The 72,089-nt window shown below is 42.0% G+C and overlaps 1 protein-coding gene across 1 annotated transcript; it reads left to right on the top strand.

Moving 5' to 3' along the window:
• Window positions 1-37,619: 37,619 nt before the first annotated feature.
• LOC147901369 (uncharacterized) lies at window positions 37,620-39,888 on the top strand. Its single transcript, XM_087376242.1, has one exon. The coding sequence runs from the start codon at window positions 38,317-38,319 to the stop codon at window positions 39,490-39,492; it is 1,176 nt and encodes a 391-aa protein (XP_087232368.1). The 5' UTR covers window positions 37,620-38,316; the 3' UTR covers window positions 39,493-39,888.
• The last annotated feature ends 32,201 nt before the right edge of the window (window positions 39,889-72,089 follow it).

The following is a 72,089-nucleotide window of genomic DNA, read 5'->3' on the forward strand; positions in this document are numbered from 1 at the left end:
TTCAAAATGCGCTTGGAAGCCATGAAAGAGAGAAAACTGTGGATGATCCGCAGCAGAGGACCAAGGCAAAGAGATGAAATGGTGTGATTGCTGGAGAATAGTGGAATAGAGGAGCCCATTTAATAGTCGGTCAATCATTCCGTATGTACGTATTTTGCGCACATACAAATCCGTACACTGGAATTTATACGTGATTCCACGCGTAGATCAATCATTCACAATGGATGACTTTCATTTCTACCTTGCTCAATGCTTTTCCTCTCTCTTTGGGCTTGTTTCCGCAAGGCTTTCCGCAAGGGCGAAATGCGCGCATGCACCCAGGTGCCCATTTCATGTGAGCGCTTAGTCTGCCACTTGACTGGCCACAATTTCTCATTCACACCCACAATGCGACAGACTTGCAAGCCAACCAACTTCACCTAAGCACTGCAGCCCCTCAGCCAAGCACTGTCCAACCCTGCAGTCCAACCCTGCAGCAATCAACTCAAGCCCTCTAGAGTCAATTTAATGGACTGGAACATGCCTTGAATGGCTGATAGACCTTCTCCATCAGTGCCCAAATGAGCAACGCGTTTGCATATCACAGAAACGGGCCCTTATGCTTTTGTCTAAACGCCATGCAACTTGTAGCTAGTCAAATGGAAAATTCCAATTGGAAGCCTTGCAAACTAGCTTGCAAATGGAAATTGACAAATGGCCACTATGAGGTTTGAGATGTTGATCCAATTAGGTGTCACGAGGTGCATGGTCTCCTTCCATAAAGATTTTAGAGAGATCTCATTACACCTCTATGGGAGCTTGTAAAAACCCTTCATTTTTTCGTGGGAACAAGATAAGCAAGCCATATTGTGACAAAGACTAAGTAATGGCAACTTAGAGTTCATGTCAATAATGGAGGGATAATGGTGGTGGGCTACCTCCCTCGAGCTGTACCAACCTAATGGAGTATGTGGTGTATGCTCGTGTCATGTGAGGTAAGGAATGATAGCAAGCTTGCCACTCCTAGCCCTTGATTCATGTAAACATTCCTTGCCTTCCATGAGGCCTAGGCATAATGGGATCCCCTCGCCTATAACCAACCATATCCATAAGGTTGAGCCTATTGTCACACTATCTCATGTGAACATGGCTACCTTCCACAAGGCAAGTGCCTACATTATAAGCATGATGAGGTCCCTTTCCCCTAATTCAAGTCTATAAAGAAAAGAATGGATACTTTAAATCCTCTTTGAAGGAGCATCCACTTGTTACATTTGATGCTATTTAGAAATACTCTATGCTCATTAAATCATTCCAATAGTTGGGTATCGATGGAATGTCCTACTCAATAGTCCAAAAGGTGTATTGTTTTCATGCATTCACAAATTACCATGCTCCAAAGTTTTCACAAAACAAAACAAGTTAGACCACCACACCCATCAAGCTTCCCATTTCTCAATGCTTCCTCATAGTATTAAAAAATACTTCATCTAATATACTTCATGCCTTGCTACACTATTTCAAACCACGATAGATTCAAATTAACACTTCTAAATAAATGTATCCTCAAATACAAGCATTTCAGTAGTGATAAAAATGCCTTCGCTTAAAAAGGGACTTAAGAAATATCAATCCTTTTTTTTAAGATTCAAAGCAATCTAATGGTTAAATTCACATCATTAGAAAAGGTGCCCATATTAATCTTGGTTTGTCCAAACTTAAATCTAAAGAAGATTCTTGTGTTTTGTATACCCATTTTGACACAACATTACAAATCAAAGTGTGACATATTCTCACCTTGCAAGTGTGCGATTCCTCTTCACAAAAAAGGTATATGTGGTAGGTCACTTATTCCTTTCAGAATCTATAGGTGCCCAATCCTTTACTCATTAAAAAGGGAATATGTCGAAGATTGGTCTTTTCTTTTGATAAAGGAAGAATATTTATTAATCATTTTGATATTCAAGCATGCTACACTACTTGCTAGCTATCTATCTCTTTTTTTAAACCTTTCACATCATTGTGAAATTCTCCTCTATTCCTTCATCTATATTATGCCTATGGTTTCTTTGTGATGTTGACCTTTTTGCTTAAAGGCACCAAAAGGAGCATTATTACAACAAAGAACAATGTTGATGAAGGTAAATGTACATTAGGAAAGTATGCTCATCCAATTACACCCTTGTTGTGCTACCATTATTTACTCCAAGCATTAGAGTAAGTGCATGTTAGCATGTTATTGACCTTGTTGTATTACCTTTGTTTACTCTAATGATTAAAGCAAGTACATGTTAGCAAGTTCAACGTTGAAAATTTCACAACTTTATAGCAAAGTCAATGCTTTTGTTTAGTTTATGATAAGATCCATATCCATGTGCATTTTGTGCAATATTAAAAAAGAAATGCATATCAATAAATGTGAGACTAAAATGAAAATAATGTTGGCAAAAGGGAAAGAGGAAGGCTAAATAAAAGCCCCTAAAATCCCCACATGAGTCCAATAAGAGGGAAAGATAATATAAAACTCAACCTAGGAGTATATATAGCCAAATGAGCACTTGGCAAACCCTAAAGTAGGTTGAAATAAATTGGCAAGCTTCAATAGGGACTAGCCATAAAAAGTGGAATGATAGCCACACCCAAACCTTTTAAAAAAACATAGTAGATTGTGGTATTGTCCAACAAAACGGATTCTACTATCATGATTGCTAGATACCCTACATCTATGGAGTAATAATATGCATGGAAGACACATCTTGAAAAATAGTTGCTTGCCGCATTTCATTAATTTTGGACTTTTCAATGTCCAAATTCATTTTTATAGTACTTTTGGATTAAAAAAATAAAAAACGCTATTGAAAAAATAGATTAAAACATAAAAGCAAGTAAATTTTAAGAGTTTTTTAAAGCAAATAAATTTAAAATTATGAAATTTAATGTGACATCTGACATAGACTTTCATATCCTCTATGAATACCATGACATTAATAGTTACATAAAAAACATTTGTAAACTTCTCATTAATAGTTACATCAAAAGACTTATTTTTTCCTTAATTATTAACTTAATTTAATAATAATTTAAATTAATAAAAATAATTTAAACGCATGAGTAAATTAATGTATATATGTATGTATGTATGTATGGCCCATGCATGACATTAATTTACCATAAGAGTCCTCTAAAATCTTCAAGATATCATAACGATATTAATAAATACCCTTTGAGAATTTAAAAACTATAAAATTTAGTAGATATGGCGTCACATAGGATGATGCACATGCATACATGGCACGTACATGCCCTTGGTTCATCGATGGAAGGCCATTGGAACTTGTCCACGTGGCATGGGCATGCCCGCAGGGCTTTTAGTTGATTTGTGTCGGTGTGGGATTCACACTACAACTTTTGATGGAGGTGAGGCAGGGGGAAAGAGAGAGAAAGGGAGGGAGATAAGAGAGAGAGGAAAATGAAGGGAAAAGGGAAGGGAAGGAGGAAGGGAAGGGAAGGGGAAGTGGAAGGTAAGAGGAGGGAGAGAGAAACAGAGAGAGGGCGGGGGGAAGGGAGGGGAAGGAAAGAGAACGGAAGGAAGGGGGAAGGGAAGGGAAGGAAGGGTGAGGAAGGGGGAAGGCGAGAGGAGGGGGAGGGGAGGAAGGGGAGGGGAGGGGAAGGGGGAAGGGGAGGGGAGGTTGGGTAGGGGGAGGGAGGGAGGGGAGGGGAGGGTGGGCAGGGGGCCTCCCTAATGCATGCTCTTGGGAAGAGAGGGAGAAGAGAGAGGGAGAGGTGACGGGAGGGGAGAAGAGAGAGAGAGAGAGGGGAGGAGAGAGGAAGAGGGTTGTGAGAGTCAATATATAATCCCTGAAACCCTAAAAATTTTAAATTTCCCTCTCTCTTTCTTCTCCCTATCTTTCTCCCTCTCCCTCTCCCTCCCTATATTCAAACGTTCGATTCTCTCTCCTTGTTGTTCTCTCCCTTCCCTCCCCTAGAATTCAAACTTCCCGCTCCCCTACCCTCTCCTCGTTCTCTCCCCTCCCTCTCCTAGAATTCAAACTTCCCGCTCCCCTAGGGAGAAGGGAGGGGAGCGGGAAGTTTGAATTCTAGGGGAGGGAAGGGAGAGAAGGGCGAGGAGAGAGAGTCAGACGTTTGAATCTAGGGAGGGAGAGAGAGACAAGGAGAGGGAGAGAGGCAAGGAGAGGAAAAAGGAGGGGAATTTAAAAATTTTAGGGTTCTGGGGCCTATATATTCCCCTCCCCTCTCCCTCTCCCTCCCTTCGCTTCCCCCTTCCTATCTCCTCCCCTCTTCCTGTCTCTTCTCCCCTCCCACCCCCTCTCCCTCTCTCTTCTCCCTCTCTTTCCTCTTCTTCCTCTCCCCTCTCCCTCTCTCTTCTCTCCCCTTCCCCTCTCTCCCTCTTCTTCTCTTCCCTTCATCCCTCCCCCTTCCCCTCCGAAATAGAAATCGGGCGGCTGAGGCTAGGGCCATCAAACAAATTTTCTTTTGCGGGCTTGGTGGCTGTGGCCACCAGAGCATGTATTAGGGAGCCCCCTCCCCTCTCCTTCCCCTCAAATTTTCATTTCCTTTTCTTCTTCTTTTTGACACTCGTTGGCTACGGCTGCTAGAGCATGCATTAGGGAGACCCCTTGCCCACCCTCCCCTCCCCTCCCCTTCCTCACCCCTCCCCTCCCCTCCCCCCTTCCCCTTCCCCTCTCCTCCCCATCCCCCTTCTGCTCCCCTCCCCTTCATCCCCTCCTCCTCCTCCTCTCCCCTTCCCCCTTCCTCACCCTCACCCTCCCCTTCCCTTCCCTTCCAACGTCCTCCCTTCTCCTCCCCTCCCCTTCCCTTCCCCCTTCCTTCCCCCATCTCTCTCTCTCCCTTCCCTTCCTCCCCTTCCCCTTCCCCTTCCTATTCCCGTTCCCGTTCTCGTTCCCGTTCCCATTCCCCTCCCCTCCCCCTTCCCCTTCCCCTTCCCCTTCTGTTTCCTTCCCCCTCCCCTTCCCTTTCCCCTTCCTTTCCCTCTCTCTCTTACCTCCCTCCCTTGCCCCCCCCTCCCCTCTGTCAACAACCAAGCATGAATCCCACACCGACATGGATCAACTAAAAGCCTTGTGGGCCCGCCCATGCCACATGACGGTCCCACCATATGTACCAATGACCTTCCATCAATGAACCAAGGGCATGTACGTGCCATGCAAGCATGTGTAGCATCTTGTGTGATGCCCATATCTACCATATTTTAGAGTTTTTATACTCTCAAAAGGTGTTTATTAATGCCATTATGATATCTTGAAGATCTTAGAAGGTTTTTATGGTGAATTAGTGTCATGCATGGGCCATACATACATACATACATACATACGTATAATTTTTTCATGCATTTAATTATTTAAAAAAATGAAATTGTTAATAAGTACACCATTATAGAGAGATATTGTGAAATTTATTATGTGGACATGAAATTTTGGTTCTCGAATGATATTTTCATAAAGTAAACTTTCCATTTGGGAAGGAGTTTTAGGATAAGTCCAAATATAGACAATGGAGTCCAAAATTGATGAAATATGTGTTTTGTGCTAGCCAGAATTTATAAAGCAAGGACTCAACAAAAATAAAAAATAAAATTTGAATTATGATGCCCTCTCAATTGATATCAATTGAATTTTTAAATTTACCATTTTGTTAACAAAATCTTTATACCACCATAATCAAACACCTTGACATTGGTATACAATTTTTGGATAAAGGTAATCATGTCCATACTTTTGCACCTTACAATACATGGTTTTGGACTACAAGGTGTCTTACTTAAGGCTCTTAGGAATGCACATAAGATTATGGAACACTCATGTAAGGACTCAACGAAAAAAAAATAAAAAATTTTGAATTACAATGCCCTCTCAATTGATTTTAATTGAATTTATAATTTACCATTTTGTTAATAAAATCTTGATACCACCATAAACACACACCTTGGTATTGGTATACTATTTTTGGATAAATGTAATCATGTCCATACTTTAGCACCTTACAACACATGGTTTTGGACTACAAGGTGTTTGACTTAAGGCTCTTAGGAATGTACAAAAGATTATGGCACACACTCATGTAAACAAAGTGTTTTAAGACCAATATAGAAGTTAGACACAGTCATTTTTACATAATGTTTTATTAGATCATCAAAAAAGACTTGAATCATCAATACTTTTGCTCTATCTCTAAAACAAAAACACAATGCAAGGAAGTTCATATGATGGTCCTTTTAGTTTTTTGGAAAAGGAGAACCAGATTAAAATAACATTTTGATCACCCTCAAGGAATGAAGCCAAAGCATGGGCTCTTCAAGGCTCTTTGCTTGTCCTCTAGATATCTCAAGCTTGATCTTTGGAGTAAAGGCGCATTACACCCCTATAACATATAAGCAATGTGACATCTACTAGTTAGATTCACCTACACACCTCATAATATATTCTAATTCATCCTAATCTTCCCTCTTTTTCTTCTTATCTATTAACATTAGCATGAATGCTACCATTTTAACCATGTTTACTTCTTTGACATATTTTCTACATTCTAGGGTGACTTTTCTAAGTGGCTAGGCTTCCATTTGTAGTCTTGTGCCTTAAACAATAGGGGGAGAGGTTTCAATGAGGGGTGAGAGTGTAACTTAGCATAGGTAGGAATGTGGTAGAAATTTTTATATTTAAGCTAGGCATTACCACTTCAAAACATTCATAAAATTAAGCTTCGATTTTATTGTAGATAATCCAAAAATAAAATTGAAACTGGACAAAATATATAAAATTAAAATTGAGGCTAGCTTTTTTTTTGGATTACTTTATAGACTCAAGGGCATCATGTAAGGGGACGTTCAAACACATATTCTTGTAGCTCAAGGGTAAAAGAGTGTCTTTTGAATGTTCAAATATAGGTTCAATTCACATTGCACATCATGTGTAATTGCACGTATTAGAGAGACCACCTCAAGTGTAGGAATTTGAACACATATCATCTAGTATCTTTTCTAGGTCTATGTGTTTGATGTACTTTGAGAAAATAGCCTAAAAATAATGAGTTCATATATCATTAAGACACAACAGTAAGCACAAAGGGAGAGCTACGTTGACTTACACATTTTCTTCATGTTTCGAAAGCATTTCGACACCCTAATCCATAGATGATTTTTTCAAGTTAGTTTCATTCATATGCCCTAGTAACAATAAACTTTGAAAAGTTTCGCCAGGATTTACACCTTTTACTTCAAAATTCAAAAGAAAATATATAAAACTGTATTATGTCCCCTCAATACTGTGAAACTACAAAAACTAGCTTGATAAACTTTTGCCAATATTTTATATTAATATATAAGTATAGATTTGATAAAAACATCCATGCCCTGATCCTAAAAAAATATAAACTACAATTTGATATTCCATGTGCATGTGCTCGGGTGGTCAGTCACAAATAAGTAAGCATAACACATAGATTCAAATGAAGGTATTGTTAAAATCCACTTTTTAGACATTTTTCACATATAGAAGGGTATGATATATAAAGGAGGCATTCATAGATTGAATAGAAAAAGGGTGTGTTTTATCCATGATAAATTTGCAAATAAGGGGTTTTACACATAGGCCTTCAACGCACGTGATATATAGGGTTTATACACAGTGACAACCCCCCCCAAGTGCATGTGGATGTATCTGAGAGGGCGATTGGGTCCACCTTGTCTCATCTCTAAGGGAACTTGGATCTCCCAATCTATTACATGAGCCAAATGTTCTCACCATTTCTTATTAGGAGAGATGAACTACTTTTAATTGAACAAGAAGCCCTAGGGATGCTGTATAGTATCCAAAAATTTAGGTTCTCATCATTTCTTATTGGCAGAGATGAACTATTTTTAAGGGAACTTGGATTATCTCCCATGTTCAAGACTGGCACTCATCTCTCTTATAAGAGTTTGTTGTAGTCTCGGTTTCAATATTCATGTTTGCATGCTTTCATTTAGGGCTAGCACTCATCTCTTTTATGAGAGTTGTGCGTTGTAGCATGTGCCACATTTCCATCGGTTCTTTCGATTCCCATACAATTTATGCTTGCAAGTTGTTGAAGCACTCTAGGATAGCAGAGGATTTGCAGATGAAAGCATTAGCAGAAGCCACATGATGGGGGGATGTCACACACCCATGCATCATTCGAGCTATCGGTCTAGTATCTGATACTAATCCATTGATAATATTCCCATTTTGGATTGGAAATAATTTGGATAGATGGATGACCTATCTCGAACATGATGGAAAAAGGCCCTCTCCAACGAGACATAGAGATGATGTAGAAATGCATGTTAGAGCTCCGCATGTCCGTCAGCATGTTTTTTATCTTCTAAGTGCACTTGTATGCACTATTCATTACATGCACCAATATAATGTCCTATGTAATGATTTTCATGTTCAAAACATTATGCTTCATTTCTCGGAGTCATCCGAAGAAGTGTATATGGGCACTTGTGATTGGAGAATGATGACATTGACAAGAACCAATAAGCACTATCTGGGATTAAAGAATAATAGTCCAATGATTGTTATGGTATCTTTGTAGGCCCTTGCATTTCCTTGGGTGTGTGTCCTTCTTGTCTGATCCAAATTTGCATGATCTCAATAGAATCCTCGAAAATCTCCTGATCAGAGACATATCTTCATCTGAGGGATAGATGCCAACACCATCTCGAAAATGAAAGACAATGCCAAAAAATTTGAGAACTTTTTATTTCAATGTTAAGTAGAATAGAAAGAATTGAGAAATGGGGATTATAGAAACACATTATAGCAATGGACATAGAGTGCATAAATTAAATCCAACACACAACTTTTTTCCAAGGAGACATGTTAAGAGAAAAAGAAGGTGATATGGACACCCGAGCATTATAAGAATACAATGAGGCATACATGCACCAGAATTAAACGACCATAACTTCCCACAAAAGTGTACAATTCAGGACAATGAGACAAGATGGATATGAGCATGTGTGATCTTTCATCACCATTAGGGGAGAATTGGGGTCTCAAAAGCGCCTCCAATTAGTGTTTCCTAATTTCAAGGGATTAGAGAGTGATTTGAGGTGTACCAATGAGAGTGCTAGAAGGTGTGGGGCAATGGTATGTTGAGGTGGAGGGTGGGCAAGCCTGCAGGAGGCCTGCAGAGAGCCCCTATGTTGCTCCTCTTACACACCCAAACCATCCCTCCCCCCTCTTAACCCATGTTTGACCCTCCTACTAGGTGCACCTCCCCCACATGAGCCTAAAACTGCCTTCAATGGGACGGTAGGGCCCTTTTGGCGAATTTTCCTTCTCCCCTCCCTCTTTCTAGGGCCTCTGCCCCCCATTGTTCTAGTCCAGCCTGCCAAATCACTCCATTTGAACCAAATCCCACACATTTTCCCTCTTCCCCCTCTTTCTCTGCTCCCTCCTGCTTTGGCCTGCTTGCTGCAACTCCTCTCTCTCTCTCCCCTCTCCCTCTCCTGTGCCTCTGTTGGAGCTGATCTTTGTCCCTCTCCTTCTGCCTCTCCTGTGCCTCTGTTGCTGCTGCTCTGTCCCTCTCCTTCTCCCTCTCATATGCCTCTGTTGCTGATGCTCTGTCCCTCTCCTTCTCCCTCTCCTTTGCCTCTATTGCTACTAGTCTGTCCCTCTCCTTCTCCCTCTTTTATGCCTTTGTAGGACCTACATTGCCCTGTGTAGGAGTCCCATTCTTGCTGTTGCAACCTCTGCAAGCAGGGTGAGGAGCAAGGCTACAAGACCACGCAATGCTGTGACCTCTTGTGTCTTCCACAACACTAGAAATGCATTGCATGAGTGGATCCCTTGCACCTACAGCTTAAATGACTGGATAGTGATGAAAGGATCAGCCAAAGGTCCACATAAGCTTCCCAAGAGCAAGAGAGGTGACATCTTGCATGAGTGGAAGGCGCGCATCTTGAAGTTCAAGGAAGAAAGGATGGCTTGCAAAAGTGCAACATGTTTACATGAAATAAGATATGCAGCTTCCTCCATCATTCAACCAATCTAGGATACCATCACACTATGAGCCTTTCTATCTATGTACCTTTTTCACCTGTAAGTGTAATGAGTCCATTTGGAAATTTTGTGTTGGTTTCTAAGAGCTCTTATTCATGGTGGCAGATGTTTTCCCTTCAGACTTCGAGCAATGGGAACCAGTTGAATCAATGGGAGCCAGTTGAATCATTCATAGGCAAGTTCACTGCGATTCATGAGGATTTAGGTAAGCAAATGCATGTCGGGGAGAAGTTGGCCTCCTTGCAAATGAAGAATGTGTATTGGTATAATGCAACATACATCACTCCATCGACATCATCAAGCTATGGCCATCTACAAACCATTGCACCACCACAACTTCAAGACAAGGATTGCAACAATGTGGACTCGAGGACATTGCAATCGTACAAGGACAAGATTGCAAAGGATGTGGGCATGGCCATGAAGTTTACATTTGGATCCAAATGGGCAAGGTTATCTTGGTTTATGCCTCTGCACATTTTTGCTTCTTTATTTCAGAATATACATATGCATAGAACAAAAACTATGTGGTCCTGCAAGCATGTAGATGAAAATGCTCTTGAAGATTTACTTGGGATGAATTGGGAACCAGGTCAAGCGACCAAAAGGGTGATGTGTTTCAATGTCACACATGTAAAGACAATGTGGTTATTAGATACAATTTGTCATGCCAAATGTTGTATTTAGCTTTTCAGTATAGGCGCTGGAAGAAAACAAATGGATGGTGGCTTCCCCTAGACTCTAATGATGAAGACAATATGGGGGTAAGTTTGTCTATTGATGTTGAAGAGGGAGATGTCAAGAATGTGAATGTCACATCACAAGCTACTCAGGAATCCGAATCCATGACCATATCCAAGAGCACCATATCCAACTCCTCAGGCAGTTCCAATACATCAATTACAAGCCGAGGAAGTAGACTCTTCATTTGAGTATGAAGCAGAGTACCCAATGTACTATGTAGAAGGTGTAGAGGGTCTAATACCAATTTATGCAAATCAAGTACGTCCCAACACATATCGAGCACCAATCAAGTGCTACGGTTGTGGAGAAAATCACTAGATCGCAGAGTGCCCTCATCGTGGTAGCCCCGCTACTTTCCAACCACTCTATAGAGATTAAGGCATAGGACATGCTTGTATGGATTGTCCCATGAAAAATAAGGTCCCACAACAAATAGAGGTTAAGCTTGACATCCCAACCGGCATCATTGGGGTGGACCATTAAAGGCTGGGGCCGGCAAGCATAATATCACAACCTCTAAATGTAATTACACGCTAGCAGAAATAGGCCACCAAGGACCCTAACATTCCAATCCAACCAAAGCGACTTCTTAAAAAGAAAGCACAAGTGCCTCCACCTCCGCAAGCAATGAGCAGCTGAGCTCATCCACATCAATTCCCGAGCCTTAAATAAAAAAAGCTCCATATCCAAATGCAGAGGTGGAGAAGGCTCATTTTCAGGCACTTTAACAATGGGTACAAAAGGAACAAGCTCAATTTGAGACTGAGAAACAAGCTCAAGACCCAATCCATGACTTGGCCCCACAAAGTATTGATACTATACTTGAGCCTCTATTCCAACAACAAACTCCACAACATAATGTACTACCACGTCAACTTGAAGGAGCCGCACTCTCTAGCATCCTGAGTTGCCCTCTGTCAATTCCCATCAGAATCCTCATACGAAATTATCCCAATCTCTGGGAGAGTTTCAAAGGATGGATTGAACTCACAAATCCCCCTCCACCTATGAACGACATCGAAGATATCCCTTTGTGGATGGGTGAGAGAGATGACATACACAACATTACTGTGCCTTTGATCCACAAGGCATATAATGAAGTCCAAGCCATAGTGGATGGTGGAGCAGGTGTAAATGTCCTATCAAAGGAGCTCTACAAAGAATGGGGTCTCCCACCAATGCAAAAGGCTAATTTCAACATACACCTTGCCGAGGATTCATGGGCTAAACCCTTGGGAATAGTAAATGGTGTGTCCACAAACGTCGCAGGAGTCTGTTTTTCCCTTCAATTCACAATCTTGGATCTCCCCAAAAAATCCTATCAAATCTTACCTCAATCTTACTGGGATTCGAACGAGTCCAAACAAGGATCGTCAAATTGTACCTTGCAAAGCGAGCTCCCTCAAAATTAGAACCACTGCCTCTTGAATGGTCCCCTGAGGGACTGGAAGGAGTATGCGTAGCAAATGAACCCTTACTTGGAAACACCTTACTAGTGGAAAAGTTACCCCACAGTTCCCAACGTAAGAAGTGTCGGAAATACAAGCCACATGTGCGGATGAAGCTCGATCAAAAGACCTCAGAAAAAGAAAGTCAAGAAGAGCCTAACAAATTGGTAAATGTAACTATGCCACCCAGTACACATGGCACATGTGAGGCTAGTTCAACGCCATCAGAGGCCGATCTTCGAGAAGTGCCGAAATACTTCAAGAATTACACAAGTGGCAGTGTGCCAATAGCAATGCCAAGACCACTAAGAGAATTTGAAGTTCAAGAAACTGATAGCATTGGAGAAACTCCAATCTATGAGGGACCGGCAAAAACATGCACAATAAACCTCGCCCTTGAAGGGGAGGAAGAAAAACTGGTTTTCATTGGGAAATAGCTTCGACAAGAAGATTAAACCAAACTCAAAGCACTCCTAATGGAATACTGTGACTGCCTAGCATGGTCATACAAAGAGATGAAAGGAATTTCACTAGAAGTGGCAGTACACATGATACCTATAAGGGAGGTGCTCACCTTAAGATCTGTGGACCTTATCGCACAAATCCTAAGTATGGCACCATGGTTTATGACGAGCTAAAAAAACTCCTAGATTTTGGATTCATCTATGAGATAGAGCACACTGATTGGGTTTCACCCATCGTCATTGTGCCTACATGCAACAAGAAGCTCAGAATATGCATAAACTTAAAAAATGTGAACGCCGCCACAATTAGGGATCACTATCCTCTACCCTTAATAGAAACAGTGTTGGAAAATGTGGCAAGTTCCGAAATATTTAGCTTCTTGGATGGCTTCAGTGGCTATAACCAAGTGCAAATTGTTCCTAAAGACCAATCAAAAATAGCATTTGCTATAGAATGGGGTATTTTTGCATATAGAGTCATGCCATTCGGCCTTTGTAATGCCCCAACCACATTCCAACGAGTCATGTTTACAGCTTTCAAGTCATTTTTGAATAATTTTTTACAGGTGTTCTTGGATGATTTGTGCATCCATTTGAACAAAAAAGACCACTTCAAATGTCTTGAAGCAATACTAATCAAATGCAAGGAGTACGGCATCTCCCTAAATCCAACAAAATGCCAGTTCATGGTCACCCACAGAGTTGTTTTGGGACACATCATCTCTCAACATGGGATTGCAACTAACATGGACAAAATCAAAATCATCATGGAATTTCCTCCTCCTACAAATTCCAAAGGTGTACAGGCTATTATAGAAGATTTATATTGCGGTATGCCATGATAGCTAGACCACTTTACAAATTATTAGTGGAATTCTTATGGACCGAAGAGTGCGACCAAGCCTTTGAGCTTTTAAAGTGGTGCCTAATCATAGCACCCATCCTTATATCTCCCAATTGGGATATCAATTTTCATGTTCATACTGATGGATCCAAGTATGCAATTGGGAGTGTGCTTTGTCAACCTGGTGAACATAAGAAAGACTACCCATTCTACTTCACCCCAGTTGATAACTCAATGATGTAGAGATCAACTATACCACCATAGAAAGAGAAGCCCTAGCAATGGTGTATAGTGTAAAGAAATTTTGGCACTATCTACTGGCAAATGATTTTGTCTTCTACACCGACCATCAAGTATTGCTTTATCTTGTGAACCGTTCGTGTACAACAGGAAGAATAACCAGATGGCTCCTCTTGCTTCAAGAATTCAACTTCAAAATAGTGGTCCGCAAAGGTGCCCAACACTACATTGCCAATCACATGTCTCGAGTCAAGTCGGGAGAAGAAGCCACTGGAGTAGAAGATGACTTACTAGATGCCACACCATTTCAAATAGATGTTTTTCCAGAGTGGTGTGGAGATATCATTGGGTACTTAATGATAGGAAGACCACCCCTTGAAATGAAAGCAGTAGATGCCAGAAAACTAGTTCTAAAGGCTGCACCCTATCAACTCATTGCAGGACAACTGTGCAAGGTGGGCAAGGACCAGGTATTAAGAAGATATGTAATGCCTCATGAGATCATGCCAATTCTGAGTGAAGTCCATGAGTACAATACAATCACTGTACATCAGAGCCCACTAAACATTATCCTCGACAATACAGTCATTCAAAGGGCTTTCTCACTACCAACACACGATGCCAAATACCCTACACGGCCTGCCCCAGTCACCAAAACCAATTGAGGAGTTGGACATACCCTTCTCACGAGTATGGGAGCCGACACCATTTTCTCCGACTATCACATTAACAAGTGCAGATGTCTCAGAAGAAATACCTATTCTGGATGTTGGGAATGAGGAATTGCCCCACGAGATGCTACAGCTCGGTATACAACTACAACCAATATATCTCCGACAATAGCAGCAACCAGAGCTTGAGGAAAGGTCAGCACCAAAGCCTGAGGAAAGATCGGCACTAGAGCCTGAGGCTACATCATCACTAGAACCACCCATCGACACCATGCCAGTTGATGAGCCACAAGGGGAGGTAGTGCCAAATCAACAGTATGACTATTGTACACAAGGGACTGAAATACCATTGGAACAACCTCCCCCAAGTACTATAGAATCATTAGGATGGCTACATGGGCACCACTTATATCAACGGTATCGCCAATGCTCATCACCGTCTGTCATTCTCCAACATCAAGCTAGCCAAATGATCCAAATGTCAGAACTATTCACTAGCTTGAATATGCAAGAGAATTGGATAGATAGACTGCAATAGAAATCGACCAATTCTAGGCAATCGCCATAGAGGTCAAGGCACTTCAGACATAGATAGATGAGAAGGAGGTAGAAGAAGTGCCGATGGACCAAGCTCTCCAAGCTCAAGAGTTTGCAATGAGGGATGTGACCTCCAACCTCCACCAAAGTCAAACACAACTGACAATAGCACTCGGGGGGGTCACTATGTATAAACCCTCTATATCACGTGCGTGCAAGGCCTATATTTAAATTCCCTTATCTGTAAATTTTTTCATTAATAAAATGTACCCCTTTTCTATACAAATCTGTAAAAATTTTCCAAAACTATTTTAAATAGTCCCTTATGTATATTTATTTCTGTAAATTTTAAAAATAGAAAATATCCTTCTGTTGAACTCACGTGATAGGGTTACATATGATGAGTAACCCCCCCGAGCAATAGCAGTACAAACAACGGCAATCCTACAGACCTACTATAACTCCTTGACATCTGCACATGCACAGCAAATGGAGGTAGTGGCACAAGCTCGACTCATTCTAATTCACAAAGAATAAGAGCTCCAAGATTGCAAAGACAAGCTTGAAGACATGAAACAATTTTTGGCAGTACATGCTTTCAGCATTGACGAGCTTACAAGGAAATACAGAATCTTAAAGGACTAACTTGCTACCGCTCAAGAGGCCAGCACTTCACAAGCACAAGTCTTGGACCAATGGTCCAATACCATTGAAGACATTCCTCAATAGGAAAAGGTCACCTTGCAAATGGGAAAGCTTAAGGAGGCATATACAACCATCTACCAGTAGCAATACAAAGAAAAAATGAAAGAGATGCACTCCCAAAAGATAATCATCTCCAAGCTTGAACTCCAATTGCTAGTGCACAAGAATGAGGCATTGGAAGAAAACACCAATGAAGCCCCACTACAATGCACGACGGTGGTGTACCAAGAGCTTGTGGCTGCTCTACAAGTGGAAGATTACCTCAACGCACGCGTGCTTATCCAATGGAACCAACTCCAAATCAAGATTATATCTGCTCATCCAACACTCAAATGGGAACGTTCCATAGGGACCAAAACTCTGTGCATAATTTGCCAAGACTTGTCTGAAGATGAGAAAAGTATCTTCTGCCTGTCTACACATGCTGGGTTTATAGCACTTAGGATGGATGCTTTCATTGCATATGTATGCCTCATGGGTAGTCCTCCCTCAGGGTTATTGTTGGTTTGTTGCCATTGCTATAAAGGCCATCACTATTATTTGCAAGGCACGACATAACTGACATCCCACCCATGTAGCTAATGATCCCATCGCACCAACAAAAAGAAGTGTCAGAAGATGATAGGGCCTATCTCACATCCAACTTCCCATATCTAACCACTCTCTCTGCCAACCTCATAATGTCACTTACCCTTGCTGCTACCACCCTCTTAGCCTTCCCCGAGCTCCATCCTAACATCTATTCCCTCCATCATCTCTTTACTCATGCCTCTCGGTGATTTTCAACTAACCCAACAGTCACAAACTTATGAGCCCCTCACACCTAGCTTCTTCCCCTCCCTTGCTAATCCTACCCTTGAGGATTACCAAGCTGCTCAAACCATTTGCCCAGTTCTTCCCCCCCTCCCCTCTACTCCCCCTTCTACAACTAACACTCTTCCATATTTCTCCCCCATGTCCCCAGATTCTCTCCCTGCCCCATCATCACCTCCGACACTACTTATGCTTCCATTAACAAAAAATGACACAATATTTGATTTTGAATATCAAGATTCGAATAATCCAATTCGTACTCCCATGCCAAGTTCCAATGATGGGTATGATTTTGATGAGATACCACTTCCTGATAACCCCATCGAGGAATTTTGAAGCAAATATCCTGATATGAAAACTCAAGGTGGATGGACCCTGGACAACTTTCCTACCGACCCTCGTCAACATCAAATTAGTGAAGGTTGGATAAGCAAGTTGGATCCACAACTTGATTGGCACCATCCCAAGCTCTTTGATGTAATCTTCTTGAAGGAGTACCTACGTGCACCTCCATGTCTCAGAACCCATCCCAAGTTCTATGCAGTTCCACGACGTAAAAAATGGGAAGCCAACATACACATTTTGGATGAAGATCGAACCATACTCTGGTGTAGAATGGAATATCCAAGGCACAATGGTCCAACCACTTCAGCAGCATGAGCAAATAATGCATGGCAACATTGATTGCTTCCTTCGCCTAAGTCCTATATTCTGTAAAACATTGGAATTCATTCTAGAGGTCCATGTTACCTTGATACCCATTTGCCTCCACTCAGTTTCAATCCCAATGAACGAGTCGACGATGCTCAGATTACAAGCCGACTCTATCAAAGAGTGATCTTCTTAGAAGCATGCCACATATCTCTATTCAAACAAATGGTGGATACAGGCTACCTGGAAACTGAGCAAAAATTGTATGGTGCCAAGGCTTTAGAGCAAGATCAACTGGCATGACACAAGTTCCACAGCCACTGGACTAAAGGCATGGCAATCCATGTACGTTCTCGCAATAAGCCATAACCTGAGGATGGGTAATAAAATGGATCTGAGAGTATGTTGTCTCTGTGCCAACATGGACTTAGGTAGAACAGAATGTGTGTGTAGAGTAGCAGCAAAGCTCCACTTGTACTTGCATAAAGCTAGAAATAATCCCTCTTAGAAATCCAACTTGCAAGTTTTACATGCAACTCCTACATGCGAGTTCTACATGCGAGTTCTACATGCAACTCCTACATGCGAGTTCTACATGCAACTCCTACATGCGAGTTCTGCATGCAACTCCTACATGAGAGTTCTACATGCGACTCCTACATGCAACTCCTACATGGGTCCTACATGCGAGTTCTACATGCGAGTTCCACATGCGACTCCTACATACGAGTTCTACATATAACTCCTACATGCAAGTTCTACATGCGAGTTCTACATGCAACTTCTATATGCAAGTTCTACATGTAGAGAGAGAATGTCTTACAATTCCTACATGCAAAGAGAGAAGCTCTCCAACTTATATAAATACCCCATAATGGAATGAAGCCCACACTCTTTGGGGCATTGTGTTGAGTTCTACTTTGGTATTCCAAGCAATTGTATCAAGTGTCCATGCTTCCTTGCACTCCATGTCCTCCCCTCTCCTTCCTCCTCCCCTCTCCTCCAACCTTGCAACCCATCCTCTCCCTCTCCTCCTCCCTCCTCCTCCTCCCTCCTCCCTCCTCCCTCCTCCTCCTCCCTTCTCCTCCTCCCTCTTCCTCCTCCTCCTCCTCCCTCCTCCTCCCTCCTCCTCCTCCTCCTCCTCCCTCTAAATACTGAGAATACCTTGCTCTTCCTGCGAAAGCCTTGGGAAAGAGCTAACAAAGGGTGCTACCAACAAAAATATATGATTTAAATCCATTTTCAAAAGCTTTCCAGTTCTGTAATCACGAATTCCCATTCTTTGCCTTTGTTAATACCTAGGATGGTGCTACTACACTTTTACGAAAGCACATAGAGGAGGAAGCTCGTGAATTTGGGGGGGAGACATTTACTTGTTTCACTTGGCTAGACAATATACCGGTGCCTAACAAAGCTACACCCACTCTATCATAGTGCATCCAAAATTTGGTAAAACTTGCCGGCTCTGCTAAATATAGTAAAGTTCTACGATCAAATATGCTTGATTTGTTTACAGAGTATATGTGCACATTGCAAGATACTAGCCCAAATATTGTAATGTATTTGGGCTAATTTTTAAAAAAAATGCAAAGTATGTGAAACATCTCACCTTCATATTGCATAGATTTTGATTGAGGATTATGATAGCACCCATTTCATGAAAGAGATTAATGTAATAAGCTATAGGAAGAGGTCAATAAATATGAATTCATCATTCCCAATCAAGGGTAGTCTAAGGAGCTGAATGATCTAATTTGGAGCTACTGATCTGTAAACAATTGAAACCACATTTCTATAATCTCTTTCCCCTATAATTTCTTTGGATGTGACCCTTGCTTTGGTGGCTAATATCATTTGGTGTAGTCATCATATAGGAACTAGATTCAAAAGATGAACTACGTTGCTTTTTGTCACATGGCGAGGGGGGTGGGGGATCGGTTGAAGTCCATTCCCTCTAAAATAGAGGGGAGTGACTAATTTTGGAATTTTTTAATGTACGAGACATCGGAATTTGTATTTATGTGTAAACATCTCAGGGTTTTCTTATGATTCATTTCTCTCAATATTCATTAAGAGAATTCAATATTCTAATCGATCATTATTAGCCCATCCATTCATTAATTCGAAAGGTGAGGCAATGAAGGTTTCCTTTCAAAGATGAATTAAATGTTAAGAAGATGCCAAAAGAAATTTGAAAGAGACTACAACAAACTAGTTGGCTCTAGAGGATGCATGAGATTGAGCAAAGGATGAATAATTGCACAAACTCATTCTTGTGTTAATGGCATGCTTTCAAAACAAATCAAGAAAGAGATGAGTTCTCAAATGAATTTGATCTGCTAGCATAGAAATACCTCAGGGGATTCACCTCAAAAAAAATTAGTGTACCATGTGCATTCAAAAGGAGGGGTATTTTAATTCAACTTTGGAAAAATTTTAACAAGATTACAACAACAGGAGGGGATTTTTAATTCAACTTTATAAAAAAACCAGTTAGTTAATAAGTAAAGAGGGGTGGTTTATTGGTGGAAATTTTTTATTTGAGGGGTTTCTTTAATACCCCTTGAATGCACATGATATGCAGGGTTTGTTAGTAGTGCTACACAAGGATTTAAAAAGTGCACTTTTTAAAATTAAAATACGTACTTTTCATTTAAAAAATGTGGCCTAATGCCCTAAATGCCAAAGAACATGTTTCTTTACACTGGCTATCGACCGAGAGCATACCGCATGGTTTGTCCTCATACCGTGCAGTATGTTCATAAGACATTGCATGGTATAGAACCATACCAAATGGTATGAGTGACCCCGCATGGTCTCGTACCAATACTATGTAGGTTTTTTTAGGGTGCCAGGAGACACCGCTTGGTGATGCATCCATACCACCCGATGTTTGTCATATCGATGTGTGTCATCATGGATCACCCGATTTGAAATGATATGCAATCATAGCTGTTGACACACCATGTGGCCGGGGCAGGTACTACGTGGTGGAGCTATAAAATCTTCTAAAAACACCCCCTCTCACCACTGCCACACTGTACATACCTGTCGCTTTCTCCCATGTTTCCTCTTTGGGTGAGTTCTTCTTTACTCTTTGGTGTTAGTCAATCGAACCAGGTGATGACCTGCCTCGGCCAATTGGATTCACCTCACCCTAGTTGACTATAGGCTATTAGAGAGAGAGAGAGAGAGAGAGAGAGAGAGAGAGAGAGAGAGAGAATATGTAAATCCTAGCGAAACATGTAAAATTTTTGCATAAAAGCTTCAAATCTTGGCGAATGTTTCAAATTTTTATTTTTATTAGGACATATAAACTTTTAATGCCAATATAAAAGTTTCACTTCTTAATGAAATTAGCATGAAAAATCATCCATGCAATAAAGTATCTTTGATAATGTTCTCAATGAATCAAGAAATAATTATGTCTAGCATGATAAACATGAAAATTATGATCAACTTTTATGTGAATCAATTATATTAAAAGAATATACTAAAGCATGAACGATGAAACAATCAATGTAAAGCAATATAAGATAAAATTAGTTACAAGATAAAAGAAAAATATGACCTAAAGATGGACTCTGATAGAAACAATGCAAATGAGGCTTGATGATAGGAGATGGGGATTATGTTAGGGGAATATATCATAGACTCAACATTATTCATTTGTATTAGAGTTAAGAGGAAAAAATGCCTAGCTAGGCACTTTCATATCTACAAAATAAAGCACCACTACTTACATAATTTAATGACAATTTTTAAAAAATGAAATATGCATCATTTATGACCACTTTTTTAAAGAAAAGAATTGTTTGACATGTCTCTTTATGACATACCTAGTACGACTAGTTTGACAAATCTTTTAGAACTTTTAAATGTCCATATTTTCATCAAAAGAAGAGTCATTACAACAAAGATATGTAGTGTCCCTTGCCTAGAAATAAATATTTCTGGGATACAATCTGGTATCTCAAGTTTGATGTAATAGAGAAGATACTATTTTTATATACTTTGTTTATCGCGATTAAGACTTGCCTTATGATTGATTACCAAGTTTTATGAAGAGATCTTGAATTAGTGCTATTAAGATTGTAGGGAACACACACACACAATAAGTTTGATTAGTAAATCTCTCTCTCTCTCTCTCTCTCTCTCTCTCTCTCTCTCTCTCTCTCTCTCCTCGGGGGGGTTACTCATCATATGTAACCCTATCACGTGAGTTCAACAGAAGGATATTTTTTATTTCCAAAATTTACAGAAATAAATATACATAAGGGACTATTTAAAATAGTTATGGAAAAAATCTACAGACTTGTATAGAAAAGGGGTACATTTTATTAAGGAAAAATTACACATAAGGGATTCTAAAAATAGGCCTTGAACGAATGCATGTGATATAGTGGGTTTATACATAGTGGACCCCCCCCCCCCCCCCCCTCTCTCTCTCTCTCTCTCTCTCTCTCTCTCTCTCTCTCTCTCTCTCTCTCTCTCTCTCGTGTGTGCGTGCATGCGTGCATGCATGCATGTATGTGTGTGTGTGTGTGTGCGTGCGTGCGTGCGTGCGTGCGTGTGTGTGTGTGTGTGTGTGCGTGCGTGTGTGACTCAAGCAAGTTCCCCATTCTTGGAACTGGACAATAGATGAGATCTTTGTATGGATATGTTTTGAAAGTCCAAGTGCTGATCCAAATCTACATATTCCAACAAGATGGTCTTATATTCCTCATAATCCTATATATTGATGACCTATTCATTACAGGCAATCACATAGTCCATATTTCCAAGACAAAGGCTTCTCTTTCACAGGCCTTTGAGATAATGGATCTAGGGCTATTGCACTTCTTTCTGGGATTGTCGATCTAGCAGGCAAGGAAGGCTACTTTGCATCACATAATCTAGACGATTTTCCCATGATGGATTGTAGATATATCTCATCACCCATGGCCATAGCACCAAGTGTGATCCTACTGAGCCAATGGATGGAAGAATAACTCTTGAACCAATTGGGCCACATTCACTAAACCCTTCATAAGAGAATTGAAGAGATAGATTTAGGTGTTTATGAGGAGAGAAAACCCCTAGATATTCATGGATGCCATTGCTATCATGGTAGCTAAACAATGACACTAGAAGCTAGCATTGAGAACTAAGTAGAAAATTTTTAATTCGTGATTCGAAAAATATGGGAAAATCGAATGAATGATTCGATAGGGAGAAAAAATCGAGTAAAAAGACACTGACATTTTTGGTGAGGTCCATAAACTTTTATGTATATAGGTACCTTGCATGACCCATAACTTATGCATTGCTCAAAGGAATTCAAAAAACTTTGTCTTCAAGTTGTAGTACATTTCAAACTTGAACATGAGAGCAAAAAATTATGGACTAAGGATTTGGAACAAGACCGTTAAAGCATTACAAATGCTATATTGTATGTGAAGCATGCATCTTGAAGACTATAGGATATAGAAATTTATTCAAAAACATTAAAATTTTGTTCTATACATACATGCAACCAAGTAATCATTCAAAAGTACACTACATGAGCTTCTCCTCAACCCAAGGACACACCTAAATGAGATCATTATGCATGGGTTAATGGGCCTCCAATGTTGTGCTAAAGTGATGCATACCCATTTGAGGGCATGCTCCATAACCTTTTTCAATTAAATATTTCTGTATTGTGTTCCTTTTTCATACACAAGTAATGATTTATGTGTCCTTTATGTTTTTAAGTTATATTTTATTTATTGTTTATGTTTTTGCATGCAAATTCAAAAGCATGGTGTGCGGCAAGATTTGGTCATATGTGATGGAGATACAATAAGTGCATGCCTCAATCTCTTTCTTGCATTGTAAACATTGTGGACACAAGTTCATAGGTGGTGCTACTCACATCAAGCAAAATTTTTTAGGGATTGGTAATGAGGTTGAAGCTTGTACATGCACTCCGTCTGATGCTATTCCTTTGTGTATTGAGGTCGATGAGACAATTGAAGGAGAAGAGATGAAGAGCTGTCAAATGTAAGAGATACCTCAACACATAATGGGAATGTAGATCTCTAAGCAAACAGATCACAGTTGAGTTCCTTAGCACATAATGGGAGTGTAGAATTACAAAAAAATGGATCGCATGATGTCAGTTTTGATGCAATAAATGCTAGTCAAGTAAGAAAAAGAAAAAGAGGCGATCAGTCATCTATAGAGGATGGTTTTCTTTGACAACAAGTGCACAAAGAGCACTTGAGATGGATGAAATCATTTGTTAAAAATGCCATCCCATTCAATGTTATGAGAGACAAGACATTCCATCATGCCTTGAACTCATGTGCTAGACCAAGATTTGTAATGCCAGATTATAACAAAATGAGAACATATCATCTTGATAGAGTTAAAAATAATGTGGTAGATTGTCTAAAGAAAAAATACTTGATTTTTTTCCTACATACAGGTGCACTCTTGCTTTTGATGGATAGACTAGTAAGCAAGACAAACCATTGATAAACATAATGTGCATTACTCCCAAGGGAACAATGTTCTTAGAGAGTGTTGACACCTCCCTAAAAGGAAAAAATGTAGCATATATTTTTAAAATATATGAAAGAGCAATTCATAGAATTAGCTCCAATGAGAATGTTATTGCACTAGTAACAGATAATGCATAAGATTGCAGGTGAGATAATAATGGCAAAGTATCCCATGATTACATGGGTGCCTTGTGGTGCTCATACTCTAAACTTGTTGTTGAAAGATATCATTCAATTGCCACTTGTGCAACTAGTGCTACAAGATGCTAACGAGATTGTTAGTTTTATAAAGAGCCATCAATACTTGCATGTTGTATTCAGAGAGCACTCAGCAAAGGCGCTATGACAATTTTGCCAAACTAGATTTGCATGCTTGATTGTTGGAAGGGGGCCAAGCTTTAATCAAGACTATTGTTGATAGACGATGGATGAACTGGCTTGAGAAGATGCACGAGTACACAATGTCAGGTAATAGATGTACACATCTTGTATAGTCATCTGCATTTTGGAGAAATGTAGAAAAAATCAAAGAAGGTATTGAGCCATTTGTGCTTGTATTGAGGATGGTTGATGCAGATGCCTTTGTTATGGGTAAAGTATAGTGGAAGATGTCTAAAGCAATATGACAAGTTAGAGAATCTGTGCACTTTGTAGCTAAGGAAAAGAAATAGGTCTTGCTTTTGGCTGATAAGAGATGGAAGCAAATGCACACCCCTTTGCATGGAGCTGCATTTGCAATACATCCACAATACCAAATGCATGCTCAATCATAGAATCTGGAAGTCATAAGTAGCTTTCGGGAGGTTTGTCGAAACTTGCTTCCAAGTGATCAAGGCCTATCAACAACAAGTGAAGTATACAAATCATGAAGGTTTTCTTGGCGATCCTTGGAATCTTGATGCTATTAAGATGACAGTTGCACCTACTTGGTTGAAGGAGTAGAGTGGAGAGACATTGGAATTGCAACACGTTGAAACACGTGTGCTCTCTTTTGATTCATCATCAGGTGCATGTGAGCAAAATTGGAGTGTGTATGATTTTATTCATTCAAAGAGGCAATTGGTTAAAGCCATCAAGAGTTGTATATTTAGTTTATTGCTTTGAAAATCTGTGGCTATTAAAAAGGTTTAATTTTGCGGCAAGGGAAGCAACAAGTGAATCCAATGCAACAAGAATTGCTGAGCAATGCTTGACTACAGAAGTTGTTGTTGAGGGTGCATTTAGTGAAGAAGAGGATGAGCTTGAGCTACTCAGCGATAATAGTGAAGTCAAAGAGGTCGATGATATCATGTCGGTGTTGACTGCAATATAGCGTGTTGTGCACAAATGTCAAAGGACGGATTTGAGAATATGTTAAAAGTTAGGGGAGCATTGGGGTCTCAAAAGGGCCTCATAAGGAATGGATTAAGAAATGGATTAGTCCTGATGAAAGGGCCAAGGTAGGTCCCAAAAAGTCCTAACCCCCTCTCACCTAGGTGGGTTAAGCCCAAAAGTGACCCCACCTCTTACACCTCTTACACAACTCTTACTCCTAGGTGGGAACCAAAAAATTCAAAATTCGAATTTTGAATTCCCTCCCTGCTTCTCTCTCCTCTCTCCCTCCCTCCCCCTCCTCCCTCCCCCTCCTCCCTCCCCCTCCCTCACTCCCCCTCCTCACTCCCTCCTCCCCCTCCCTCCTCCTCCCCCTCCCTCCCTCCCTCCTCCCCCTCCCCCCTCCTCCCCCTCCCCCTCCTCACTCCCTCCTCCCCCTTCCTCCTCCTCCCCCTCCCTCCCTCCCTCCTCCACGCCTGCTCCTCCTGCCCTCCCCCTCCCTCCCTCCTCCATACCTGCCCCTCCTACCCTCCCCCTCCTTCCCTCCTCCATGCCTACTCCTCCTCCCCTCCCCCTCCCTCCTCCTCCATTGTTGCTCCTCCTCCCCCCTCCCTCATGCTCCTCCCTCCTCCCTCCCTCCTCCTCCATGCCTACTCCTCCTCACCCTCCATACCTGCTGGTCTGCCCCCCTTTCCTCCTCTTCAACTACTGGTCGTCCCTCCTCCATCTCTCCTCCTCCTCACCCTCCCTCTTCCTGCATGCTACTCCTTCAAGCCTACGTCTCCACACGTTCTCCTTCTCTACACTCCTTTAGTCATGGCACCATTCAAGGATGTCTCCAACAGTTACCCGGTTCACTTAGAGTTGGAGGCTAAATACGCAAGTACACATAGCTTGGGATTGAGGGGAGCTTCCAAAATCCACAGTCTTTGTTTGCAAGGAAAGAAGCATCTCGACCTTTATGTAGAAGGATCCTTGTATCCTTTAGATCTTGCCAACCAAAAGAGCCCTCCTTTCCATACAATGAATGAGCTAACTAGTTCGTTTGTTGGAAATGGATATGCGGGGTTGCTTGGTTATTGTAATTAGTTAAACAATGCTCAGTCAATAGCTATGCAAGCAAAAGGAAGAACCAAGATCTTCATGATAAAGCCAAAGCATTGGACTTGGAATGTGGACTTGGAGCGACATAAATTAGAAGAGTCACTCTGTAAGCTAGCTGAGTCCAAAAAAGGCTTGGAAAGATCTATATACAATCAAGTTCGACGAGCCGTAGAGAAGGAATGAGAGAAGGTAGAAGAACGAGTGCAAAAGATGAAAGAAACACCTTTGGGATTGAATGAGAGGAAAAGAAGGTACTTACATAACATGGATGCATTGGCACCCACTGGTGGTGCCAAAAAGAGGAGAGTTCAAGCTACAAGGTTGGTTATCAAATGTTCCAACGAAATTACACTCTTTTGTGCTACACTATTTGTGACTAAGTTTTTCTTGTGTTCTTCTTTAGGAACTTCATGGAAGATGTAATGGGAAGAACGGACGGGGATGATATTGACTGTTCATATGCTCTAGCTAGTTTATTGAAGTCAAGCAATGTCATTGGGATACTAAGGGACCCAAGACACAAGAACCTACATGTGCAAGCTGATGAAAAGGTGATGAAGGACCTCAAGGATATTGTGGATGCAAAGGAGATGCTTATAGCTTGTGATACTGCCGGTGTAAGTCATGAAACTTACACATCTGTTTTTAAAATTTTCAAGTCTACTATTTTGGGAAAGTATAAGAAGTTTATAGTGCCCCTACCCACACCTTGGTCTGTGAGACGTGCATGGTGAGAAACAAACCAATGTGCAAGAGAAATGCTTAGAGGGTACCATTGTGTAAGGGGCACAATGACTTGGAAGAGTAAAAAGAGATTTTGGCTTGCAAACTTTTGAGATGAATGATTTCAACAATGTCTACTTAGATGTTGAGAAACTGCAACAAGCATATAGCATTGCACTATACTTAGTTCATTTCCTATATCATGTTTATCCTAACGATTTCTCTCTTTTGTTGTACAGATTGCAATGGAAAGCTCATATTTTTCATCAAAATGGATGAAGCTCAATTGGTGAAAGAACACAAGTTAGAGAGAGTGAGCATCTGCATTATGAATAAAGCCTTAGCCTTTGTTCAAGGGAATGAAGAAGTAGAGCAAGATTTCTCAGTGCAATCAGAGAAAGATATATGGTGGCTTGCAGCATTTGAGACTCCGAAAGAGTGCCATGAGACATTGAAGTGGGTTCTAGATAGAATAGGAATCCCATCAATGATCCAAAGACAAGAGGAAGGGCAAACATTGGTAGTCAATGGCCATGGAACATTTCGAGTTGAATGGCATCTTGCTGGTGATTTGAAAACCCTCAAGTGCTTGCATGGTTGTGATACAGGGGCAAATGCAATGAACACATGCCTTTATTGCATGTGTTCACAACATAAGCAAAAGGCTGGCTTAGAATGGGAGAATGGCATTCTATCTTGCAGCCAAACGCAAGCTCCTAATCGCGACAAGAAGGATCCAAATTGGGATCCCATCTTGCCCATCCCACTTGAGAGAGTACACATATGTACTTTACATGCAAAACTGCACGTACTTGATAAGTTGTTGTATTTGCATCTTATTTATGCTTGGAATTTAATTCCGCAAGAAGTATCCGCATGGTGCATTATAGAAGCTGAGAAGTTGCTGTTAGAGATGGGATTCCATGGAGGACATGTCAAACTTGAGGATAAGAAAATGTCTGGGGCAACACAAAATCTTCCTGCAAAAGTGTCCATGGGTGGAGGGAAGGCAAGGAGATTCCTATTGAACCACAATCTTGACAAAGGCAAACATACATTGTCTCAAAGCAGTTTGGGTTGGGAATACTGGAAAGCATTGTGTGAATGCATGACCAATAAGTCTTCTCATCCTCAAGTAGCAACTTTGAGAGCTAAAGTACGGACAAAGGTAGATGCATTGATAAAATTGCTTCGCCAGATTCAAATCGATGAGATGTATTATGAAAGGTTCGGGATGGTTGTGAAAGAGTTTATGCAATTAATGGTGAAAGCATGGGGGGAGTCGCACATTACGCATTACATGGTAATCTTGGCACCATCGTAATATTTAGCACTTGCTTTATAAACATTTTTTGTTGTTGAAATGATTCTCATCATGTTTGCAGCATATTCTCTATGCACACGGACCATGGTTTGTACAAAATTGGGGCCCTTTGTCCATTTGGAATACACAAGGCATGGAGAAGTCACACTATAGAGCCAAGGCAGCCTACTTCAAGAACTCAAGGCATGGTGGTGGTGTCACTTTTAGCAATGCATTGCATGAGATGTTTGACTGGTTTTTTAGATGTTTACTAGGAAGGAATTTGAAGTTTGAAAAGGCAAAGGCATTAGAGCTTGCAAAAGCAGTTCAAATTGTATCAAAGAATAGAAGGAATAGTGCTTGGAAAGCATCCATAGGGAGTCAAGGAGTCGCACGTTGGTTGCAAGCTAGAGTGAGAGAAGGGAGCAGATGGGTCCAACCACCAATAGAAGCTATGGTGTAATTGTATACAAATATGAAATAAATATATTGCTTATTTTGACCACAATTTTTGTACTCACTCTTTAATATCTTGCTTATTTTAACCACAATTTTTGTACTCACACGACATTGGGGACAGTGGAGACATGGTGAAGGAGGGGGGAGAGAAGGGAGGGGTGTGGGGTGGGGCAAGGGGAGGGGTGGAGTGGTAGCAAGGGTGAGGGAAGGGGGGATGGGGGGTATGGGGGAGGGCGACGGGTGTGGGCAGGGCAAGTAGGGGGAGGGCAATGGGGGGGAGGGCGACGAGGGTGGGGGGCTTGGAGGGGTTAGGGCAGGGGAAGGGGGCATGATGAAACCCTAAACATAATTAAAAGGGGTGTCAAAACATGATGGGCCTATATAAAACGTTAAAAAACTCCCTAACTCTCATTATTCAATGGCAAGAGTGAAGAACATTGCTAGACCCACGAGATGCCGCCTCCACCCTTCCTCATCTAGCTCCACCACCTCCATGGCATTTGCACACATGAACCTATCTGGGTCTAGTGGCGCCTCCCTCGGCTCTTGTGAGTCCTCCCCCAACTCTCGTGAGGTCTCCCAGGACTCTCGTGAGCCCTCCCCTAAGTCTTGTGAGCCTTCCCCCAAGTCTCGTGAGCCCACTCCCCAGTCTTGTGAGCCTTCTCCTCCTCCCAAGTCCCGTGAGCCCACTCCCAAGCCCCAAGAGCATGAGCCTTCCCCTCAGCCTTCCCCTCAGCCTTGCCCTCTGCCTTCCCATCAGCCTCAACCTTCCCCTTAGCCTCAGACCCTTAGCCTTCCCCTCAGCCTTCCCCTCAACCTTCCCCAATCGAACAAAATGTATTCAATAACCTCCCGCACATAGAGAGGCTTCCTAAGGACCAATAGATTGCTAGGAAGAGCACAATCTTCCCTCTCCTAGTGATACAGCCCATCGTAGAAATGATACATATGCCCATGAAGAGGGTAAAGCAGACACTGAGGAAGCCCCATCCCAAAGAAGGACAAACCTCAAGACGTCCGCGAGAGGAGGATTCGGAGGAGGATCAACGCAAGTAAGAGCAACGAAAGAAATTCAAGGCAGACAGGAGGTCGTGGGATCACGTTCGGGTACCTGTAAAGCCTCTACCAAGAGTCAGGAAGCTATACAGAGCAAAGCCAGGAGCGCAGGCTCTAAGGGAGATCAAGCAAATGCAGAAGACCACTGACAACCTGATCCCACGTGCTCCCTTCCAACGTGTGGTATGGGAGATAGCACAGGGATACAAGGACGATGTGCGATTCAGCACAGGAGCTATGGGGCACTCTAGGAGGCTACGGAGCAAGTGACCACCGCTTTGTTCGAGGATGCCAACTTGTGTGCCATCCACACAAAGCGCATCACGGTCATGGACAAGGACATGGCTCTGGTGAAGCGGCTATGGAGTGACCCAAGCTTGAAGCCCTAAATTCTCTTGCAGCCCATTGTTAGGACTTAGACCACCCCCTGCCCTTGAAGGCACTATCTTGTATCTAAGGCCCAAGGGCCGATATTTTTAAATAAAATATATCCACATTCTCTACACTATCACATTGTTGTGTATTCTCCATTTCTATGACTGAAGTAACTGATCGTTTTAATGTAAGTTTTTAATTCTATCAAATCCTGAAGGAATTTCACCGTCGCGTAGAAGGGAAAAGTGTTTGGGACATTGCTAGGACCCTTGAAAGCCCAAAACCCACCATGGCATGAATTTGGGCATTCTGGACAAGACATTGCCAAGACCCTAGAAAGCCCAAAACCTACCACGGTGTGAATTTGGGCATTTTGGACCTGGGACAATTCACGCCATGGTGGGTTTTGGGCTTTCTAGGGTTTTGGCAATGTCCCGGACACTTTTCCCTTCTGTGCGATGGTGAAATTCCTTCCGGATTTGACAGAAATGAACTTTTGATACCCAGAATTGGTGTTTAAATATCATACTTGCAGAGCATTTATTTGGGTTTTTGATCACGTGAAAAGGGAGAGAGATGGTCTTTAGACTATTTATAGAATGCTTAGAGATGTAGATATATTTTTTGTTCCTCCGAATGGATATGTAGCTCTACATCCCAAAAACCATGACTACTTTGATTGGCATAAGCATTGAATTCTTGAAGTCTCTTCTATAGTGAAGGCCTAAGAAATATGGAGTTCTTTTCTTTAATATGGTCATGGGTATCCAGGTGAGAGTTTCTCCTCTATGGCTAGAGGAGAGTGATGTCATGTTAGTAAAACTAAATGACACACTTACACAAACAATCCACATGGGAGATTTGGATGGGTGCCTTTTTAAAATCAAGTACTTGTAGGTAGCTTAGTTGTATTGATTGCTTGAATTATATATATATATATATATATATAGACTTAAAAGACTTTTTTATTATTCTCTCATGGAGAAGATACTCTCTCTCAATATTACGCTAGAAATACATAGGTGAAATATATTTCATAATTACTTCTAGTTTGAGAAGATAGAGCCGATAAGCATTTGACATTACCTTATTAATTTAAATGAATGTTCAATTTCACAAGACAATGACATCATCACCCATGTTGGGAACGAGAACAATGTAGAGGCCTTTGCAAAGTATCACTTCCAATGCACCTTCTAGAAGAGTTTTGGAATGTGAATCTAGTTTGAGTTTGTCAAATGGTTTCTCAGAAAATGATTTAGGAGAACTCAATTTACATGCTAAAGATGTATGAGACCTGGCCAAGGATGAGAATAAATATCACAAGAAAGACTTGGAAGATTTCAAAGAGGGTCTAATTGATTAGAGAATGGAGGATACCGTTGATAAAAATATCTTCATGTGTAAAAACATTTGCATGTAATTTCATTGTTGAAAGGTGCAGGGCGAAACTTCACACTTTGCCAAAATTGTCAATAGTTAAGTTTTGTGATTTTGACTCTTTTGTTGATGCTATGTCTTATTCTAGAGCATTATCGAATGAAATTTGGACACTCACATCAATGCTTTCTAGAGTTTTTTCAACAGTAGTTTAGAGATGCAAATATAAATGAAGGTAACTCTTGCACTAACATTTATGGTATGGCCTTGAAATCAAAAACTAAGAAAACAGAGTTGATGATAAGCATTAATATTGGGGTGAATGGTGGTGGTGAAAGTTTGGCAACAATGAGATACTTTGCAGTAGGCTCTAAGCATGATTGGTTGGTACACTTTTACTGCTTTGCTAGTAGTCAATAAGCACCCCTAATATTGCTTTTAGAAATTCTGTTGGCAAAAAGAATAGTGGAGGAATAGTGCTTCTAGTACTTTTTAAATATAAGAAGGATTAAAAGCACAATATATTTGTCCACCTATGCTTTGGGTACTGTGACACCAAAAATTGATATTTTTAACTTGGCATTGATATTGTTTTTCTCTATGTTTGATAAGAGTTTGAGTATCAAGTGATAGCCTAGCGGCTCTCACTTATTTCTATTTTCTATGATATTGTATGGGATTGAGAGGATGAGTGGAATGGCTCATTGTAAATACGATAGGTATGAATTATAAATACCTTGGTATGGGTGAGAGTTATTTGGGTATGGGATATTATGGAGTTTTCTAGAAAATAGGAAGAGTGAGTCATATAAAGAGGTGGGCTCATGTCCATGTGTTCCAATAATATAAGAGAGGCCACATGCCAAGCGTGTGGAAGGCATGTGGAGGAGTGTGAAGTCAAGAGGAATCCTTCTAGAACTCCTATGTGGAATAAGGAGGATGTGGACATGTGGAAAAGAGAGGGTCCCTATGGGCTCCATGTGAGGAGACTCTTGACTTTCTCAATATTTTAAGAGTCTTGAGCATCTTTTGATGGGACACATGGCAAGAGTAGCCAAAAAGGACATGGATGGTGACATACGTGCTTATGTGATTGATGGGGAAAGGAATCTACAAGCAGCAATTGTAAATGGGTGAAGGAGGGTAACAAAATCTCTATAAAAGGAGCCCTCCTCTCCCTTGTTCATCAGAATCTCTTCCACCATTAGGCCTCATGTTGCTGTAGCTCTAGTCTCCCCAAGCCTCTTCCATGAGCCTTCTCTCCCTCTTGTAGATATTCTCTTATGTAGACTCCTGAGTCCTTCTCTCTCTAGTTTATTCTCTCTCTATGAGTAGTCTTGGAGCTTCTGCTCCCTCTTGTATGTATGAAACCTCTTCTTCTCCCTTGTGTTTATAGTGTTGAAGTGGATTTTCACTCTATTTGTAATGAAGGTCACTTCAGGTTCTCTCTCTCTTGAGTGTCTCTTCCCTTTCCTTTCTTTCAAAGCCTTAAAAGTTCTTTCTATTCGGCTGCTCACTGTGCACACCTGGTCCATTTGTTTCCCGAGCCACTATGCAAACTTCTTCCCCTCTTCTAGGCAAAATCTATGAGGGGTGGATCATTGATGAAGGTGGAGTCTTGAGGGAGCATCCTGCTCAGGCGAAATTAGCCTGGGTGGAGGGTAGTTTTCATGACAGTTTGACCCCCTGTTAGTGTTTTGCTCATAACTTTCTGCTCGATAGTCCGATTGTAATGAAATTTATATCAGCATGAAGCTATCTTCAAGGCGCATGTTCCTATATAATCAGATCTTGAATCAGATACTGCTACAAAAAGTTATGAGTCTCTGTGTTTGACAGTCTGTTTTCATGATAGTTTTTACCCCCTTCTAGTAAACTGTCCATATCTCTTCAACCGTCTGTCTGTTTTCAATGAAACTTATATCAGTGCGAAGCTCATCTCAAGGCGCATCTCTTTGTGTGCTTGAATCTTTGATATCATGTCTCTACTGAAAGTTATAGGCCTCTGTGTCTAATGATAGTTTGTAGAGTGTTTTGAGCTAAGTATAAAGGTGTCTATGAAGGAGATGCAATGTTTCCTCGGAATCTACCCATCCGACCTAATCAGCCCCTTCAAACTCCTCGATATATATCAGTTCATGTCATGTTGAGCCGCAAGATCTTCTTTCAACAACGTATCGCTCTTCTCTTTGGTGCAGACCGGCTCGCTGAGATTATGGCCTCTGCTGATCCTTTCCTTCTCCCTATGCTTGACTACAACATCACTTGGGATGTTACCATCTTCATTCTCATCTAAGGGAGGAAAGTATGGTGTGGTATCTTGGCATAAAAGCTTCTTTCTAATGTCTCATTCTCAATGATAAGTATCTTTGGCAGTCAGTTCGAATGCTGCAAGAAGTGAAGAGGTGCGTGAAGTTTATTACCCCCAACTTCATGTCACAGTACCCTAAATTAGTCCCTCATAGTAGTGTCCATGGACACTGGTTTTTGGTCCACTCAATCATGCTTACACCTAATACTTGAATGCTTTATTGTTGTGTACTTTTACTACACCTACACATTTTGTATTACCATTTCTTTGAAAGAAAGTGTAGTTAAGAAATGCTTGCCATTTCTTTGTAAGAAATGATAGCAAAGAAATGGTTGCCATATTGTGTTGCCATTTCTTCGTAGGAAATGATAGTCAAGAAATGGCTGCCATTTCTTCGTAGGAAATGATAGTCAAGAAATGGCTACCATTTCTTCGTAGGAAATGATAGTCAAGAAATGGCTACCATTTTGTGCTGCCAATTCTTCATAGGAAATGATAGTCAAGAAATGGTTGCCATTTTGTGCTGCCAATTCTTCATAAGAAATGGCAATGAAGATTGTTGCCATTTCCTTAAAAAAATGGCAGTCATTTTGTGATGCCATTTTGTGTTGCCATTTACGGCTTTAAAAAAAGGCAGTCAAGAATTGGATGCCAACTCCTGCTGCCATTTGTTCATAAGAAATGGCAATGAATAAATATTTGCCATTTTGTGCTGCCAATGTTTCCTAAGAAATGGCAGACAAGAAAATGTTGCTCTTTCCTATTGCCATTTCTTCGTAAGAAATGGAAGGCCAAGATCTGGTTATCATTTCCAACTGCTATTTCTATCAAATATATGGCACTTTGAGCGATGCTTGCCATTTCATACCTAAGAAATGGCAAAAATGAAAATTGAATGCCATTTTCTATTGCCATTTCTACCAGAGTCTCTTGGTGTGTTCCAAAGCACATCTTCATCTCCTCCTTAGATCACATTTCTGCATCCTTGTTGCTTTTGTGAGGGTGGTACATGAGCCCATACAAGAGCTCGACCTCAATAAGAAAGGAACCTTGGTTAAGATTTCTTCCATGTTGAGGTCAAGCTCTTGAGTAATTTCACGTACCACCCTCACAAAGCCAACCTTTAGGATAAGGAGGTCCATGTATAATAATACCTTCAAAGAAAAATGCACATACCTTCACATGTTGGGTGAAAAGTTGGAACTTTACTCTCTACTTGTGCATTGAACAAAATGTTTCAAGGGACTAGCTCTACCAATGGCTCCTATTGGCCCCATGTCTTATATATTTTTTATATGGATTATTAGTTTGATCTCCTTCCACTGTAATAACCACATGTTAATTTTTCTTGCTCATAAAACAGTTCAAGACATCATAGACGTAGGGATCACAGGAAATACAGGCACCAAATTCCTTTCATGGGAGATGATATAACAAACTTCTATAGTTTAGTTGGATGATGAATGGAGGATAAATGTAATGGTTCCACCATTAGGATGATGAATGTAATGGTTCCACCAGTGGGAGGTATAAATCTTGGTGGGCATATTCCATGGGTAACCATGGATTCATGGGCATGGGGGCCCTTCCTAGAGATGCCTCATGCACAAATTTGGGAACACGTACAGTACTTCACCAAATTCCTCCACTACTCTTGATTGATTTGCCCATCCTTTTAAAGCATCTTCATAGCAACCAAGGGGAGCACTATGCAGCCTTATCTTCTAGAGCCAATACCATGGTTAATCCAAAGGATAGCAATATTAACCATTTACACTGGATCTCATAGTCTACATACCAAGACAAGATGCTCATAAAGAATAGCTCATAATTAGGAGTCTACTGCATATGCATTCGATGTGACTAGATCAATAGAGAATGAGCACTATACTCCACACATGTACATAGCCCACTCGACATTGTAACTAGCAATATTAACCATTTACACTGGATCTCATAGACTACATACCAAGACAAGATGCTCATAAAGAATAGCTCATAATTAGGAGTCTACTTCATATGCATTCGATGTGACTCTGGATCAATAGAGAATGAGCAATTATATACTCCACAAACGTACATAGCCCACTCGACATTGTAACTAAGTTCGGCCCTTAGATATTCTTCAATGCTCCTCAATTGTAGTGTTTCTGTTTTACTCGAGACAACAGTTGCTTACATCATCTAGGTTCTTGATAAATGAGATTATCTTGCTAGTACAAGGAGAAATAGTCAACCACATAATACTCCCTTGCACTGGACTACACATGTATCTTAGGACTAGATAGGTTTCACACCTACCCATTTTCATAATCTTTTTCTCATTTTTGTATTCATTTATGAAGTTGGTGCAATATGCCATGTGTGGCCTCCATAGACGTTAATATCATCATCATCATCGCTTCTCTTTGCCATGTTTTTGTCATTGTGCGTGTGAGTTCCGACCTAAGAAACAGAACGGAACGCATAACAGAATACAACTTTATGATTCATCGCTCCAAAAGAAAAGTTTCCATGGGTCCATAGGCGCTGTTCCTTATCAAACATTTCTCACGCAGGTTATTCCTCGCAGCTTTGAAGTTTGGAGTACATCCATCAACCTACTACCACTCTGTAAATGGTCGGAATTAATTTGCAGCTTTTGCATCACTGCGTACCCATGATGCAGCTCGTGCTGTGAAATGGAGGGTCAAGGCAAAACGAGTATATATCTCTGCCTTGTCGCTTTGGATTGTCTGGAAGTAGCCTAGCTAGTGAGAGACTTATGCCGAGTGCTGAATCTAAATGGTATTTAAAAAAATTAGTCGCTTTAGATTGTCTGTAAGTTGCCGCGCTATGAGAGATTTGATGCCGAGTAATGCTATTCAAAAACATTAGTCGCTTTGGATTAGGTGGGAGTTGCAAAGCTAGTGAGAGATTTGATGCCGAGTGCTGAATCTGAATGCTATTCAAAAATTTGTGAAGGAATGATGATCTTGCACGCATCTTCCACTTCCAAATATGTATGAAGCTTCAGTGCTTGGAGGGGGCCCTGGGGCCTGCACTACCAATATCATTGTTCCGTCTCTCGCGAGTCGCTCTCTCTCAATGCTCTGCTTGATCAGTCAGAGTCCTTTCTTTTTCCTTCCAATAGCTAGCAAACTTTCGGCACTTAGTGCTTGCTGCTCTGCTTTCCTCAGCTCAGCTTGCATCATGATGCCACTTACACCACATGACGTTGTGTAATCCAAGTGTAATTCAAGTGCTGCCATCCAGATTTCAATCCACAATCTCCTGTGTTCCAACGTCCCAGCTTCGGGCTACGGCAAGTTCCAACTTCCGTTCCTTGCTCTATCACAAGTTCACAACGCTTTCATCAATTGCCCTTTCACATCAAACGTCACCTCACTCGTTGTCCCCATCTTTCCTCCTTCCAGTCGCCTATCAGTTCCGAATCCTACCAGCCCACCATTAAGTACAGCACTATCCACAAGTGCTTGGATCACATCAATGCATCGTCCCGACTCCCATTCTTTGTTTTTCTTTAAAGTCCCCTCAGCCCTGGGAGTCGCATCCAGTAATTCAAGGAACGTCCTTGGCTAGACCCTACAGAGTCAGAGAGAGAGCGTCGGAGTGATGACAATTCTGCTCGAGGCTCCAAGCTCGCATTTAAGCATCATACTTTTTCTGTGCTGCTTTGAAGTTTGTAGCCGAGCAAGCATGCATTCTGGATACGTTCTGTCGATTGACACGCGGTCTATTGTTAATCCTGACGTGGGATGTCGAATCCTATGTCCCACGACCCACCGGCCACGACTCGCCACTTGCCACTTGCCCATGTCCTCATAACCAGATATAGCTTCCTGTCGAATCTAGGAGTCTATCTATAATCCATTCAAGCGAAGTTCGTTTTCTCTAGGGTGATCCGATGGGCGCCGACGATCCGTCGATCTGTGTCCATTTCTATGTAGCGCGCGTCACGAAGTTTCTATTGTCACGCAGACTCTACACATTTGACGGCGCTATGCGCATACAACATACAATAGCGTGACCAGGAGAATTCGACTGGAGGATGATGCTTAATGCTCACAGCTTTCCGCCAAAAAGGCGTGCACCGCCAGCATTGCTCTTACGGGGTTGCGGTTCGTATTTGAGAACCTCTTATGTCTTGTGGAGATTCAGATATTTTCCTCTCCCGTCATTTATGTGAAATGTGTAGTTCCGCAGTTGGGCAACAATCATGTGACGTCTGATTGCAAACTGTATGTCAAGCATGGTACCGTAGTTCAACTTCAACATTCAAGCTTCCTGCAAGTCCCCAAAAAGTGCCAGGAATATGGAAGCAGCGGCGCTAAAGATATATTGAGATGGCTTCTCTCCAAGCGATAGCTGGAAGAACCATTTGGCCTTTGGAAAGCAACGTCCCAAGACCTGCGGAGAAGCCTGTAGTTGAGAATCCCCTGAAGGATCAGGTGAACGAACATGACTCCAAAGCAACTAAAGTTCTTGTTCCAACCACACGGGGGACTTCAGACAGAGCTGTACCGTCCAGCGCTTTCAAGGCCGTGAGAAAGCTCGAGAATAATGATCAGTACAACAGAGAAGAAAGCCAGTTTAGATAAGTCCCAATGGAACTTGAAATGGTATCGACCACTCCACGAGGGTCTCAACGGGGTGCAAGGAGGCAGAAGCTCACGGAAGGAAATTGGCTAGACATTAGAGATTCAACGCCACAGATGATTTTGCATCAACAGGCAGTAGCGCCACTTACCGATCATAATCAGAGGTATGTTACGTGCACCTATGACCATAAACATGAGTGCGACCAGAAGGAACTTGAGAAGAGCGATTGCGAATGGGCATCGAGCCAGCAGATCACTCTGCAATATTTTGCGGACCGAAGCTTGTCAAGCCCTGCAGGAAGCTGTGCGAAAAAGCAAATGGCATTGAATGGGCATCAACAAGAGCCGTTTCGCTACAGTTTCCCAATTCTCGGCTCGAATTATGCACTACAAGCCGAAGAGAAACTCGACTATGGCAATGCTGTGGATAGCAGCTTGTGCTGCTCCAGAGATCAAGAATTAGACCGCTTCAACGGATTAGTGCACAAGGAGGCGAATCCCGAGCGAATGACGATCGACGCATCAGCACGAGGGAAAGACTCACAGCAGCAACGACAACGTCGCAAGCATGCCCAGCTTGTGTCACAGCCTCAATCAGCGAAGGATCGCCATAGCAAAGTGTTGACCGCCAGAGGGATGCGAGACAGAAGAATAAGGTTATCTCCTATCTGTGCAGTTCAGTTGTTCGACATCCAGGAGCGGCTAGGGTTGGATCAACCGAGCAAAGCTGTGGAATGGCTAATGGAGAAGGCGAGGACCTCTATTGAAGAGCTTCCTCAGCTGGACAGCAGAGCCAGCAATGCCAACGATCGTCATAGCCCAAACGCAGCACGGCGCCGGCCTTCCACGGAGACACCATCAACCCATTTCCTCAGCTCCTCGAAAGGCTGGTTAGATTCTGCTGAAGCGGGCACTCCTTCCATGCACCCGATCGACAGACGCTCCGAGGCATTGTCTCTCAGCTTATCAACATCAGTCTCGGATCAACCTGATGCTGATGGAGACGTCCTTGGGGCTGCCTCGCGAGTTAGCCCTGCGGACGGAACGAACCAAGCATCACAAAGGAGCCCAGGAAGTCTCCAAGCACGCAGTCCCGCCATATCCAAGCAAGTATCGAGGACCAAAGCACGGGACAGGGCCCGAGAGAGAGCCTGCCGGAGAGAAAATCGTGATCTGCAGTGAATCACAGCTTCACGTCAGAATTATACAACGCAACCCTGATCACTCTCCTGAATGTGTGCTTCTAATTGGTTGATGATGGAGATTGCCAAGGTGTTTTTCATCCTCGTGCCTGCTTCGCGGTGATGATGTTACCTTGTTTATCATTCTGGACCTCCTCAATAATTTGTTGATTGAATTCTATTGATTAGGCTTGATCAGCCATTGCTCATCTGGCCGAGTGATCAGCAGACTCATCGACACGGGAAAGATCCTTTGCAATTGTCCCTAGATTTGCGTATCGTCTTCATCATCTTGGGTTGGCAAATGTGCTGAATGATCCAACGAGGCAAATAATTCCTTGCCTTCCTCTCAATTGGATCCTTGACATTAGACAGGAGGTTAATCAACCTTATGTGATTCTAGCAGCCATTGTATAATACCCTACCTCGCTCGCGATTCTTCTCCCCTTTGGCTGTTGATTTTAATATTCTCTGTTCATCATTTATAATCGGTGATCCTTGAATGCCCAACCAGAATGGCATTATGCTTCCACCACTATATGCTGTGAGCTTTCGATGCTTTTTGTGACTTTCCAAATATTATTCACTATATTAGTTAAAAAATTTAGAATGGATTTTAAAAGCAGTCGCCACAATTCTTCATACCTTATCCCTCTACGAATAAACCGTGAGATAGTGCAGGCCCAAGGCATGGTCAGATAGAATTCCAAGCTCAAGCTCGCCAGGAGAGACCACAATAGAGGGTAGAGTGGGGATTAGAGAGAGAGAGAAAAGAGCTTAGAGAGCAGGAAATGGAGTGGGAAGGGAATGTAGGGGGTTGGGGAGGGCTCTTGGGACAACAAAACACAATTTTAGATAATTCAACGAAATCTCAATTTCCAAAATGGCATCATGAAAAATCTAGAGAAATAGGCAAAATAGACCATATTCTCATTCAAAGTATGCATGAAATATCAACCTACATTCTCACCAATAAACATAATCATGAATTTATATTATCATCAACTCCCATACTCAACTGAGTAAAAACATTAGTGGTGTTCATAAGCAGCTTAATAGTAATTCATTATGGAGACTTGCTTTGTTGTGAGCATATTCATTTCAAAAGCTCCAAAGCTTCATTGAATCTCGCATACTTATTTAAGTGATTTTCCATCATGTCATGACCCTTAGTGGTATTCATAAACACCATTTTAAAACCTCAAAAGAACAATTGATAATCATGAAAAGGGAATCACATTATATTGAATCCTAAACTTGACTGAGTCTCGACCAAGTAAGGACAAATGTGAGAAATCTATAAGACAAAGAATGCAAAATTTATAGCTCAAGATTTAAAGTCATGTGTTAATAACAAAGGGCACACACGTGCCTAGAGCACTGCCCCCAAGTGGGGGAGTATAACTCCAGTTGATCCGCTTTTAAAGGGCCTCTAAAATAGAAACTTTGTTATGCAGTTCCTAATCTTAAGACGAATATGCTTCATTGCAAAAACACAACTTTACATGTTAGATGGATTGCACATTCAATAAGTCTTTTGTCAAAAACTTAGAATTTCATTGCTTCACGATTGGAAACTATGAAATCAAACATCATTTTGAGGAAATTCTCACTTGATAGTCAATCCCCTTATGGAGCATGATAGTAGAGCCATTCTCTATAATCCCATGTGGAGAATGGTACTAGACCCATTGAAGCTCTATAAGGAGCCATTCTTCCCAAAGGATCATGGATCATTGGAAAAAGGGGAGAAGAGAAGGTGGCATTCATTCACTGGAGAGAGCAACTTGGGATGCCTTCTTGTTTAGTGGAAAAGATGCTTGGATAGATGATGCCTTTTATACTTTTCCTCATTCACTCATGTTCTCATGGTCAAACAGGAGAGTGAAAATGCCCATCCATGCGTGGATATATAATTTTATGTAGATCACTAGACACTGGACATAGGTGACTCGATATGCATTGCATCAAGGGTTTATAACTTGGATCACTTCTTGTGGTTTCGATGATTCTCGGGGGGGGTACTCTGTAAAAAACTTCTATATCACTGGTGTGTTCAATAGAATGGATTTTCTGAGTACCTATTATGTATATATATTTTTGTAACTCCACAATTAGAAAATGAAACTCCTTCAGTTGAACACATGTGCTATCGTACATATCCTTTAGCGAGCCCCCCGGGGTGATTTCAAAGCCTCAGTTGAGATATCACTCTACTAGTTTCAGTATTCAAGATGCCTTGTATGAAGAGGATAGACTCACAAAGGATGTTTTGGAGATTTAGGTCTCTCATTTACAAGGTGGAGTGGCATCTCCTTTACACGTGGCAACCATTAGGGGAATTTGGACTCAAAAAGGGCCTCTTGGATTAGCCCCTTAAGATTTGTGATTAGCAGACCAGCCAATGGGAAGGCTTGGGCATTAAAAGAATGGAGCCGGATTCCATATTGGCCTCTCATTGGTGGAAGAGAGTCCTCCTTGGTCCCCACTAGGCTTCCACTTGCCTCTCTCTTGCCCCCACCACCTCTTGAGGCATTTACCTCCCCTTTTCACTTTTGGATGGTCCCCAGACTCTCCTAGGCTCTCTTGGTAGGCCCTCAAATCTGTGACTTTTTTTCACCTCCAAAAAATTGAAAATTTCCAAAAGTGTCCCTAGCACCCTAAACTCCTCCCAAGAGTCTCCCCAAACTATTCCCATTGACTCCCCACCTTTCTCTAAGCCTCTTCCTCCTCTCTACCTCCTCTCACCCTCCTCCCAACCTCTTCCTCCTCTTAACCTCCTCTCAACCTCCTCCCAACCTCTTCCTCCTCTCAACCTCCTCTCAGCCTCCTCCTGTCAACCTCTTCCTCCTCCCAACCTCTTTATCTTTGCTTGCTCCCATTATTTCTACAATGGTGAAGCACTCCCGTTCCCCTAGGCCAAAGCTATCAATTCAATCTTGTGTGGGTCGCATTTTGAAGGACAACAGTGATATTTGGATCCCTCAAGAGTTTAGGTTAATGTCATGGGTCACAATGCAACCATCTGCAATAGGTCCCATTCAAGGTTTCTAGAAATCATAGAGCAAAGAAAGTGAAGCATTGGAAGGGTCACATTGTTGGGTTTTGTAATACAAAAAAACGACTTAAGGTGAAGGTTTAGCACATGTACATGGCTCGAGACATGAACTTAGATCCTACCAGTAAAACTTGCTTTCCTTTAAATTGTATCTCTATTTTACATTAACTTTTTTCATTTTCAGTTCAATTGTGTATTCTAATGATTGTATGTGAGCATGCGTATTGAGAGAGGGTGTCTTGTGGTGATAGTAGAGGGGGAGGGGGGGAGGGAGAGAGACAGAGATGGAGGGGTATTAGGGGGAGACAGTAGAGGGGAGAGATTTGTGTGTGTGTGTGTGTGTGTGTGTGAGAGAGAGAGAGAGAGAGAGAGAGAGAGAGAAGAGTGTGTGTGTGTGTGTGTGTGTGTGAGAGAGAGAGAGAGAGAGAGAGAGAGAGAGAGAGAGAGAGAGAAGTGTGTGTGTGAGAGAGAGAGAGAGATAGGTAGAGAGTGAGAGAGACAGATTGATTGGCCCATTAACATCTTTCTTTTCTTTCTATGTAGATATCTTTCCCTCTACCAAAGTTGAAACCCAGCCTTTGGATAGTCTCATGGGAATATTTCAAGATTTCTATTCAAATATTGGGGAATTAACGTTCTCAGGATGGAGTGCTGTCTCCTTGACAAAGTCTAGTATTTTTTTGTATAATTCATGTTACCAAGTTCCTTGAAGAGAAGGTGCATATGGAAGCCTATGTCCTATTGCTATCCCTAACTTCGATAGTCCAGAATGGCCTCTTCCTGATCCTTTCTCTATAGATGCATTTACAAGGAAGATGAGATCAGATATTCAATCATCAATGAAGTTTACTTTCGGTTCAAAATTTGTGGGTACTAGTTGGTTCATGCCCTCCATTACATTTATTTATTTTTTCAAATCAGTCTTCATTCACATGACAAAGACCATGTGGGTATGCAAAGGCCTAGAAAATGAATTTCTTGATAATATTCTATACCCAATGTGGGATGTTAGGGAGGGTTTGCAGAAGGGAGACCATTGTCGATGTATACTTACTAAAGAAAGTATAGCAATAAGATATCAAGTAGTGCGGAGTATTTGCTACATAAGATATGCTTACGAGATGCTTACAGATGTCGAAAAAATAATCATGGCACATGGATACCTATGGATTGTGATGTAGTGGACACCACAAAGGTAGAGGTACATATGCCCAATGGGGATATCGAATATCTTGAGGTCACAGGTAGTTGGAGCTTGAAGCACGTTCGAGAATACATCGTTGTTACCTCTGATGATAGTGATTTTTTCTTTGCACTAAGTGGGAAGATAGTAAGAAGGCGACTCGAACAAACATCAATGCTTGAGAAATGGAAGCCTCCTTGTAACTTGTCCATTCATACTGGTATTGAATAAATGTAATAGTTTTTGAAGTGTGATGCCATTTGTAATGGCAATGAGTATACTTAATAAAATTAGTAGTTTTTGATGTGTGTTGTAATAGTTTTGAAAATATGATATAGTTTTTGAAGTCTGTTGTAATAGCACTTGAATAAATGTAAAAGTTTTGAAACTATGTTGTAATAGTTTTTGACTAAATGTAATAGTTTTTGTTTAGTGTGATGTCATTTGTACTAACATAGGGCCCCCTAAATTCCAAAAAAAAAATCCATCATTTTGGGTGGCGGCGAAGGCGGGAGTGGAATATGATGGCAAATTATTTAGGCCAATATATTACATTGTCCAATATTTTATTACCTAAATTGTAGTCAGACCTTTAAGGTATTTAAAGAGACTGAAGTCAACTATATAAAGGGCCATCAGGTATGACATAGCCTTTATTGTCCTCACCTCCTATGGACAGCCTGCTCTTGCCATCTTCCACAAACCTCCAATGGCCACACCCCGCGAGGCATACTATGACTTCGTCACTTCTACTCATCATTCGAGTAGAGAGGCAGAGTTGTATGACATTTTTGATCATCATATAGGCACAGTCCACAAGCATCAAGATCTCTTTAGAGATGTGGTAGATTACGTGCAAGAGAAAATCAAGCCTTACTTGATCTGGCTAGACATAGATAGAGTACAATGGGTTCCTATGAATCTCCTCATTGACTGTCACTGGGCTGATAGCACTTTCAAGTTTAGGTTGCAAAGAATTTGCAAATCCCTTAGTCCAAAAATTTTTAGAAGGATTTCCAAGGATGAAGAGTTGGATCTATAAGTGGGTCCTATATGAACTCATTTTGTATCCCTAGAAATAGCCTATTGTATAACTCTTTTGGAAATGGAGGACATAGATGCACCTCCATTCATCAATGTAGAGACAACTCTTCTTCTAGCAGAGCAGGGCAAGATGTGGACATTGAGGAGAGTCCTAATGTGGCTGCGAAAGCCGCCATTGCTCTAGATTGGTCTAGTGTGCCCTTGGACAAGAGAAAGCACATATAGCAGAAATAGAGCAGATGATAGAGTTAGTTGTGGTTCCCGAAGCATGTGGGACATCATCCCCCACAGGACAGCCAAAAGAGGAAGAGGAGGAAGGAGAGCAAAAGAGGAGGAAGAAGGTATGACGGATGACGTTTTGATGCAAACCCTGTCGTATATTATGATTGAAAACAGAGAATATTTATTATTGATTGACATTTAATATATTAAAAATTTGAGAGAAGATGAAGTACTAGGGGCACTCTCCACTTGGGAGAGTAGTAGTAACTTAGGTTACCCAAAAGAGGGGTTGGATAGGTGCACAGATTTGCAAACACTTTGGAGCATCCGATCTTAACTGTGTGGGAGGAAATGCATGACTCTACTAATGCATCAGTTACAAAGATGGAGTTTTGTGAGGTCCAAGAAAGATTGGAGGCAGAGAGGGCACAGAAATGCCAAAGACTTGAGAATACTGCAGAGGCCTCATCATCAACACCACCTCCAACAATTGATGTGAGCAAAAGCTCCATTGATATAACTCGATTGGGAATGGACGAACAAGATGCTGTCCACATTGTAAGTTCATGATATTTTGTCAATATGAATGAATTTATGTTCTTAGTTTGGCATTGAGAAGATTACTGATGTTATCTCAATTTTCAGGACATCATCAAAGTTGATAAGTTTGCGACACATAAAGGGGGTCAAGGTGATAGCATCGGTGTGGATTCAGCACTAGGACACTACATGGGAATGTTCGAGCGCCATAGCCTAGTGTGCTTCCATACTTTGTTCTCCCCTTATGGGAAGGAAGAGATGTTAAAGTGCAGGGCACTTTCAAAGCTAGTCTCCCTTGTGTCTTTACCCCCTTCTGCGTGCAAGTGTATTTTGGTGAGGCGGGACTTGGCACTATCTACTTTTGGAGAGAAACTAGCAGGAAGGATCATGGCGATTGCTACTATGGATGCTTCGACAGGTGTTCATGTGCTGGGCAGCTTGTAGAATCTTTTAGTTAACCCACTATTTTGTCAACTCAGAGGAGAGCAGCAATAGTAGCTAAAGCTAAGAAAGCAAATATTTGGTAAAAAGTGCATCTATTGGATGCAATATACAAGAAATATTTTATAGACATCAAAATTTAATATATATTTCTCTTGTTTTCCAGATGGATGGTGTTTTGCATTATAATTGAGTTTCATTTCTTGGATTTTAGTGTATCCTTAATTTAAATATACGGTTGATTTTGAAGAAAAGTGCATTCCCTTATCAAAGGTTTCAAGAATTCTTCAAGTTACTAGGTGTATGAATAGACAAGATCAAGATTGCCGATGAACTCTAATCAAGATAGCAACAAAAGGTTAAATTGGATGCACAATCTCAAAGCCTTCCATATTTAGATTCATATTGGGACTAGGAATGTTTTGCAACCCAAACCTAGGAGGAAAATAGAACAATAATATGGTGGCTAATTTAGTTATGTGCATGGTTAGTTGGAAGGATTAATGTAAATTAAGAGGATCTATGATCCATGATTGAGATGGCAAGCTCTAACTTATGCCAATGGTTCCACATGGAGATGGCAATAATCCACACGTATACTTGGTTGGTGTTTGTGTATTATCAAATTTGGATAGAGAACAAGCATATGACTAACTCAATCCTAGCACTGGGAGATTGGGTTTTGTGGCTAAGGGGTGCTACACACAATTGAAGATGTAGGTCCTTATTGTGTAAAATGTTGTAAAGTGTGCTAGGAATGGCCAAAATCGCTTTAGAAGTGTGCCTTGATATTCTGAAGGCATTGGTGATGCTGCAACGAAGTTTGATACAAATGGTAAGGTTGAAAAATGCACTGATAGCTATGAGCAACAATGGATTAAAATAATTGCAATGGGTTAAAATAATGTGAATAACATGACATATGAAACCATTATTCAAAGTGGGTCCCAACTTTGAATGCTAATGATCAAGATATGGATTTATAAATTGGGACACATTTCAAGCATGAAGAAGCAAATTGATTTGGGCAAAAATTTTGCATCTTTGATCGGAAGGTGGCTATGACATTTTTTAAAAAAACATGTTAGGACCATCGATGGCACAAAGTAATGGAAGGATTTTGCAAGCCATAAGATTTAACGTGATGAGTGGCATCGCCCAATTGTCCGAGAAGGAAAAGGCTACCATATGAAAATGACATCTTAAATACCATCTTAACAAATGAAGTCAACACCTAGTGGAGGGTGCTAACATCCGTTATTAGATGTAGCTAACAGTGGATTGAGAATTCCCCCTACTCTAAGGGAAATATAACATAAGGACATATGGTAAATCAGTGCCAAAGGACAAGGCTTGCCAAATGATAACCAAAAATCCAAGGTTAGGAGATATCCAATCTTAAGGCCATTTTATGGCCTTATCTAGCTAGATCACATGAGTCATGAGGTGCCAAAGGGGATGGGGGAAACAGAAATATAACCAACCTTTAGAGTCAACCTTATGGAGAGGCATTTTATTGTACTTGAGAAGACAAAGCCAAGGTTAATGATGATAGAGTAAGAGAAAGAGGTATCTTAGACAATCATTTCCATAGCAACATCATGAGAGAATCTAACAAGGGAATAGGTGTGTGTGTGTGTGTGAACGGGGTCTCATCTGGCCCAAAGTCACGCCTGCATGCACCAGGGCCTCTCGAGAACTTTTTTTTGTTTTTTTTTTTGTGGATGCATCCCCAATCACTTACACACACACCCATCACACACACAAGAAACAAATACACCCATCACACCCTTGGGGGCTTTTTTTTATTTTTGTTTTTTGGGGGGATGCATCCCCCATCACATACTAGTGTCTAATCACATTCTACCATGATTATTGACTAATTACATACTAGTGACTAATTACATTCTACCATGATTATTTGCCATCATACATCAGATATGGAAGTAAATTATACACTGCAAGATTCCACTTGAAAATGAAAGCTCAAAGTTGAAAATCTACAAGAGAAATAGTTTCCAAAGGATTCTATTACAAAAAATATTTACAACCATCTTTGCACATAATTTCTTTTGACAACCAAAATTGGTGTCCATAGTGAATACAACAAAAAATATGATCTATAGCCTAAGTTGTGGGTCTTCTCTGATCCACCTTGCCAACTGCATGTCTTTTACCATGATCGTAACCCTCTTGGCATGGATTGCACACAACTTTGTGTCCTCAAGAAGAGTTACGATCGCCACTTCTGCTGTTTCTTGTATGGTGGCCAGTGCGATTGATTGAATACGATAGTCATCCCTATAGGACTACATAATCTCTTTCACTAATCGAGCAAATGGAGCTCTTGGGTTAGAAGGTTCACGCTACTTTGATATTTCTTATCTCTTCAAGTGCCTTCCTTCCAAGCTTTCTGCGGTGTCTTCTAGGGACTCCACCTCCACCTCCACCCACCTCCACCTCCACCCACCTCCACCTCCACCTCCACCTCCACCTCCACCTACACCTCCACCTCCACCTCCACCTCCACCTTTGCCTCCACCTTGCCTACTGCGAGCTTTGCCTTTTCCTTTTGCTGTGTGAAGCAATTCTGGCAAAGATTTTCCACCCTGTCTAGAATGTGGAAAGTCCTAAGTAGCATTGTGCCATGTGGGTTGTTGTTGTTGGCTCTCCATTTGTGCCCTTTGTTGTTGAGCCAATTGAATCCGCATTTGCTTGGCATCTTCTTGTCCTCTGGCCCATTCTTCCAATCTACATCTTTTGTGCTCCTGTTCTTTTGGTCTGATTTTTGGCTCTTGAGGTGCCTCGGGCTGACTCTGAGGATTGGATTGCTCCCCATGATCTTCTTCATCATCATCTGTTTGCTCATTGGTTTCTATCCTCTCCTCCTCCTCCTCCTCCTCCTCTTTCCTCCTCTTTCTTCTCTCTTCAATCATTGCATTGTATACATCGGAAGGGATTGGGAGCTTTGAATCAACTGGTCTTCCAGTTTGCTTTGTTCTTGCCATGTTGGTGATGGTGGGGCTATGGGAAATGTGATGGTAGGAAGGAATGTACTAGTATGAGAGAGTACTGGTGGTACTGAGAAAATGAAGGTATTTGCATATATATAGGGGTATATTTATTTTGTGCATCATTATTAATTAGCCCCCCCCCCCTCTTCCCCCTTTACCCCCCCTCAACCCCTCCTTCCCCCCCCTATTTGTCATCGTCCCCTCGGGGGTTAACCTCACAAAATTTTAGTGTACCATGTGCATTGTAAAGAAGTGATATTTGTCAAAAAAATTACTTAGTTCATTAAAAAATTGGGTTTTTTCATTCAACTTTAGGAAAATTTTATGTAAAGAGGAGGGGTGTTTGTTTTGGGGAAAAAAACTTATTTAAGGGGTTTTTGAAATTCCCCTTAAACTCCTGTGAGGTCGCTCCCCCAACCTTTTCTCATCGCCTGCCCTTGTTGGGTCGACAAGTACAAAATTTAATGCTTGTTTTAAAAAAAGAGAGCCAATTAATCAAATGTCCACAAGAAATATTAAAGTGCAATTTTAATTAACATCAAAGTACATTTGGTTTAGCGATCCAACGCTTTCCAACACGACTTCTGGTTGCTATCCAACTTCTATGTTTTTGGGAAGCTTACGAACATATCCATGAATGTTGAGATATCGAGCTCCACTCGCGATATGCCAGGGTGACCATTGTGCATTTATGTCACCGACTTGTTGGCTCTACAGATGCGATTGGTACACCGCCCATGAATAATAGCTGGATGATGGCTATCCTTATCTACTCTAGTTCATGGATCAGTTAGTATGCCACCTTAGTTAGTTGAGTTTGGTTTGAGACCCACATATAGGGTTCTTCTATTTCTTTGTACTTGAGTTCTTTTGGATTTCACAACTAAGAAGAGGAAAACTATTTTCAGCCTCCACCTGTGTGTGTATTCCCCCATTGTGCATGTGAGAAAGCCGCAAGTGAGACTCCTTCCCTCTCTCCCACTATCTTCACATGGTATCAGAGCCTTGTTCGTGGTAAGGAGCTCAAGAAAGCAAACCAAGTTCATGGTGTCCTGGTGAGAGGACTAGTGTTGCTTTCCTATTTCAAGTTTGGGAGCAAATCTCTGTAGGTATCATAGCCAGAAGTGCAAGAGTGCACTGTCTCAGATTGAGATGCCCTTCATGGTGTGGCGAGAGGGTAGTATATGCTGTGGGATGGGGCGAAGCCCTTGGTGACTTTATTTTTCTAATTCGAGGCCATTTCGGGGCCCATTTTGAAGGTAGAAGTTCTTCGTAGGCACTCAAAAAAAGGCCCTGTTTTTGCTGTGTGACCACTGCTCAGCTGGTCGATGAAAAGTTGCTGCAGAAATTGCATCGTATGCCTATGTGTAGAGATATTGGGAGTTGCACAATCATGCTTGTTGCGTGTTGATGCAAAATCATCACTAGGAAGTGACTGTGTGGTCAAATACCACTTTCATCAGTTTTGCAGATCTGCCCGTGTGAGGCAAAAGCTGTGTTTTTCATAGTGACATAATATTTTGCAATGTTCTATAATGGCGTCTAATTCTCTTTCATAGATTGTCACAGAAAAGCTTGACAAGAACAACTTCCAGGAATGGAAGTTTAGAATGATGAATTTTCTTATGGGAAAAGGCTATTGGGAGTTCATTACAGGAAATGAAGAAGAACCAGTTCTTCCTAATGTTCCCAATCAACAAGAAATGCAGGCATTTAAAGGATGGCATTAGAGAGCCAGAAAAGTTATGTCCTGGCTGTCTATCAGTATTTCGAATTCTATGATTGTGCATATTCAAGATGCAAGTACGCCAAAGGAGGAATGGGATACTTTGGCAAAAATGTACAGCACAAATACACAAGCCAGGAAAATGCAGCTCAAATAGGAGTTGCACAATGTGCAGAGAGAAAATTTGAGCATAAATGACTACCACATGAAGGTGAAGAAAATTGCAGATGCACTTGCTTCCATTGGGTCGCCAGTGGAAGATGATGATCTAGTTTCTGTGACCTTGAATGGTCTAGGAAAGGATTATGCACAGTCCCGGACATCCATTGCCGTCCGTGAAAAATTTCCTGATTTTGAAGAGTTGCTTGCTCTTCTAATTTCTAAAGAGCAGAGAAATGGGGGTGCATCTTCTTCAGGAGGAACTTCAAAAGAAACTATTTTCTACTCAAATGCTGGAAGAGGTAGAGGCAGAGGTAGAGGAGGCCGATTTGCAGGCTATGGTAGAAATCAGAATATGCAACAAACTCAAGAAAACCAATCCTATGGAGGAGGACGTGGTAACTCTAGAGGCAGGGGGAGCCAAAGAGGCCGTGGTGGATGGCAAAGAGGCCAAAATGCAAACAACAATGTTGAATGCTACTACTATGGTAAAATGGGTCATATGGCTAAGGACTGCTACAAAAAGCAGAATGACATTATGAATGGAAAATTGTAGCAAGGTAATTATGCATCTTCTAGTTGACAGGGTGATGACAGAAATGAGCATCTATTTATGGTGCAGCACATGACCAATTCTATGACAAGTGCAGAAGAACGAAATGATGTGTGGTATGTTGACTCAGGTGCATCAAACCACATGACAGGTCATGCAGAGTGGATGCAGGATGCAAGGAAAATGGAAAAACTAGGATTTGTGGAGACTGGTGATGATACTGCACATCCTATTGTGCAGATTGGTAAAATTCCTTTGTCTATGCAGGATGGGAAAAAGAAATACCTGTCTGATGTATTTCATGTCCCGAACATCACCAAGAATCTGGTTTCTGTTGGTCAAATGGTTGAGCAGGGCTTGCAGGTCAAATTTAATCCTCATGGATGCTTTGTTGAGGATATGAAAAATAACGGTCGCTTGATAGCAAAAGGAAAGAAGAAGGGCAGGATGTTTACATTGGATGCAGACATGCCTGAATTGAGTGCAGCAATGTTTGCACATGGGATCGGTGTAGTTGTAGATATTGATATCTGGCATAAATGCATTGGTCATGTTAATGTTCAACGACTTAAATCGATGCAGGCCCAAAACATTGTTGCAGGATTGCCTAAATTCAAGGTTGCAGAAATGCATAAGGTTTGTGAAGCCTGTCAATTTGGAAAACAGGTAAGGAAACCATTTCCTAGGCATGTTCAAGAGAGTAAGAAGCCATTGGAATTAATCCACTCTGATGTGTGGACTACTAAAGCTACATCTATTGGAGGCTGTCATTATTTTGTCACTTTTATTAATGACTATAGCAGAAAAGTTTGGGTGTATTTTATGAAAAAGAAAAGTGAAGTGTTTGGGCACTTCAAAGCTTTTAAAGCTATGGTTGAAAAAGAAACAGGCTTGCAAATAAAATGCCTAAGGTCAGATGGAGGGGGAGAGTACCTCTCAAATGAGTTTGCAAGGTTGCTGCAGGAGCATGGCATAAAGCAGCAATATTCATGCAGTCATACCCCACAGCAAAATGGACTTGCAAAAAGGAAAAACAGGCATATTAGAGAGGTGTCTCGGGCCATGCTAAATGAAAAAGACCTACCAGATTATTATTGGGCTGAAGCAGTTGCTACAGCAGTTTACATAATGAACAGGACTCCCACTGTAGCAATACATGGCATGACACCAGAGGAGATGTATACTGGTAGGAAACCAGATATTTCTCATTTGAAAATTTTTGGTTGCATTGCCTATGTTCATGTGCCAGATGAGTTGAGGTCCAAGTTGGATCCAAAAGCTGAGAAGTGCATCTTTATTGGTTATTCTCTGTAGCAAAAAGGGTATAGATGCTATAACCCTTCTACTCATAAGTTTACAGTGAGCAGAGATGTTGTCTTTGATGAGATGAGCAGCTGGTATAAACCAGTAAATGTGATGATTGATGTAGATGCACAAAATGGTAATGCTGCACAGAATTCACAGCAGCAATCACAAAATATTAGTGGACCTGTAGTGTCCTCTAGCAGTGGTTCACATACTTCGCCATGGATAGGCAGATTGAGATCAGCAGAATCTCCGCAAAGCAATGCAGATAGTGGTATGCCGGTATCACGAAAAGGAAAAGAGAAGGTAGATCAGCCCATGTTTGATGTGAATGCAGGTCACTCTTATGTGGATGGTGAATCCAGTGGCTCAGAACAGAGCATTGATGATGAGTTGGGTATTCCTTCTGTTGTTACACCTGGAGTAAGGAAGACCAGGGATGTTTTGAGAGCACCTGGAAGTGAGCCTACTTTGTGCAGGTCTACCAGAGCTAGATATCCTATGGATAGGCTGAAATATGATGGATTTACAGCCATTCACTATGCCTGTATGGTCAAAGTGATACAGGAACCAGAACCCACTTCTTTGAGCAAGCCATGGGAAAAGAAAAATGGGAGAAAGCCATGAATGAAGAAATGGATGCCTTGGAAGTAAATGCTACATGGGAATTGGTGCCTTTGCCTAAAGATAAGAATGCAATTGGCTGTAAGTGGGCTTATAAGGTGAAGCACAATGCAGATGGTTCTGTGAACAGATACAAGGCAAGATTAGTTGTCAAGGGGTATGGATAGACATATGGCATTGATTATGAAGAAACATTCAGTTCGGTTGCAAGGATGGGAACTGTAAGAGCAGTCATTGCTATGGCTGCATCAAAGGGATAGTCTTTACATCAGATGGATGTAAAGAATGCCTTCTTGCATGGTGATTTGCAAGAAGAGGTCTTTATGGAGCAGCCACCAGGTTATGTTCATGCTGTTCATCCTGAGTTTGTTTGTAGGTTGAAGAAAGCCTTGTATGGCTTGAAGCAAGCACCTAGAGCATGGTCTGACAAGATAGGACAGTATCTTGTCACTATTGGCTTTCAGATTTCCAAGGCAGATTTCTCACTCTATGTGAGAAAAATACAGAAAGGTATTATGCTGCTTGTCATTTATGTTGATGATTTGATCATCACAGGTGATAGTAATGAAGATATCCTTCATGTGAAAATGCTATTGAAGCAGAAGTTTGAGATGAAGGATTTGGGAGAGCTACGTTATTTCTTGGGCATTGAGGTGATTAGATCACCAAGTGGGATACAGCTCTTGGAGAGGCAGTATGGATTGGACATGCTATCCAAATATGGGATGACAGGCTATAAGCCTATTTCAGTTCCTTTGGAGCAGAATGTGAAGCTAAGCACAGATGCAGGTGAGCTTTTGGAAGACCCTACTATGTACAAATGCATAGTAGGAAGTTTGATTTATATGACTATTACCAGGCCAGATTTAAGCTATGCTATTGGATTGGTAAGTCAGTTTATGCAGGCTCCAAGGAAACCGCATTTGGATGCGGCTAGACACATACTCAGGTATGTGAAGTCCACATTGCAGTATGGACTATTTTATGAGGCTGGGGTTCAAATACAGTTGCATGGATACACGGATGCTGATTGGGCTGGTAGTATTTCTAATAGACGATCTACCAATGGATATGTGTTCTCTTTTGGGAGTGCTGCAGTCACTTGGAGCAGCAAGAAACAATCTACAGTTGCCTTGTCGAGCACAGAGGCTGAGTACAGGGGTGCAGCAATGGCTGCATGTGAGGTAGCTTGGTTGCATAAGCTACTCTATGATATGCATCAGTCTATAGATGGGCCAGTTGTCATTTATTGTGACAACATGAGCAGTATATAAACTTGGCAAATAACCCAATCTATCATGCTAGAACAAAGCACATTGAGGTGCATTATCACTATGTGCGGGAGAAGGTTTTACTAGGTCTTATTGATCTAGTTTATGTCAGCACAGAGGATCAGGTAGCTGACATATTCATGAAAGCATTGGGCATAGAGAAGCTGCGCAAGTTCAGAGACCTACTTAGTGTGCAGGAATTGGGATTGAGCTTGAGGGGGAGTGTTGAGATATCGAGCTCCATGCCAGGGTGACCATTGTGCATTTATGTCACCAACTTGTTAGCTACAGATGCGGTTGGTACACCACCCACGAATAATAGCTAGATGACAGCTATCCTTATCTACTCTAGTTCGTGGCTTACTTAGTATGCCACCTTAGTTAGTTGAGTTTGGTTTGAGACCCACATATAGGGTTCTTCTATTTCTTTGTACTTGAGTTCTTTTGGCTTTCACAACTAAGAAGAGGAAAACTGTTTTCAGCCTCCACTTGTGTGTGTATTCCCCCATTGTGCATGTGAGAAAGCCGCAAGTGAGACTCCTTCCCTCTCTCCCACTATCTTCACAATGAATGCCTTCTTTTACTCGTTTGAGTTTGATGAACTGCTTGGGCTAACTCCGTTTGCAAAGCTTTATTCCTTGCATAGGAGGACCTAACAATACCATGATAGAACCACTCGAACATCTCATGAAGAGCATTACTTCCATTAATCCCCCCTCCATGTCGTACTCTTGAAATAAGCACCTCAAGCTCTATAATGAGACTTTTCCATACCTTGGGCACTCCAAGCATTCAAGGAACCATATTGGCAAAGAAACCATGGACCATGAGCATAAAGAATGTGCTACATACATAGAAAAAACACATGAGGTAAACAAGAATAAATTGATTGCAATTAAAATTTTGAAAATAGCAAAGTCCAAACACACCATGTAGTGAGTAATGTGTGATTCAACCCCATCCATCTACCATGACTCCAATGAACTCTTTCACGATGACTTTATATAGTTGCACATCATCATCATCTATGGAAGGATTCCTCAAGATCTTTACGAGATTATCCAATTCTTTCCAAACACGTATTCTCAAGGTTCTGACATGAGGATCACAGCTTCCAAATTAGTCGTGCAATCACATAACTTTTCCAATAATTCCAATGCAGATTTAATCAATGTTTTCCCTCGGGGGGGTCACTATGTATAAACCCTCTATATCACGTGCGTTCAAGGCCTATATTTAAAATCCCTTATCTATAAATTTTTTCATTAATAAAATGTACCCCTTTTCTATACAAATCTGTAAATTTTTTCCAAAACTGTTTTAAATAGTCCCTTAAGTATATTTATTTCTGTAAATTTTAGGAATAAAAAACATCCTTCTGTTGAACTCAGGTGATAGGGTTACATATGATGAGTGACCCCCCCGAGTGTTTTCCATGTCAATTGGACACAAACCTTTGTGCCTTAGAGCCTCCCATGGACACTTTATTTGGAAGATTTCTTAATTTTCTTGACAATTGTGCATCTTTGATTAGTTTTACATGCCCCCCATGTAGACCCATGCTCGAGAGTAAAGCTTCGACCCTTGCTATACATGATGCCGCTCTCTCATCTGATTTCATGTTCCATGCATGTACAATGTGCAAGTAAAGCAATTTATCAATGAGCCACATCTCCGCATGTAACACACAGAAATGCACTCTTTGTAATGGAATGTTTAAAATTGGATCCCAATTTTTATCGTTCTGATCTCTGTTGGGTGCAATTGCAGCTCATCACTCCATTGCTCTAATACATTCGTTTGCTAGCCTCATCATCTGTGATGTCATTCATTACATCTTTAGCATTCCCAAAGTCTTTTCCTCTTTTCACATGCTCTTTCCCTCTATGTATTCTTATATTACTACCTCGAGTTTGGTGTGAGTGCATACAATAAAGAGATGGATATGTCACATTTGCACTCAATTATGTTCCAAACATACACTTCAATGTCTTAAGGTCTCCTGCCATGTGCCATTCAACTTTAAATGATCCGAACACTTCAACATGAAGCAACTCTTCTTTCGTTTGCACATCTCTGACACTTGGAATTCGAGATCTATCAAATACCCATTTTAAGAATGAGTGTGTCTCTCTAGGAAGTTCAAACGTGGCAAGCCACCAAATGTTCTTTTCTGATTGCACAGTAAAATCTTCCCTAATTTCTTTATCTTTGGCATGTCCGAGGGCTTTATTCATCAAAGTAATACTAACCCTCTCCAACTTGTGGCCTTTTACAACCTCACACTCATCCAATTTGATAACGAAGACTAACTTTCCTTCACAATCCGAAAGATTAAAAGATTTACATGATTAGAAAAGATTTCAATAAAAATTCGAGCTCTCTAAACAATATAATTTTAACATACCCCATGCTGTCATGTTGTAAAACTCCACCATTGCAGCTTGGACCCTAAGTACATCCAAAAAACATTATTATGCTCTGTGTACTCAAAGGTTCTTGGTCCTTGCTTTGCCCCTTTGGTCGTTGGTCCTCCTTTCTTTTTGCTATGTTGGACATTTGTCTTGTTTGTGCCTTCCAACGTCATGCTTTTTGAAATGTGTATAAATCCACCCAACAAATCTTGAATAGTAGAATTTGTTTCTTTCCTTGCATTTCTAACGATACTGGTCTCGACAATAGAGGATTCTTAATGCCTTGACCTCGAAGTGCATTTACAAAGACATTATACACAGCTAAGTACCCTTGCCAACTAATGCCAGTAGCATCACATGCATCGAGAACTTCTGATGGATCTATAAGATTCTCTAAATTAGTTGCAACCTCTTGTAATATTGCATGTTGCACTGCACGCCGACGAGGGTCCCTAAGAATAGAAATGAATTCTTTCTTCTCAATTACACTCTTTACGGTACAAATTTTGTCAGAGGAATTTCTTCCAATAACCTCCTCTATAAAATTTCTGCAAAAATCATAACATTAGAAAAATAAATGACTCATTTGTAAGTAATGCTTCATAATTACAAAATAGTCCAAATATACATACCTTGCAACTTTCACCCTGCATTTCCTTGCTCCACCACCATATGCCAAGCTCTCCATTGGTTACACAGGCTTGATCCCATGCTTGTAACCTAGAGGGGTTCTTTTTATCCTTTCTAATCTCCTAGTCAATGCATAAAACACCGTTTTTGCCTTAGTGTCATGCACAACCATGAAAAAACACGGTCCTAGGTGTGTTATTCAAACTAGTACTTATTGGATGGGGGCTCCACTTTACACGAAAGTCCGTTTCAACTACGTTGAAGGGCATGCAAAGTATTGTCACCATTGGATATGCTTTGCATGGTTGATCACGCATTATACACCATTTTTTCCCTAGTGATATGCACATCCGCAAAAAAACACACCCTTAGGTGTGTTATCTGACCAAGTACTTATCGGATGGGTGTGCCTCTTTGAGAACATTTCAATACCACCTAGGTTGAGGTGTAAGAAAAGTGTTGTGCCCATCGGATATCCTTTGCATGGTCGATCGAGCATTAAATTCTATTTTTGCTCTAGTGTCATGCACATCTGTAAAAAAACACGCTGCTAGGTATGTTATCTGATCAAACACTTATGGGATGGGCATGCCACTTTGCATGTAAGTCAACCTCACCTAGTTGAAGGTGTGTGCAAATTATTGTGCCGATATGCTTTGCATTGTCGATCAAGCATAAAACAACGTTTTTGCCTTAGTGTCATGCACAACCATGAAAAAACACGGTCCTAAGTGTGTTAATCAAACAAGTACTTATCGGATGGGAGCTCTAGTTTGTACACAAGTCCGTTTCAACTAGGTTGAGATGTGTGCAAAGTATTGTCACCATCAGATATGATTTGCATGGTCGATCATGCATTATACACCGTTTTTTCCCTAGTGGTATGCACATCCGCAAAAAAACATGCCCTTAGGTGTGTTATCTGACCAAGTACTTATCGGATGGGTGTGCCTCTTTGAGAACATTTCAATATCACCTAGGTTAAGGTGTAGGAAAAGTATTGTGCCCATCTGATATGCTTTGCATGGTCGATCGAGCATTAAATACCATTTTTGCCTTAGTGTCATGCACATCTGTAAAAAAACACGTTGCTAGGTGTGTTATCCAATCAAATACTTATACGATGGGAATGCCACTTTGCATGTATGTCAATTCCACCTGGTTGAAGGTGTGTGCAAAGTATTGTGCCCATCGGATATGCTTTGCATTGCCGATCAAAGCATAAAACACCGTTTTTGCCTTTGTGTCATGCACAACCATATAAAAACACGACCATAGCTATGTTATTCAAATAAGTACTTATCGGATGGGGGCTCCACTTTGCACGCAAGTCCTCGTTGAGGTGCGTGCAAAGTATTGTCACCATCAGATATGCTTTGCATGGTTGATCACGCATTACACACCATTTTTTCCCTAGTGATATGGACATCCACAAAAAAACACACCATTAGGTGTGTTATCTGACCAAGTACTTATTGGATGCATGTGCCTCATTGAGAACATCTCAATACCACCTAGGTTGATGCGTGCAAAAAGTGTTGTGCCCATTGGATATGATTTGCATGGTCGATCACGCATTATACACCGTTTTTTCCCTAGTGGTATGCACATCCAAGAAAAACACGCCCTTAGGTATGTTATCTGACCAAGTACTTATCAGATGGGTGTGCCTCTCTGAGAACATTTCAATACCACCCAGGTTGAGGTGTACTAAAAGTATTGTGCCCATCGGATATGCTTTGCATGGTCGATCGAGCATTAAATACTATTTTTGCTCTAGTGTCATGCACATCCGGAAAAAAACACGCTATTAGGTGTGTTATCCGATCAAGCACTTATGCGATGGGCGTCCCACTTTGCATGTAAGTCAATTCCACCTAGTTGAAGGTGTGTGCAAAGTATTGTGCCCATCGGATATGCTTTGCATTGTCAATCAAGCATAAAACACCGTTTTTGCCTTAGTGTCATGCACAACCATATAAAAACACGGCCGTAGGTGTGTTATTCAAATAAGTACTTATCGGATGGGGGCTCCACTTTGCACGCAAGTCCGTTTCAACTACGTTGATGTGTGTGCAAAGTATTGTCACCATCAGATATGCTTTGCATGGTCGATCACGCATCCTCTCTATCCTCATCCCACTTATTCTCTCTCTCCCTCTCCCTCCCTCTAGCACAGAAGTTTCATTCCACCCTCTCTGTCCCTCTCTCTCTTTCTCTCTCTCTCTCTCTCTCTCTTTCTCTCTCTCTCTCTCTCTCTCTCTCTCTCTCTCTCTCTCCCCCTCTCTCTCTTTCTCTCCCTTTGGCGGCCACGGCCCCGAAGAGCCCCTCTTCTCTCTCTTAATTTCTCTCTTTCCTTCTCTCCTCTCGCCCACGTTTCATTCTGATAAACATCTCTCTCTCTCCCTCTCTCTCCCTCTCTCTCTTTCTCTCTCTCTCCCTCTCTCTCTCTTTCTCTCTCTCCCTCTCTCTCTTTCTCTCTCTCTCCCTCTCTCTCCCTACTCTCTCCTCCCTCAAGCAGCCATGGCCCTAGGAGACCCTCTTCTCTCTCTTAATCTCTCTGCCCCTCTCTCCTCTCTCTTTCTTTCCCTCCCTACTCTTCTCTCTCATTTAAGGAGCCCCTCTTCTCTCTATGAATCTCTCTCTCTCTCTCCCTCTCTATCTCTATCTTGGCGGCCATAGCCATAAGAGCCCCTCTTCTCTCTCTTAATTTCTCTCTTTCCCTCTCTCCTCTCTCCTCTCTCTTTCTCTCCCTCCCTATTCTCTCATTTCTCAAATTTACAAACTCAAATATAAATAAAAAACTAATTAAAATAGAACTCAAAAACTCAAATAAGAAACTAATTTAATCCCTCTCTCTCCCTCTCTCTCTTTCTCTCTCTCTCCCTCTCTCTCTTTCCCTCTCTCTCTCTTTCTCTCTCTCCCTCTCTCTCTTTCTCTCTCTCTCCCTCTCTCTCCCTACTCTTTTCCTCCCTCAAGCAGCCACGGCCCCCAGGAGACCCTCTTCTCTCTCTTAATCTCTCTTCCCCTCTCTCCTCTCTCTTTCTTTCCCTCCCTACTCTTCTCTCTCATTTAAGGAGCCCCTCTTCTCTCTGTGAATCTCTCTCTCTCTCTCTCCTCTCTCCCTCTCTCTTGGTGGCCACAGCTACCAAGAGCCCCTCTTCTCTCTCTTAATTTCTCTCTTTCCCTCTCTCCTCTCTCCTCTCTCTTTCTCTCCCTCCCTATTCTCTCATTTCTCAAATTTACAAACTCAAATATAAATAAAAAACTAATTAAAATAGAACTCAAAAACTCAAATAAGAAACTAATTTAAAAAGAATTGTAATGCCTTCTAAAAGACCCCCCTCCTCAAAAACTTTAACAATAAACTAATTGAAAAAGAATTGTAAGTAAAGAAAAAGAATTACAAGACGAATTTTAAGAAATAGAACTCAAAAACTTTAATAAGAAACTAATTGAAAAAGAATTGTAAGTAAAGAAAAAGAATTACAAGACGAATGAAAAAGAATGCAAGTACCTGGAAAAAGTGAAAAAAGTAAGGCTCCGCTTATCCTTTCTCTTCCGCTCTTGGTTGCTTCAATGAAATGAGGAGAGAGTTAGAATGAATGAATGGAAAGAAAAGTATATATAAGAAAAACTAGCCCACTCCTCCTATGCATAAATTTCAATTTTCAAAAAAGAGAGGGAAATTTGAATTCATTATAAATTTGAATTCAAATTTGTGTTCAACATTCTTCTCATACTTTCTTCTCGTACGTTCCTTTTGAATTCAAATTTGTGTTCAACGTTCTTCTTGATACTTTCTTCAACATTCTTCTCGATACTTTCTTCTCGTAAGTCCTTTTCATTCTTCTCGTAAGTCAAATCTTATTTGTCGCTCTTGCTCGTGATAGTAAGTCAAATCCTCCTCTCCCCTCTCTCTCCTTCTGCTCCCTCCTCTCCTCTCCCTCTCTCTCTCCTCTCCTCTTTCTCCCCTCTCCTTTTTCCCCTTCCCTCCCTCCCTCCCTCCCTCGCCCACCCTCCCCTCCCTCCCCTCCCCTTCCCCTCCCCTCCCCTCCCCCTCCCTCCGCCGCTAAAACTCCTTTCTCCCTCGACCCCCCGCCCCTCCCCTCCTCCCCTCCCCTCCCCTCCCCTCCCTCCGCCGCCAAAACCACTCCCCCCCTCGACCCCTCCCCTCCCGCTCCCCCACTCCCCTTCCCCCTCTGCCCCCCCCCCTTCCCCCTCCCCCCCTTTCCCCCCCCTGCCTCCCCCCTTTCCCCCCCCTACCCCCTTTCCCCCCCTGCCCCGGTCCCACCCCCTTTCCCCCCTACCCCCTTTCCCCCCAACCCCTTACCCTCCACCCCCCCTTCCCCCTTCCCCAAGGCTGGCGGCTGCACAGCCGCCAGCCCGCCCCCTACCCCCTTCCTCCCCTATCCCCTTTCCCCCCTACCCCCTTCCCCCTCCACCCCCCCTTCCCCAGGGCTGGCGGCTGTGGCCGCCAGCCCCCCCTACCCCCTTCCTCCCCCGCCGTCCCACCCCCTTCCTCCCCCCTTTCCCCCCCGCCCCCCTCCCTCCTTCCCTGAGCTGGCGGCCGTGGCTGTCGGCCCCCCCCCTCCCCCCTTTCCCGACCCACTCCTCGCCCCCCCTCTCCCCCCTTTCCCTCCACCCCCCCTTCCACCAGCCCCTCGCACCCCCTTCCCCCTCTCGCCCCTTCACCCCCGCCCCCCCTCCATGGGCTGGTGATCGCGGTCGCCAGCCTCCCCCCCCTCTCGCACCCCAACCCCTTCCTCTCCACAGGCTGGCGACCGTGGTTGCTAGCCTTCCCCCCCCTCGCACCCCCCTATCGCACCCCACCCCCTTCCCCCTCCCCCCGTTCACCCCCGCCCCCCCCTTCCTCGCCCCCTCCCTCCCCTCCCCCCTTCCCCCGGGCTGGCGGCCATGGCCGCCAGCCCCCCCCTCTCAGCCCTCCCCCCCCTCTTCCCCACCCCCCCTTCGTGGCCCCCCAGCCCCCCCCCTCTCGCACCCACCCCCCTTCCCCCTCCCCCCCTTCACCCCCGCCAACCCCCTTCCCCGCCCCCTCTGCCCCCCCTCCCCTTCCCCGGCGGGCTGGCGGTCGTGGCCGCTAGCCCCCCCCCTCTCAGCACTCCCCCCCTCTTCCCCACCCCCCCTTTGTGGCCCCCCCCCCCGCCCCTCTCAGCCCTCCCCCCCCTCTTCCCCACCCCCCCTTCCCCCCCTCTTCCCCCCGGGCCTCTCAGCCCCTCCCCCTCTCAGCCCTCCCCCCACCTCTTCCCCACCCCCCTTCGCGGCCCCCCAGCCCCCCCCCCTCTAGCACCCCCCCCTCTCGCACCCCCCCTCCCCCCTTCACCCCTGCCACCCCCCTTCCCCGCCCCCTCTCCCCCCTCCCCCCTTCCTCGGGTTGGCGACCGCGGTCACTAGCCCCCCCGCTCTCAACCCTCCCCCCCCCCTCTTCCCCACCCCCCTTGGTGGCCCCCCAGCCCCCCGCCCCCTCTCAGCCCTCCCCCCCTCTTCCCCACCCCCCCTTCCCCCCCCTTCCCTAGGTGGCCGCCAGCCCCCCCCCTCTCAGCCCCTCCCACCCCCTTCACCCCTCCCACCCCCTTCCCCTCTCCCCCCTTCACCCCCACCCACCCCCCTCCCGCCCTTGAGCTGGCGGCCGCGGCCGCCAGCCCCCTAGCCCCCCCGCCCCCCCTCTCAGCGCTTTCCCCAGCCCCCCCCTTTTCCCCACCCCTCCTCCCCCCCCCTTCCTCGGGCTGGCGGCCGCGGCTGCCAGCCCCTCCCACCCCCTTCCCTCTCCCCCCCTTCACCCCCCCCCCCCTTCCCCACTCCCCCCTTCCCTGCCGCCAACCCCCCCTCCCCCTTCCCCCCCACCAGTCCCCCCCCCCCCCTCCCCTCCCCCCTTCCCCCCTCCACGGGAGACCCAGTCCCCCCCTTCCCCCCCCCGCCCCCCTTCCCTCCTCCTTTCCCCCCTCTACTCAACCCCAGCCTCTCCCTCCCTTCCTCCTCCCTTCCCTCCAGCCCCTCCATCCTCTTCTTCTCCTCCCCTCAACCTTTCTCTCTCTAGTTCCTCTCTCTTCAAATTTTAAAAAAAATTCTAGAAAAGAATTAATCAAAAAATTTGCAAGTACCTGGAAAAAAGTTTGTAAGTTTGCCTCTTTCTTGCTTTCTTGCTTTCCTTCCTTGCTCTCTTGATCGTCGTTGCTTTCTGCTTCAATGAATGAAATGAGGGGAGAATGAATGAAGAAGGAAGACTATATATAAGAAAAATTAGGTTTTCCTCCTCCTCTCCTATTGGCTTTCCATTCCTCCCCTCTCTCCTATTGGCTTTTCATTTATCCCCTCTCCCATTGGCTCCCATTACTCCCCCTCTCCCATTGGACCCCCATCCCTCATCCCAATCTTCCATTAGCCCTCCCCCCATCCATCCATTTCTTCTTCCTCGCCATTGCCACCACTCCCATCCCACATTTCCACCACGTCCCATACTCCTCCCATTTCCGAAAATCCCATATTTCCCCATCTCACCCTCCTCTTTTTCATCCCCTATTAACTCCCTCACTCATTTCACTCCCTTATTATCCGACTCCCCTATTACCTTCCCCTCTCCCATTCCATTCTTCCCTCCCCACTCTCACTTCCACTTCCCATTACTCACTTGCCATTTGAAAACTATTAATATATTATTATACTATTTTTTATACTTATTATCATACACCCCTATTAATTCCCTCTCCCATTCCACTCCTCCCTCCTCACTCCCACTTCCACTTCCCATTACTCACTTGCTATACACATTTGCAAACTATTAATATATTATTATATGATTTTTTATACTATTTGCAAACTTACATGTGGGCAAAATCACAGGTGTCAAAGCGATCCTATTGTGGTCATACAACAACTGTGCTTTTATCCAAGGGCATATTTATCCTCATCAACAAGCTTATTTACTGAAGGTATGAAGTGCATAATTTGTGCACTAGGTGTTTACTTTGTATCAAAATTGTTTGCCACACACACACACATATACACATACCGAGAATTTTCTAATATTATCGCATCTACATTTCTCCGATGGGCACAAAACTTTATACACACCTCAACCTAGGTCTTATTGACTTGCATACAAAGTGGTGCACCCATCCCATAAGTACTTGTTCAGATAACACACCTCCAAACGTATTTTATGACGATTGTGCATAACACTAGGAACAAAATGGTATATCATGTGAGATCGACTATGCAAAGCATATCCAATGGACACAAGACTTTGCACGTTCCTCAACCTAGGCAATATTGACTTGTGTGCAAAGTGGGATCCCCATCCGATAAGTACTTGTTTGAAAAATACACGTACGATCGTGTTTTTTGATCGTTGTACATGACACCAAGGCCAAAAATGGTATTTAATACTCAATCTACCATGTAAAGCATATCCGATGGGCACAATACTTTGCACGTGCCTCAAAAGCGGTGGTATGGTATTCCATGCAAAGTGGAACGCCCATTAAATAAGTACTTTTTAGAATATCACACCTAGGACCATGTTTTTATTGGTTGTTGTCCATGACCCTAAGGCAAAAACGCTGATTTATGCTTAATCGATAATGCAATGCATATGCGATCATCACACTACTTTGCACACATCTCAACCTAGGTATTATTGACTTACATGCAAAGTGGCTTGCCCATCCTATAAGTACTTAGTCAAATAACACATCTAGGACCGCGTTTTTTGATGATTGTGCATGACACTAAGGCCAAAACAGTGTTTAATGCTTGTTCGACAATGCAAAGCATATCTGATGGGCACAATACTTTGCACATACCTTCAACTAGGTGGAATCGACTTACGTGCAAAGTGGCATGCCCATCCCATAAGTGCTTGATCAAATAACATACCTAGCAGCGTGTTTTTTTACAGATGTGCATGACAGTAGAGCAAAAATAGTATTTAATGCTCGATCTACCATGCAAAGGATATCCGATGGGCACAACACTTTTCGTATGCCTCAACGTAGGTGGTATTGAAATGTTCTCAAAGAGGCACACCCATCCGATAAGTACTTGGTTAGATAACACACCTAAGGACATGTTTTTTTGTGGATGTGCATATCACTCGGGAAAAAATGGTGTATAATGCGTGATCGACCATGCAAAGCATATCCGATGGTGATAATACTTTGCACGCACTTCAAAGTAGTTGAAATGGTCTTGCGTGCAAAGTGGAGCACCCATCCAATAAGTACTTGTTTGAATAACACACCTAGGACCGTGTTTTTTCATGGTTATGCATGACACTAAGGCAAAAACGGTGTTTTATGCTTGATCGACAATGCAAAGCATATCCGATGGGCACAATACTTTTCACACACCTTCAACTAGGTGGAATCAACTTACATGCAAAGGGGCATGCCCATCCCATAACTACTTGATCGGATAACATACCTAGCAATGCGTTTTTTTACGGATGTGCATGACACGAGCAAAAATAGTATTTAATGCTCGATTGACCATGCAAAGGATATCCGATGGGCACAACACTTTTTGTACACCTCAACCTAGGTGGTATTGAAATTTTCTCAAAGAGGCACACCCATCCGATAAGTACTTGTTCAGATAACACACCTAATGGCGTGTTTTTTTGTGGATGTCCATATCACTAGGGAAAAAATGGTGTATAATGTGTGATCGACCATGCAAAGCATATCTGATGGTGGCAATACTTTGCACGCACCTCAACATAGTTGAAACAGACTTTCGTACAAAGTGGAGCCCCCATCCGATAAGTACTTATTTGAATAACACACATACGGCCGTGTTTTTTGACAGGTGTACATGACACCAAGGCCAAAAACGGTGTATAATGCGTGATCGACCATGTAAATCATATCTGATGGTGACAATACTTTGCACACACCTCAACGTAGTTGAAACAGACTTGCATGCAAAGTGGAGCCCCCATCCAATAAGTACTTGTTTACATAACACACTTAGGACCGTGTTTTTTCATGGTTGTGCATGACACTAAGGTAAAAACGGTGTTTTAGGCTTGATCGACAATGTAAAGCATATCCGATGGGAACAATACTTTGCACACACCTTCAACTATGTGGAATTGACTTACATGCAAAGTGGCACGCCCATCCCATAAGTGCTTGATCGGATAGTTCATACCTAGCAGCGTATTTTTTTACGGATGTGCATGACATGAGCAAAAATAGTATTTAATGTTCGATCGACCATGCAAAGGATATCCGATGGGCACAACACTTTTCGTACACCTCAACCTAGGTGGTATTGAAATGTTCTCAATGAGGCACACCCATCCGATAAGTACTTAGTCAGATAACACACCTAATAGCATGTTTTTTACAGATGTGCATATCATTAGGGAAAAAATGGTGTATAATGCGTGATCGACCATGTAAAGCATATCCGATGGTGACAATACTTTGCATGCATCTCAACCTAGTTGAAACGGACTTGTGTGCAAACTGTAGCCCCCATCCGATAAGTACTTGTTTGAATAACACACCTAGGACCATGTTTTTTCATGGTTGTGCATGACACTAAGGCAAAAACGGTGTTTTATGCTTGATCGACAATGCAAAGCATATCCGATGGGCACAATATTTTGCACACACCTTCAACTAGGTGGAATCGACTTACATGCAAAGTGGCATGCCCATCCCATAAGTGCTTGATCGGATAGTTCATACCTAGCAGCGTGTTTTTTTACAGATGTGCATGACACTAGAGCAAAAATAGTATTTAATGCTCGATCGACCATGCAAAGGATATCCGATGGGCACAACACTTTTCGTACACCTCAACCTAGGTGGTATTGAAATGTTCTCAAAGAGGCACACCCATCCGATAAGTACTTGGTCAAGGGCGTGTTTTTTTGCGGATGTGCATATCATTAGGGAAAAAATGGTGTATAATGCGTGATCGACCATGCAAAGCATATCCGATGGTGACAATACTTTGCACGCCCTGCAACATAGTTTAAACGGACTTGCGTGCAAAGTGGAGCCCCCATCCGATAAGTACTAGTTTGAATAACACACCTAGGACTGTGTTTTTTCATGGTTGTGCATGACACTAAGGCAAAAACGGTGTTTTATGCTTGATCAACAATGCAAAGCATATCCGATGGGCACAATACTTCGCACACACCTTCAACTAGGTGGAATCGACTTACATGCAAAGTGGCACGCCCATCCCATAAGTCACATAAGAGTTGTCAGAGAGAGAGAGAGAGATTAAGAGAGAGAATGAGGTGTCTTGACTATGGCTACAGAGAGATTTAGGAGTCGAGAGAGAGAGAGAGAAAGTAAAGAGAGTTTTATATATTTACATGTTTTATATTATACTTTTATAAAATTATAAAAGAGTGAATTTATGGTTTGTTTTGAAGGTGAGATAATATTTTTATATATATTCATCTTTTAAATTAAAAAATGTTAACTTTTCTTTAGATACTTGTTCTTCATTTATCTCACATGCAGGTTTAGCCTCTCTATCACAACCCCTTCTTTTGCATATTTAAGCCTCTTAAACCCCAACACATTAAAATGAACACAGAAAAAGAAATTATTTATTGCTTTTCTTCGCTTCGACGGTTGGTTTAGCATAGTTTAGCATAGATTAGATTGCCTTAGAGGAGAGACAATTCTCCAAGTTGCCAATCGAAGCCATGCTCAAATTTTTCTAACTAGTTCCTAATCGTTGTCAGTCCCTTCACTCACATGTGGTTTAACACTCATAACATGCTATTAAATAAGACCTTTTACCATTTACCAAGAAGTTTATCAGTGGGCAGATTGCACGAGCAAATATTAGTGGACAGATTACATATATCAGAGGACAGATTACATGTCATGGGACATATTGGAGCTTGATGATTATTGGTTATTTTTATTGCATTTGTATAAATATTTAAGCTTCTTTATTGTCATAAAAACCCTTGTAAAGCCTTCTATGCTATTTTTTACATTTATTGTCATATGAAGCGCCTTGTAATAAACCCGACCATCTCGACCATTCACTATTTAATGAGTATCAGTGGGATCCATAAGTGGATATCATGTGGGCTGCATAAGTGGATATCAGTGGAACAGTTTTTAGTGGGTAGATTGCATCAGTTGGGTATCCGTGCACAGATATCAATGGATGGACAGATTACATGTCATCATGAAGATTGAAGCTTTATGAATAGAGGGCAAATCAATGGATGGACAGATTACATGTCTTCACGAAGATTGAAGCTTTATCACTAGATGACATTTTATATTACTTGTAAAGCTTTATTGGCTAATTTTTTTACATTTGTACAAATATTTAAGCCTTATAAAGCCTTTTAGGCTATTTCCCACATTTATTGCCATATGAAGCCTTGTAAAGCCTTTTGGGCTATTTCCCACATTTATTGTATCAAGGGTTGTATATTGTACTTTACTTGTATGTATCTAAATTCTTCATTATCTTTTCTTGTAGGATTATGGAGCAATCAGCTGATGTGATGGCTATCCTAAATGACTCTGAGATCAGAGAATGGGTTTTTGATGTCACTTTGAATTTCAAAGGAAAGGAATATAGCCCCAATGGCTTTTGTAGGTGGACTCGATATCACATGGGCAGAAGAGCTTGGTTTCTTCATCAAAAGGAAAAGAGACTCTTTCTACTTATGTCAAAAAGGGAGTTCAATGGTGTTGAAGATCCATGGGATGCTACTTTCTTCAAAAAAGATATGACTTCAAGCCTTGTGGTAGGCATAATAATACATCGAAAAGACACCTTTGTGGATATTTTAACAAAGAGTTCAGATCCTGAAGTTGGCGGTATTCATTTTATTGTGTCAAGGAGAGACTCAAAGATCTTTGTGATGCCTCCTCCTCAACCATCAAAGTTTCCAGAGCTGCAAAGTGCATTGGAGACTCTTTCATATACTTGGGAGCAATTTCCTAGTGTGGTGGCAAAAAGGATGCATGCAAAGATAATGTTTGAGTACTTTCAGGATGCTGAATATGCTCCTCATATTCAAGGATCTTCACATGAAGGAGATCAAAAAGCTCAGACTTCGATGCAGGGACAAGAAGAACAGGCACACTATCACAAACGTGTAGAACATGAGCGCAAACTTCTAGAGCAAGAAATGGTGGATGTAACTAACGATGATGAAAAACAAGCCTTGAGTGCACGGGAATTTAAAAAAATTGAAGAAGATCAAGGTCGATCCACTGCAGTTATGCTAGAAGCTCTTGCTAGCAAACCACGACGTGAAATGCAAAAGGCTAGTATTGCAAGAGCCACGGTTCCAAGCAATAAAAAAAGACATCATCCCACTGTAGAGAGAGATAATGTGGATGAAAAACGGTTAAAAGAAGAGAAAGATGAAGAAGACTCAGAACCCGAGGTTGAAGATGATCAGGATGAACTCACATCAATCAAAAATCTTAATCTGCATCTTAATGAAGCCGTTACAGATGATGATGTGGGATATATCTGGGGTCAAAGGACATGGTTTGTGAATGCCAAAGATGTGGAAGCTGCAGCTCTCTTTACTAATAGCCGAAGCCTTGATATATCCTATGTAATGCAAATATACGAGGCTTTGAAAGATGGTAAGAAACCTGTGTGGTCTTGCGCCCAATAATGTTTTGTCCAACCAAAAATAGTTTTCTGGATCAAATAACATTTACAGGGCCTACACATTTCGAGGAAACCTTTAGTAGATTCTTTAAAGACACTCTTAAAAATATTCCACATGAACAAGGCGAAGAGGCACAAGGTGAGAATATGCTTAAGGAAGTAAAGAAGGAATTCCTCCTTCATTGCAGATTCCAGCCCATTGATGGTCAACATTGGGCTTATGCTTGTAATCAGATCGCAAGGGAAGCAAAGGAGGGCAAAAGACTCACTCCAGAACAATTTGCAAAGACAAGTTCATTCCATTATTATCCTAATCTGTATATTCAAGCATGAGATCAAGTATTTGATTGAGTCCAAAAGACTTAATCATTATGTCCATGGAAAGCGTAAGATATCCTCAACATCAGAGGTCTTACAGAAGGCAAGGGTTATATGGACAACATTTGGTTCTCCAAATCCTGATTTTAAGCGAAAGGTCACAAAAGTGACGCCGACACACTCACGAACTTCTATACTTCTTTGAGTGCAGTTGTGCCTAGGGGAACTCAAGAGCGAGAAGAAAGTATGACAAGCCTCAAGGTGGTGAGGGACAGATATGCCGACTATACTTCTATCATATTTTGTCCTGTTGAAGTGTTCAATGAGATGCTTGAAACGTGCATTGCTTGTGAGCGTGGACAGTTGACCTATGAAGCTCCTTTGTTTATCTCTGGCAAGTCAAAGGTAATGGATAAGAAGGAGTTGACAGCAAGGATGTGGAGGCCTATAAAGTACTTACCTAATAAGTATGCATCCATGGCAGTACAAAAAATTTTAAAGAAAGAATGGTTTTTGGGAAAAAAAGACAAAGACCACTGCATGGAAGAATGCATCAATGTACAGGTGAGGCGTGATGTAGTGCATAGTGCCATTAAGTATTTGCTGTCAGAGAAACAAATTCCACTTACTCATTGTAACATTGACTATAATGTGGTGAAGCATATAGCTTCTTTGTCAACACCCAAGGTAAAGCTATGGCAAACAGGTAGATTAAAAAGGACTCGAAAAAGGATGAAGATGGGTCAGAAATAGTAACCTCTTATATGAGAAAAGAAATCCCACAACAGGTGGTTGCATATGTGAAAAGATTAATCAGCAAGATAAGGATGCCGACAGATATGCAGGTGCCAAAGATTTCAATTCAATGTAGAGGTTACGGCAGAGTCTGGAAAGCTTGTGAACTTGAGGGCAGTCTCAGAAGATGACTTCTTCAAGAATGAGTCAGCATGGGATAAGCCACAACTATTCTTTATCAATGAAGTTTCTAGCGATGATATCCATAACTTCATTGATAGAATAGTATACTACCATTAGCAAAGTGGCGATTTGCAACATTGTCATTTTTGTTGATAAAAAAGACAAAGAAGCCATGCAGGTTACTCTAGAGCGAGCATATTCATCAGATTTGAAGATCTATAGTGGTGTTTATGTAGCAAAGAGAGGCAAGAGAGAATGTGGCATAGCGATTCAATCTCTTGAATCATTCTTTTTGTGTATGCGGAGTCCCAACCCTAATCACTCCTTACAAAAGAACATAAGAGGGAATTCAAATAATTTGAGATTGATGCTAGAAGAGCAAGATATTCCCAGGTCCATACATTATCAAAAAAACAACTATGGAAGTCCTGCAAAAAGTGGGAGTCTCTTGCTTACCATGATGAAGAATTTGCTACCGGTAGGTCACCTTGTGCAGGATGGGATATTTATTTGAGGATCTCCTCAGA

Source organism: Dipteris shenzhenensis, chromosome 6, assembly GCF_047967505.1.
Source record: "Dipteris shenzhenensis isolate YYH24624 ecotype China chromosome 6, Dip_SZ_1.0, whole genome shotgun sequence".
NCBI lineage: Eukaryota > Viridiplantae > Streptophyta > Polypodiopsida > Gleicheniales > Dipteridaceae > Dipteris > Dipteris shenzhenensis.

Coding starts and splice junctions, on each gene's coding strand:
- LOC147901369 (XM_087376242.1), top strand. CDS start 38,317: ATGGAACTTGAAATGGTATCGACCACTCCACGAGGGTCTCAACGGGGT.